Consider the following 72089-nt stretch of genomic DNA (forward strand, 5'->3'; position numbering starts at 1 on the left):
AGAAAGGGAAGCCAGTAAGAATTGATGAATGAATGGATGGCCCAAACTGAGAGGACTCAGTGTAATTGATGAATGAATGAATGGCCCAAACTGAGAGGACTCAGTGTAAGGAGGTCGTACGTGGATGAAAAAGGTAAAATAGGAGAGCAAAATAAAAAACAAGAGATTTTAACATAGGACCCATAAATGATAGTGATAAAGAGAGAACACTTCCTCTCTCTATGACTCTATCCCTCCATTTTCGGTTTCCCTCTTAAAAAGTAGAATCCCATATCGAAAACGTACGAAAAAAATCCTATGATATATTCCCTATAAAGTTAGTTAAGAATCAAATGTCCTTAAGGGCAGTTTACGTCTGTTTTCTAGCTTCTTTAGCAAATTCATGAATGAGTCTGGCTCGTCGACTGTGCCAACCTAGTTCATGGTTAAATTTACGTGCATGTAAAACTTAAACTTATATATGAAAATTTTAATAATATTGGTGTCCCTTGGACCTTAGGCTGGACTGGTGCCCAAAGCCCTATCTTTGGGTGAATTGGGCTAGGGCCAGCCCTGAATATGATTATGACGCTGGTATTAAAGCTCATAAATTGTAGACCATAAACATAGCTTGCCACATATAAAATACACTATCACTATCTCTCTCTTTTTTTGAATGTAACTATCACTGTCTTTTGATTGTATAGTAGATAAACATAGCGTAGTCCATAAACCACAAGTATAGAGAATCAGAATAGAAATTTCATATAAGAATTTGAAATGGTAATCGAACTCACAACCTCTTAACTTGAGATTGAGATGACATATTATCTTTCAGATATTTTAGGATGATAACATTTATAGTAACATATCCTCGATCACTTTTGAATCTTGGTAAAGAGGATGTGTGCTCTGTAGTTACGGCAATCTTTGCCTCATAAATGTCTTGAGTTTGAGATAGGCAATCTCTGGGACCTAACCCAAATGGGAAAAGTGAAGCTACATGACTCCGAGACTCCTTAAACCTCATCTGATTGAACTCATCAGCATCTTCTCCCCATATATCGAGTATCATGATGTATAGCAGTCAAAGCTAATAGTAGTTGTGTTTTATGAGGGATGTCGATACTGTAGGACCTAGGCTACACAAGAGGGGGTGACTTGTGTCCCCAAATTCCTATTAGGAATCCTCTAATACAAAATCGTCACACAATACACACAAAGACTTGGTCTCTAGTAGGATATCCTAAGCCAATTAAACAAATTTCAATGAGGCCTTTAATCAAGTCAACCAAATCACTTGTAATACAAGTATGACAAAAACAAGTTCCAACAAGATATAGAACAAAGTCAAGACAATGTATATAATATTAGCTTTAAGACAATTAGCAAATATTCAAGTTTTAATCGATGTATAATTTATATGATAAGCGGAAGCAATTTCATTAATTAATAAAATAATTTCAAATCAATGGATACTTGACTTTCTCCAACTAGACCCGTATGTATCAATCAAACAAATATATTAATTTCTAATCATATAAAACAATCACATATAATTACAAAATATATATTAAACAATGAACAATATAGAACATATAAAACCATATTAAAGCAATAAAAACAAAACTGTAAAAGAGTAGGGTTTAGAGAGATGCAAACAGTGATTTACAGTGGTTCGACGACTTCACCAAGTCCTCCTACGTCCACTTCCTAAGCACTCTTGCTTAGGAGTTTAATCCACTATGAAACGGTGATTTTCTGGAGTTCACCACCGAAACTCAGAGATTTTCACAAGTTAACCCTCCTAACTTTTACACACATGGTTTTAAAGGCACACCACGAAACTCTCACAATCCTCACGAGGATGGGATACCCATTAAGGGCTTTTACAAGTGTTTGGCTCAGGTTCTCTCTCAGTGTTTACAGCAACAAACTAGGAGAACAAGGATGATAGCTCACGGGTAGGATATGTTAATTTTGGGTATAAAGAGCTCTCTAATGTGGAGATGAAAATATGATGTACAAAGAAGATTCAAGGTTGCAGTAGCAAGTATGAATAATAATAATGGCTCTCACGGGCAGAAGCTTGAAGAATATATAATACAAACTCCTGAATTTTTCAGAGCAAGATGATAGGGAATTGTGACCCGGCTTCTCCTACTATTCTCTGTAGCAAAACGTGCTGCATATATAGATAGAACAACTAGGTTTGAAGACCTTCAAAGTCTTCTCCTCAATCTCAGCACATTCCTCTTTTGATTTTCTAAAATAATGCTTCATAGTATTCTTCTCTTAAAGTTAGCAATCAGCTCCCACGTTTTTGTCCATCAAATAAGGTAATAAGATCTCTCATTAAACTTGGCAAAAGTCTTCTCAATCCTCCAATGAAATCAGCAGTCATAATCTTCACATAATAGGAAACGAAATAACTCCCTTGAATGTAGAGAGAAATCGGGTAGAGCCTTCATTAGAACCTTGAAATCAACTTGTACTTGGAGATAAAACAGACTGGTTCACCTCTTTATTTCCTTGCCTTTTATAGGAAAGATTTGACTCCATTGGAATGCATAAAGTGATTGGTTGGGACTTCTTTTCAATCTTTGATGTCAACTTGACGAAAGAGAAAATAAAGCTTCTTCAATATACCTTTATATGAGTCATGGAAGGCTATTTGAATCATATAATCGGCTCATTTTGATATGAACAACTCCTCTTTGATTTTGGACCACCAATTATGGTAAGAGATCCTTTTCTTTTAATGCCATAATATCCCCAAGTCAAATATCTCCATATGGTAAGAAAATCTCCTCCTTTGCATATTCTTCTACAAGATCACAACTAAGATGTCGAAATCATATTCATAAAATCATTTCTTCTCCATTCAAATTTCAAACGACTAGCTCCTCTTATCTCTTGATTTTCGGCTCTCAAATATGGCAAGTATACATTCCAATAAGTCTCCAATGTCATTGCCTCTCCATATGGTAAGTAGATCATCTACTTTGGATAATTTCTTCCAAGAATTTCGTCCAAGATATATAAGGAGACATAATCATCTTCAAATAAACTTCAAAGGTCTTCTTCTTCCCATTTTAAATTTCAAACGAATTGCTAAAACCATGTCAATAGGCTGCACATATAGGGTAAGTAGAGCTTCACTTTAATTCTCCAAGATACCTCAAAGTCACCAAAAATAATAAGGCAATAGCATCTCTTTTTGGTACACGCCTAATCCATGTATGGCAAGCTTAACTTCAATGATTGCTGAATTGATTGAACTCTAGCTTGAACTTCACTTCAATGGATGCAACTTTTCTTCAACTCTAGCCAACTTGGCACTGCACATAAATTTGTTGAACTCTCCAATTTTAGAACAACCTCTTCTAATGGATTTAGCAAGGTGCTTAAGAATTTCGTAGCAAGCCTTAGGTCTTCCAAGACCATTCTTGGACTGCCGAAAAGATAAAACATAAAGCTGAACCTGAAACGATCTCAAAAAATGCTTGTAAGCTCGTTTGAGCTTCATGCTTGAAACATATGTTAGTTATGATCAAATAATTAAACTTTTAGCATATATAGCATTATAAGCATAAGCAATTCGCAATAATCATAAGCAATTCGCACATGAATCATTTAGTTAAGATATAATCATAGTTCACACTCAAGATCACATATTCAACATGTATTTTGGCGAACAATCATCAAAACATACTTTTTCACATTTTAAGACATATTTAAAGTCAATTATGCTCACACACATTTTGGCACACAATTATCAAAAACACAATGTTGACCTAGACACTAAGTCTTGGTCCAACAGATACTTCATATCTTAACTTTCTCTAATGATTCTCTCACCAACGAGTTTTTTTTTAGAATAATGCTTGAGACCCCCAAAAAGTGACCCCCAAAAGACCCCCATTTAATGTGGAGTGTTGGATATGAAGTGAGCCCTACATGTGTGTTTTTTATCAATGGTTATTTTAATGGCACATAGATTTGGGGGACTTTTGGGGGTGATATTTTGGGGGTCTCTAGCATTGTCCTTTTTTTTAATTTGATATTCCTGAAACTTTTTATTAGGCGTATAACACTCGGTTACAATTTATTAGTAATATAACACCTTGCCGCTATTAGAAACAATGGCAACATCTTGTTTTTAGCAAAGCCGCTATTCTGAAACACACATGGTGCCAATGGCTCTTCGACCCTTTTGATGTTACTCGAAAAATAAGCGAGATCATGAAGATCAAGTATGAACGTCTCGTGACAAAATGGAATGATTTTACTCTCGAGGAAAAAGAATGTTATTTTAAGGAGTTCAAGGTTAGTATAAAGTATTAATTGAAAGTGTTATCCTTTAAAGAAAAAGTTCACCAATGTTTCACAATGTTGTTAACGTTTAATATCTTGTAGAGTAAATTTACATGGGACCCTGCTCATGATGATGCAATAAAGAAACTCTGGACGAGGTTCCTTTATTCTTTAAGGCGATTGGTGGGAAGAATAAGAAAGGTCCCTGCTATATACGGGCTTGGATCTGAGGCAAGTTTATTGCCTAGTACTTCATCTTGCTCTAGTGGACATTCCAGATTATATACTCAGGCGGAGTTGGATCAGGAGTTAGAGGAGCGCATGCCGGATCAAGAGCTAAGGATGGAGGAATTCTTTTCCTGAATGAATATGCGATCCCCAGAGATGATGATGGACATCCTTGATGAGGATTAGATCGAGTGTTGTATTTTGGATAAAAATATTGAACCGTCTATTTATAAATATTTTTATTGCATATTCTTTCTTAAACATTTTGCTAATGTAATTTTAATGAAATTATTTAGTTGATAATCATATTGGAACTAGAATAATACACAATTAAAAAATTTTAATATTATAAAATATAAACCATATAATATAAAAAAAAATAAAAATGTAGTAATATATATTTATCATTATAACATAAAAAATAATATACTAAAATAATAATATAGTTAGCAAAAGGAATATTTTGAAAATTTCGTTGCTATTTTCTTAAAATTTTCATATATTTATTTAAGAAATTAAAATATTTTAAAATTCAGAAAAATAATATAATTAGTGACGGAATTCCGTCGCAAAAGTCATGCTTTTTCATTACTAATAAAAGAACTTCTATTTTTTATTTATTAATTTGTGACGGAATTTTCGTTTCCAATTCCGTGTCAAATTAGCGACAGAACTTTCGTCGCTAATTGACAAAATTTCAATTTTCAATTGAATAATTTGCGACGGAAATTCCATCGCTAATATCTGTAAGAAAGAATTCCATCTTTAAAAAATCGTCGCTACGTCGTCGTAAAATTCCGTTGCAAATATTCTGTCGTAAAATTTCGTTGTAAATATTTGCCACATACTTTTTTGCAACGACCCATTTTCCGTTGCAAAAAATGATTAGCAATGGAAATTCAATAATTTGCGCTGAAAAATTTCGTCACAAAAAACCAATTTTCTTGTAGCGGATACTTATGTGTAACTCGGAATTTGTAACTTGTAGAAGTAGTATCAAATAGTTGTAGAGTAAAGGAGAGTAGAAGAAGAAGTAGTAGTGAAGAAATTCATAATATTCAAAGTTCAAAAGTAAAAGAGTTATGGCTGAGTTAGCCAGAAGTAAGGTCAATATGCCGTTTGAAAGAAACGGCTACTGAAGCAGATGTGACCTCTTAAAGGAAATAAAAACTAAGGATAAATAAAATAGCATTGGGCTGCTATTGGGCTTAGAAAAAATGAAGCCCAAAGCAATAAACAAAGTAAAAACTAACCCATGAACAATGAGAAAAAAAGCCTAATAGCACTTGGGGCAAATGAAAAAGGCAATCGTGAAGTGAAGTTTGAGAAGCTTCAGAGATCAAGTAAACAGAGGAGAGGCGAGGAAGAAACATCGAAGAACTGCATGAATCCAACAGTTACTGTGGCTACTCCTCCGATCTTAGTACTCTGCGACAATCTAAGTGCCCTATACATGACTATCTACCCTGTTTTTCATGACAAAACAAAGAACATTTTGCTGGACTATCACTTTGTAAGTGAGCGAGTAGCTCTTGGCCAACTTATTACTTAGCATGTTTTGACCACTGACCAAGTAGCAGACATCTTCACCAAATCGATGTCAAAGACATCCCTCGCTTACTTTTGACCCAAACTATGGCTCGAACCTCGCCATAGTTTGTGGGAGGATAATAACCCATAAGTGAACGACATGACAAATTGTGCTAAACTACAAACAATGGGTGAAGAAGTGATAAGGTTGTTAGATGAGATAAAGAAGCTAATACACACATGGTCAAGTCAAATATTTTGAGTAAAAGATCTGGTCCAAGTAAAACTCTCTCATGCCAGGGGCATGGCATCTCCATGCAAGCAAGGTGCATGTCATAGCACAGAAGAGAGCAAATTAACAAACACCTTACAATTTATTAAAGTGTATGTGTGTATTATTTGTATCTCAATATAAAAACTCTCATGACAGCACCGACCAGGTTCATCACTTAAATTATTCATCGTGTCGACCAATAGCGAATTCATGCATGGACAATGCTTCCACTAAATTAAGTCTTGGAGGATAAGATTCGCCTTTTATTTAAACTCTTTATTGCTCAGAATTAGAGAGAATTTTCCATGTCATCACTTTTTCTGCCTCCAGCACAAATTATTGGTAAATCTCAAATCACATGAAAAACTTGCAACCCCCATGGATAAGTTGAGACCTGGGTGGAGGTACACACTAAGCTAAGGAAGGATCCATCTCTCAAATTACAATAATTAATAGGAACATCCATGGGACTCGAACTCCGGAGCTCTAGCTTATTATTAGATTCTTGTATGTACGCACTTGATCCCAAAGTTTTTCTTCATCTAAAATTATTAAAGCAGTAGCCTTTTGACCTACGTAATTTTGTTGCTTCTCTATACATCATCAAATTTCATGCATGTATTTGAGGATTGCGGGGAGGACCTGCGTACGCAATATGCACCAAATTTATTTTGATAATTTTTGAAAAATTGATATATTTGTAGTATTTAATATAACGGATCTAACAAAATGAATGTGCAGCGTCATGGGATTGCCGAAGCAGGCGAGCTTGAACGAATTTTATTTGGATTGGGATCGACAAATTCTTTGACCTCACCCATGTGCACTATAAATAATGCAATAATTTTAGTTTTTATTATTTTTCTTATTATAAGTGAAGTAGTAATTTTTAGGGTAATGTTTTTAGAAGTTAAGTAGTATCCCTTCAAAATAATTAAAAAAAAGAGTAGTATTAAAAAAATAATAAAAGATAGTCATTTTATTTTTAGAATAAATTACTCAAATTTTAGAATAATTGACACACATGTAGACACACACTCACATTGAAAGTGTATGGGTGTAAAGATTTGGCATGCATTAGGCTACAATAATTCCTCTTGCAAAAGCAATGCACATGCATGTCTAGTTTTCTACTAAAACCCAGCATACATAGCTAGCATTTATTCAACACTTGATGTATTACACAACATCTATATATATATATAGTGGCGTATAAGAACTCCAAACCCCACACTCTCATACAACATATATATGTAATAGTTTAGAACTTCCAACCACATAGACTTTATTGTTGAATATTACAGGAAGACATAAAGATGCTCAGAATTGCATTAGTTTGTTGATTTTTGTTTCCTCTCTGCTTCTTCTTTCTTCTTCTTCCTTCTTCCTCGAGTATATTCTATAGGAATAGGCAGCGACCAACGGTTAGTACTCCAACTCCTGCAAAACCAGCCTTTTTTATCACATTATCCGCCTGTCCACTCTCTCCACTTTCAGTGGAACATTCTGTCGCGAACGTTTCACAATTACTTGTAAGAAGGTTGTATTTCCTAGGTTTTGGGTCCTTTAGCTTTTTATAGGCATTCTTCACAATTTCCTCGGGTGACTTCGCTGGTTTACAGCTGCAAGTCCCTGCAGAACTAACGTCCTTGTCTTCAGGAGAAACACCATATCGGTACAGATACAACTTTGTTTCTCCCAATGAATCGTTAATGAAGCAATTCAGGCAGGTCTTCAAAACTCCACCATCGATATTCCTTCGGTAGTTGCAGTCTTTGCACGCCTGCGAGCTAGTTGATGAGCCATAGCCAGCTGATGAGACAGAGTTAATTGATGAGGCAGAGATAATTGATGAGCCATTTTGTGGATCGCCGATGAAGTGGATCACGTATTGAACGGGACTCTCGTTTGAATCTTTGCCCACGTATATTCCTGATACATATACATATACCATGTATATATAGTTGAAAACAGGATTTTGTTATAAAGAATACCTCATCTGGAATTGCTGATGTAAATATTGAGGACGTAGTAACAAGAGAGAATCAAATAAATCCTAAACTACCATTTGAGTTGATTTCAACACTAATCAGAAAAGTGGAGTTACCTCATGCCCGTGTACATGAACATAAATCCTAAACTTGTCGGAAAATCAACCAAAAGGCACGTACAAAGATCTAACGGAAAATCTACAAGTAGAGATGAGAGAGTACGTACCATGATGAGTGTAGACGCCTCCAGCCCTTTGAACATAGATATGCTGACCCCGTACGAGTTGATTTTTGTCGATCTCAACTTTCGACATGTCTAGCTAGACTGAAGTAATTACTATATGTGTATGCGTCTCCCTGGTTGATCAGTTATTGATCGCTCCAAGTTATATATATAGCAGACTTCGTGCATGGCGAATCCGCCTTTAATTTCTACTACTGTGAAATGAGCCTCGCAAAGGACAAACCTCAAGAGCTCATCTCTTTTGTAAATCTTCTTCATCTTAGTGAAACTCTTGGTTGTTCTTTGCCCGAAGACGTAGGTCAATTGTGTCAAACCTCATTAAATCTTTTGTCTTCTTTCTCTCTTTTGTTCCCCCAGATTTTCTATATTCGACTTTTGTCTTCAAATTCACAACAATTGGTATAGGAATGATGGTTTCAATGGATTTTGTAAAATTCAAGGCGCATAGTACGATTCAATTATCTCTTGCGGATGCGGTGCTCAGGGAGGTTACAGACAAAGAAAAAAACAGCCAAGGGGTTATGGAACAAGCTAGAAAGCTTGTATATGATGAAGTCTTTCACGAATCGGTTGTATCTAAAGCAACGATTATATACCCTCAAGATGGACGCAAGTATGTCAATACAACAACGCCTTAATAATTTTGATCAAATTATCATGGATTTGAAGAATGTTGACATCAAGGTTAACAAGTGGGACCAAACTCTTATTCTTTTGTGTTCACTACTGTTCTCGTATGATTCTTTAGTTAATTCCATGTTATATGGACGAAATTAAAAGATAAATCATATCCCTCATAAATCATATCCCTCATAAATTAAACATGCAAGTGAAATTAAATTTCATTTAATGTATGGAACATAAAGGTAATCATTCAAAATTAAAATTCTATTACATCAAACATATAGAGTAACTATTCCTACTCTTAACAACTCTAACTATTAAATCCTTTTACATTTTTTTTTGATAAAGAGGATGGTACCTCAAGATTTTATTAAAACCCTCACTTATGGCGGAGGAATACCGTGCTTACAGACAAAAAGACCTTAAAGAAAAAAAAAAAAACAACAATAACATAAGCATAAACAAAAGAAACCAAAAACTAAAAGACAACTTCCAAAACAGAAGCAAATCAATCAAACATTTACTTCGTAAATTCAATGTAATAGCGAATCAACCAAATATAATTATTGGCTTAATTGACCCAAGTCCTTCTTGGTCAATTACAATTCAAGAATCTAGCCTTTTAGGCCTCTTAAACCTTTTGATCGCTATTAAATTTTGGCTCCTTTATAGGTTGAGCGTAAATCAAGATTGAACCTTTTAGAACTTGTTCATGTAAAAAATCCATCTTAGAAAGCGGTTGCATATGCAACACGAGTAAGTTCTTACATAAACGAGTCCTACGTTATCAACTTTCTTCAATTTTATTATCGCAATGATGAATACCCCATCACAGAGGGGTTGCTTATAAAACACGAGTTAGAATCCCACTATCAAATATATCCTAACTTTTTATGATGTAGGACGAGTTTAGTAGTTTTATAATAATGAAGAGACTTTCAATTATTATAAAACTACTAAACTCCTCCTACATCATTTTATTGATACTATAGATGTAAATTCTAAAGGACAGCACCGAGCATCTTTAATTATTCATGCTGATATCCATAGCGCATCAATGCATGTACTTAATAAATGAAATGGTCTTGGAGCATATGATTCTCCTCTTTGTCTCTATGACAATACAATACAATAATCCTTTTCTCGGGTTAAATACATTAGACTATATTATTGTCCAAATTTTTTTCTTCTTTTGAAATTATTAAAACAGTAGCTTTTTAGACGTCCTTTTGTTGCTTCTCTACATAAGTGCTAATTAGAAATGCAAAGCAATTCACTGAACATAAATAAATGTAAATGAAATTGTGACTGATCAACACAAAATAAATAAAGTACAATGGATTAGGACGCTTTTCTTTGATTTTACTTGGATGTTTTGTTTATTCGCATAGGTTGCCATCTAGAATTTTCTCCTTTTGCATTGGTGGTTCTAAAAAAAAAGGAATAAAAAAACATAAAATAGTAAGACCAAAAGAGGCCAGTCGTTCGATCTTGACTGCTTGAAGCAAACGCAAATGGAGGTCCATACAATTACAAGTATTTGATGCTATCTAAGCTTATAGAATCGGCTGGTCCTTTCATGGGTATTGTAGGATTCAGAATCCTATGTGTTTGACAAATGTGTGGTTAGTTAGGACATGGATCTGTTTTGCAACGAAGTAACCTTGAAGTAGTTTATGAATATGAAATGTATATGCTGTTTTTTGTGCATAAAACGTTAGCGTAACCACAAAGTAGGTTACCCTGTGTTGAGACCTCAAGCTATTCTTATCCGCTGTTAGGTAACATATATTCATATCTGTTAAATGCAAACTTAAAGTGGAAGTCAATGGCGATATGCTTCATGCGAGAATGAAAGACAGGATTGGAGCACAGATGGTGTTCCCAGCTCAAACAAGAGATTGGTGACCCAATTAATTTCAACGGTGGCAGAAGCAATAGCATGATATTCCGCTTCAGTAGATGAACGAGCAATAGTTGATTGCTTTTGAGATCTCCAACTGATGGGATTTGCACCAAGAAAGACCACATAGGCGAAAGTAGAGTTGTAGGTATCAGAATTACCAGCCCAGTCTACGTCAGCAAAGGCGTGAAGACGTAATGAGGAAGTTGCCGAGAGAAAAAGACCATAATGAGAAGTACCCTTGAGGTATCGAAGAACTCGTTTAACAGCAGGCCAGTGCAAGGTAGAGGGACGATGCATAAATTGAGCTAACTTGTTGACGACGAAACTGACATCCGGCTGTGTGAGAGAGAGGTATTGAAGAGACCCAAGAATCTGTCTATATTCGGTAACATCATGAGGAGGTGAGCCATCGTCCAGTTTGAGAGAATCCAAGGTGGGAAGCAGGGTGCTGATTTCTTTAGCTTCATGATTGTTGGTTTTGTGAAGCTATTCAAGAATGTACTGCTATTAGGACAAATGAATACCAACTGGAGACTGAGAGGTTTGAACCCTCAGAAAATAGTTAAGTGGTCCGAGATCATTGAGGGAGAACCGAGAGGAGAGTTGAGCCACAAACTGTTTGATAGCAACGGAGCTGCTCCCCGTGAGAATGATATCATCAACATATACCAATAAATATATCGTACTAGTGGAAGTATGGGAGATAAATAGAGATGCATCACTTTTTGAGATAACAAAGCCAAAAAATAAGAGATAATTTTTTAGCTCAATGCACCACGCACGCGGAGCTTGTCGAAGATCATAGATAGCCTTCTTGAGTTGACATACGTGTGTTGGAAGATTTTTATCAGTGAACCCCGGGGGTTGTTGCATGAAAACATGGTCAGACAAAGTACCCTGCAAATGGTGACAGGTTTAACCACTGAACTGAATGTCTCAATAAAATCAATTCCAGGCCGTTGATGAAACCCTTTGGCTCAGTGTTATCAGAACCGACCCGTGCATTGACCCGCGATGATAGTTTTTGAAGGTTCAACCGGTTAGCCCGAAGAGTCAAGGGTTGAACCGCACATTTTTAAATAATAATAATAATAATAGAATAAATCAATCTTCACTTAATTAAAATGATTTTGTGAACAATAAAACTTGCTATAATTTTAAAATAAAACGTTTTGGGCCAAGAGGTCCACAATGAAATTTTGAAATGTGCATTCTAGTTGGGCTTGGCCATTTAGTCTCTTGACTTTCTATCTCCTTTTGTAATTGAATTTATTTTGACCCTACAAAACCCTAAACTTGCAACAAGAGAACAAGGGATCGGTAGCTGCTCACTGGAAAGATCTAGCTGAAAGTTCGAGTTGGTTCTCCCGGAGATGAACCCTGATGTATTCAAATCCTCTCTCTCCACGAAGCTTCGCACACCAAATGGGATGACAAAGGTCATCCAAAACTGCAAGTTGTTAGGCGTCGTCCCCAACACCAACTTGCGCGGTGTTTGTTGCTGCATATGATTGCAGCCATTTTTTCTTCTTTTTATCTTCAATTTTTTTTGTGTTTCAACTTTAACCCTCGACTCGTATGGCTTCACGGGTCAAGGATTACCCGCGGTTTTTGGCGGTCTGAAACGAGCCACTTGCTTGTTCGGGCCAACACATGAATCGACCCGGCTTTGCTGGCAAACACCGGTTGAACTGGTCCGACCGACGGACCGGTCCGGGTCTGATAACACTGCTTTGGCTACAAGACGAGCTTTGTAGCGGGCAATGGACCCATCAGGGTTCCTCTTAATTCGATATACCCATTTACAACCAACAATGCTCTGTGTAGAGGTCGAGGGAACTGATAGAGATGATAGAGATAATCCATGATAGAGATAATCCCTAAATTATCTCTACCATTAACATCTCAACCAAATTCTGATTTTGTTTCCTTATTAGTTAATTGTTAATGTCCTTAATGTTAGCTGGGTAATTATTCCCTTAACTTTGGCTTGTAACGTTAGCAATCACCCTAATGTAAGGACTCATCACTGTAATATATATTTGTACACCATACAATCAAATAATCAAGAAAGTGTTTATCTTCTTCATTCTTTCCTTTCATGGTATCGGAGCTTCTCCTTGGCTAATATCTTCTTCCTATTTCTTACAAAATTCTTGTTCAGAATCATCTCCATGGCCAACGAAGATACCCAAGTTACCATTCCTAACACATAAGAACCAACCAAGCCTCTCACAGTTGTTAACATACACAACTCTGTCAAACTTACCTCCACCAATTACCTTATTAGTTGATTGTTAATGTCCTTAATGTTAGCCGTGTAATTATTCAATCTATTGATGATTTTAAATATTATGTTATTTTTGTGGATCACTTTACCAAATACATATGGTTTTATCCACTCAAACGCAAATCTCACGTTCATGATGTTTTTATTCGCTTCAAATCCCTAGTTGAAAATCACTTTAGTACGCGAATTAAAACACTCTACTCCGACAATGGGGGTGAATATCAAGCACTGGCTCTTAATGGAATCTCTCACCTCACATCTCCTCCACATACCCCTGAACACAATGGATATTCAGAACGCCGCCATCGTCATATTGTTGAAACCGGGTTGTCTCTTCTTACCCATGCCTCCATGCCTCTCACATACTGGTCCTATGCCTTCTCCACAGCAGTTTACCTTATAAATCGACTATGCACTCCCACACTTCAATACCTGTCTCCATATGCCAAACTTTTTGGTACTTATCCCAACTACTTTAAACTAAGAAGTTTTGGATGCTTGTGTTACCCCTGGCTTCGACCATATTCTCCTAACAAACTCACTTCTTGTTCCACCCCCTGTGTTTTTCTTGGATATTCCACCTCTCAAAGTGCTTACATTTGTCTTGATCCCCTATCCTCTCGCACATACAAATCCAGTCATGTTAAGTTTGTGGAGTCCATCTTTCCATTCACTTCTCTTCAGTCTCACATGGCTCGCCCCTCCTCAGACACTCTCTCTCACTGGACTAGGACCGTGTCTCTTCGCCCGGTCACTGGTACACCTACCTCCACTTCGGTGGCTACACCCTTGGCAGGTTCTTTTTCCCCCGCTGATACCCTTCCCATTCCCATCCTTGAACCTACACCAACTGAAGCCCCCCGTGATATACCGTCGACCTCCCCATCACCACCTTTCTTTTCCTCTATACCCACAACCAATACAACATCCATGACCCCTGCCAACTCCCCTCCTAGAATAATTATCACCCGATCCAAAAATCATATCCATAAACCCATAACCAAACTAAACCTTAATGCCCAGTTACAAACAAAGCCCGACCTTGAACCCACAACCATTACCCAAGCCATTAAAAATCCCAAATGGCGTAAGGCCATGTCTGATGAATATGATGCACTTGTGCGCAATGGCACTTGGGACCTTGCCCCACCCACGGCCCAATAAAATCTTGTTGGCTGCAAATGGATTTTTCGTACTAAATATTTACCTAATGGCAGTGTTGAAAGGTACAAGGCTCGTCTAGTTGCCAAGGGATTCCATCAGCGCCCTGGCATTGACTATCATGATACTTTTAGTCCAGTGGTAAAGCCAACAACCATTCGACTTGTTCTTAGCCTTGCAGTTAGTCAAGGTTGGGTTCTTCGGCAACTTGACATCAACAATGCATTTCCTCAAGGCACACTGTCTGAGGATGTTTTTATGGCTCAACCTCAAGATTTTGTTGATCAAGATCACCCACACCATGTTTGCAAATTGCGTAAAGCAATTTATGGTCTAAAGCAAACTCCGCGTGCTTGGTATCATGAGTTACGACAGTTTCTTCTCCAATCCGGCTTCTGTAATTCTCATGCAGATCCGTCTCTTTTTATCTGTACCATTGACACCACCATTCTATATCTTCTGGTGTATGTGGATGATATCATCATCACGGGCAACAAAACTGACACTATTCAAAAATTTATTCATCTCCTAGCTCAGCGATTTTCTCTGAAGGATCTCGGCCCATTATCTTATTTTCTTGGCATTGAAGTCACCTCTCATCCTCACGGGCTGCTACTTTCGCAACGTCGCTACATCACGGATCTCCTATCCCGCACTCATATGACTAATGCCAAACCTGTTGCCACTCCGCTTGCAACCACTCCGACTCTAACTCTACACTCTAGCACTGCTCTGTCAGACCCTACTGAGTTTCAGACCATTGTTGGCAGTCCCCAGTATCTATCACTAACACGGCCGGACATCGCATACACTGTCAACAAATTGTCCCAGTTTATGCATCGTCCTACCACTGATCATTGGAGTGCCGTCAAGCGCCTGTTGCGTTACCTGTATGGCACTCTGGATCACGACATTGTTCTTTATCGTCAATCTCCCATGTCTCTTCATGCCTTCTCTGACGCGGACTGGGCTGGAAACCGGGATGATTACACCTCCACTGGAGCTTATCTCATTTATCTTGGTAGAAACCTAGTCTCCTGAAGCTCTAAGAAGCAACGAACAGTTGCTCGATCATCCACAGAGGCTGAGTACAGGTCTGTAGCTTCAACTACTGTTGAGGTCAGCTGGATACTCTCTCTTCTCACTGACCTTGGCGTTACTCTCACTCAACAACCAGTGATATACTATGATAATATAGGTGCCATGCATCTTTGCTCGAATCCGGTCTTCCATTCTCGCATGAAACATCTGACCTTAGACTATCATTTTATCCGTGAGCATGTTCAACATGGCATTCTTCGTGTTCGTCACGTCTCCTCCACGGATCAACTGGCTGCTGCCCTCACCAAACCGTTATCCCGGACAAGATTTATTCATCTGAAAACCAAGATTGGCCTCTCCTCCTGGAGCTCCATCTTGCGGGGGCATGATAGAGATGATAGAGATAATCCATGATAGAGATAATCCCTAAATTATCTCTATCGTTAACATCTCAACCAAATTCTGATTCTGTTTCCTTATTAGTTAATTGTTAATGTCCTTAATGTTAGCCGTGTAATTATTCCCTTAACTTTGGCTTGTAAAGTTAGCAATCACCCTAATGTAGGGACTCATCACTATAATATATATCTGTACACCATACAATCAAATAATCAAGAAAGTGTTTTATCTTCTTCATTCCTTCCTTTCAGGAACCAGGGTCCAGGTGTGGTTTTTTTGGAGAGCAAGTATTTTGTCGTGCATGGAAGTACGCCATTGAGGTTGTTTGTTGGCTTGGGTGAAAGAAGTGGGTTTGGTGGTGGTGAGGGAATTTGGTGAAGAGGTGGTAACATCTAGGGAGAATGGTTTTTTTGGTTTGTAAATGTTGTTTTGGGATCTAGTGACTATTCGGGTAGGTGGAGGTGGGGTTGGGTCAGGGTTAGTGTTTAGTGTAGGGGAGTCAGAAGGGTTAGAGACACATACCTGAGAGGGGGCTGAATCCGTGACATCCAGGACAAGAGACGTTGGAGGGGCCGGTGGAGGAAGGTGACGTGATGTGGAGATACGAGGTTGATTTGGAGGTAGTTGAATGGTGGTAGTGGAAGAGCTGGTCATGGTTGATGGTTCGGGTGGAACTTGAGTGGGAGAAGTTTGGATAGGTAGAGATGTGGTCTGGGTGGGAGTTGACATGGTAGAGGAGGCAAGATAATGAGGTGATAGACCACCAGTGAAGAGGTTGGATAATTGAGAGGTGGGTGGATTAGAGGAGGAGGGGCGGAACAGATTAGTATAGGGAAATTTATCTTCAAAGAAGACAACATGACGGGAGGTAAATATTTTGTTAGTTTGGGGATCAAGGCAAGTAAAGGCATGATGAGGTATAGAGAAACCAAGATAGATGCATGGACGGGACCGAGGCTCAAGTTTGTGATGAGTGTATGGACGAAGCCATGGATAACATAAGCAGCCGAAAGTGCGAAGAGAAGTGTAGGATGGAGTGTGGCCAAATTTTTTTCGATATGGAGTGTTATTATGAAGTATTGGTATGGGTATACGATTGATGAGATAAGTGGCAGTTTGAAAGGCATAATTCCTAAACCGAGGTGGTAGAGAAGCTTGATAGAGTAAAGTGAGGCGCGTCTCAACTATGTGATAATGTTTTCTTTCGACAGTGCCGACATGTTCGGGAGTATAAGGAGGAGATGTATGGTGTTGAATTCTGACTTGAGCAAGCAGGGGAGATAAGGCTAGAAATTCACCACCACCATCAGTGTAGACGGTTTGAATTTGAGTTTGAAAGTAGTGAGAGATAAGAGTGTGGAACTTCTCAAACGTGGAACGCACATCAGACTTGGTTTTAAGTGGGTAAAACCAAGTCTATTTGATAAAATAGTCGATAAAAATGACATAATAACAATAGTGATTGATGGAATTGACAGGAGCAGGTCCCTAAACATCCGAATAAAGAAATTGAAACGGTTTCTAACAAATAAGAGAAGACTGATGAAAAGATAATTTGTTACTTTCATTGCAAAGGCAAGAGTTGCATACACTATTGAAAGAAGAAAAATCAAAAACAGAGATATTGTTGCGAGATAAAATTTTCTTCTGAATTGGCAAAGATGGATGACCTAGACGTTGGTGCCAGATGTTGGAGGTAAGAGCAACAGAAGTTGAAGGTGATCGATTGGTGGTTGTTATGGAAGAAGAGAGATGCGGCCACTCATAGAGATTATTTTTACTCCGACCTCGGACAAAGGATGCCCCCGTATTCAGATCCTTCACAAGAAAATAGTTAGGAAAAAATTCAACAGAGTATTATTGTGATTGCAAAATTGAGAGACAGAAATAAGATTTTTTTTAATTGAGGGTGCACATAGAATATTGTTGAGTGTAAATGAAGTAAAGGGGGAATGAATATGAGAGGAACCAATATGGGATATAGGAATACTATTACCATTGTCGACGATGACATCTTCATTCCAGAGGTAATCAGAACGTACAGAGAGATTCTGAAGATCAGATGTGATGTGATGTCTGGCTTTTGAATCAAGCACCCAGTTATTGTTGCTCTGAGTGCTAGAATCTCCATCTGCATAGTGAGCTTGGGGCCAAGGCATAGAAGTCCAAGGTTGGGGCTTTGAGCAACACTTTTTGCATTGTGTCCCGGTTTGTCACAAAGGTGACACACTATGTGAGGTTGGCCCTGATATGGATTCAAATTCCAAGGAGGTTGAGCAAACTGTGAATGTGAGGGAGAACCCATACCTGAGAAAAGTTGTGGTGGTCGCCATAAGAGGAGGGAGACCGAGCATGGGGGATTGAGAGTTGTAGTTTGATGGTGGTCCCGAGGAGAAGTTGGAGTAACCAATATTATTAGGGTGTGAGGATTGGAAGCCACCATGATTGCCTCTACCGCCATGGCCCTGAAAATTTTGGCGTCGTTGAGTGAATTGAGCGGTGATCAGTACGTCATCCTCCTTAGGTTCACCACGATTGTGAATGAGTTCTTCATCAAGAAGTTTGTCATAGAGGTCCTCAAAAGAGATAGAAGTGCCATGTACCCGGATTATGACAGTTAGTTCTTTGAAATCATCGGCTAATCCGTTGAGGGTGTGAGCAAGAATTTCGACATCACTAAGATTGTGGCCGATGAGAGCAAGATCATCAACAAGGCTTTTGATCTTGGTCATATAGGCGGCAACTGTTTTACCATCTTTCTGGTATTTATGAGAGTAGATAATAGGGTAAGCATGCGGGTGTTTGACCGATTTGTAAAAGTGGTTTCTAGTTTGGTCCGGGCTGCAGCAGAGGTGGTACAATTGTTGATTGTAGGACCACTAGTTCTGTGGACTATGGCTTGAATGGCCAACAACACTAATCGATCTTGACGAGGCCAAAAAAGTCCTTTGGGCATCGTTTTGTCAGAACATGGGTAAGAACCATCTACATAACCAAGGGGATCATATCCAAAGAGTAAGTTGCTCATCTGAGACTTCCAAGATGCGTAGTTGCCGCCATGTTTTGCAAGTTTGAATGGTATTTGGGAGATGGCATTTAAGGAGATGAGATTGTCACTGGAGGAGAAAGATGGGCTGTGTATTTGAGGAGGAGTAGTTACGGTGATGGTGTCACTAGTGGAGTGTCCACCTTGAGTCCACCTTGAGTAAGAGAGGTAATTGGTTCTTCTTCATTGGTTGTGGATTTGGCAGGTGTAGTAGACATGGTAATGGACTAGATTGAATTAAGAGAAGTAATATGCTGCAATCAATCTAAATAGCTTTTGTTTGCTTTGGTTTGAGACTTGTTCTGGTCGATGAAAACCCTAGCCGATGATAAACGATAGAATTTCATTTGATGTTTGTTCGGTTCATAATCTGTCTTAGTCAATTTCTCTGTGTATGGCTTTTTGTTTCTATTCTTGCATTCTTTTGGGTCTTGGTTCCGAGATGGTAATAGCTTGTACACCCTCCTGTCATACTCAGTTCTTATACATCCGGTTCCCTTTTTTAAGCCTAGTTCATATCGTCGATTTGTATCCAAGATCTTGCCTGCTGGTCTGTTCGAATTTGGAGTATTATGTCTACCGTGGTTAAGGTTCTACTGGTTATATGTGGTCTATGTTTGTTTGTTCACCGGTTTTGAAATCCCTAATTACTCATTGCGTTGATAAATGATGTCGATACCTGATTATGATTTTCCTGGCTTGGATCTTGCTTGGTCATAATGTTGAAATCTGGATTTGTTCATTTGCTGTAATGCCCAGTTTGTGATATGTTGTGTTTAGATGAAATTGTACTGATTAGTGATGAATGATGAGTTGATTAGTGATGATCGGATTCTTGTTAAAATGGAATAGATCTCTAATTGAACACAAATCTTATTTTTATGGTTCAAATTCGATTCAAAGTTGTGTTTATATGTAAAATTGTGTTTATGTGTATGAATATCTTGATTTAAGCCTGCTTTAACTGTGAATTTTGGTTCATATATGAATACTCAATTTTGCTCTTTCCTTTTGTTTGATTTTGGATGAGGATCGGGTTGGACTTTATTTGAATCGGAATTAATGAGAGCTTTAGCGATTTAGGGATTTTGCTCGGTTTATTGTAATTTTTGTTTTTTTTATTATTACATGTGTACATTTGGCCCTCATGTTGGGTAATTTAATTCATCCATGTTGGCTTGTATAATTTGGACATTTATTATTTGGATTATGTGCATGAGTATGGATTATGAGTGTGTAAGTTCGAAATTGAATGTAGGTCATTTCAATTAAGAAAATCATAAGTTGGTTTTCTTTATTTGAATTGTGGACCTTATCTAATTTCATTCATGGATCTATCATAAGTTTATGGTAATAAGTTAAATTGATTGTGACATTTCACCAATAACTCATTTATGCCATAAGTTGGTAGTTAAAATTAAATCTAGTTTGTACCATAAGTTGATATTTTTCTTAAGCCTACCGAAAGTTGGTAGTGCATTTTATTAAATATACCGTAAGTTGGTATTCTTTTATTAAACCTACCAAAAGTTGGTAGTGCATTTTATTAAATCCACCATTTATTCTCGTTTCTATGAATAATTTGTTAGTATCTTATTTCAATAAAATTACTCATTTATGGTCAATAGTTGAACAAATCTTTATTTGTTTAAAAATCTTTTCCAAAACTATCATAACTTGATAGTGTTATTCCAAACCTTTCCAAAACTATCATAACTTACCCATGCACTTTATAAAGCCCTAGACCTATATCCGAAACCTCCAGAAATTTAGGCTACCCCATGTGACGGCATATTCTATTTTTGTGTGATTTATTTATCTCTTTTTTTTCAATATTTGATGCTAATGTTTGTTTCCGACATTTTTAATTGTAATTTCCGTTACTGATTTCTCTTCCCATGGCATTTACATAGGCATGGTCATTGCAATTTGGTTTGATAATATTTTCAAGACATCTTTCAATTGAAACAAGATGGCATCAAGAATGTCCACATGCGAGAAGATTGACATCTATGACGTAAGAGATGAGTTGAGCAGAATGCGATCCGAGCATGGAGATAGTTTGAAAGAGGATGTCTTCTTACCAAGGGTAATAAAGACAGAATTTCAAAGTCATACGTTACCACGTCTGATAAGTCTATGGGCAAGGGTAAGTCCGCACTTGAGCCCAGAATTTTCAAAGAAATATGGTCTCTTCGATAGTCTGCTAAGGGTTTCTACACTAGTGACATTGCTTCAAGCAGCTATTTCATATTGGGATGTGGCATACAGGTGCTTCACATTTGGGCAGATAGACTTCTCACCCACAATTGAGGAATATACTCAGTTACTACAATTGGAGCCTCATAATACAAAAATGTATTACTTCCATGAAAACATGTTAGCTGAAAAAATTGTTGCCTGGATGTTGGGACGTGAAATTGAGGATGTCAAGAAGATGGGTTCATTCAAAGGGGGCAAGTGGTGTTTCCCAATTGATGAGTTGATGAAGTATGTCGAGGAAAAGCCAAAGACAGTATTAGGACAGTAAGTATTAGCACTTGCAATACATGGAGTTGTATTATTTCCTTGCACTCAAGGATATGTGGAAGGGGGAGTGATCAAGCTTTTTAACTAGGTAGATCATGGTGTGAATCCAGTTCCTATAATAATATGTGAAACGATTCGTTCCCTCAACTTTTGTCGCTATAGCAAGAACGCAAGGTTCATTGGATGCTCAGCTTTACTCGAAATTTGGTTAGTAAGTCTCCTCAAATACTATAAGGAACTTGATTTTCCCAAGATTGGTTTTAAAGACCATACGCGGCCAGAAAGGAGTCCGATATTAGAGTTTACAGAAGCAAAGTGGAAACAAGGACATCCGAATAACTAAAAATGGGAGGAGTTTTTGCAGTCACTGGACGTTCACCACATTGAAGGAAAGACACCTTGGTTTTTACCCGACACATTTCTGTACAGGTGTGGAGATTTTCCTTGGGTCCCCCTCTTAGGCCAGTGGGGAGTTGTCAGTCATGGACCAGCTTTGGTATTTCGACAAATAGGCTCTAACCCTTGCATTCTAGCCACACACAGGTTGTTACATCTTGAATTTTCTTATGATGACGGAGAGGATCCTGAGTTGATGATACCAAGGGTACGAAAGACACTTCAAGCATGGAAGAGTATCAAGATTACAAATCGAGGAAAGCACACATCATATGGAACTCTAATTTACTTTAAGTGGCATGAAAATAGGGACAAAACCATTTCAGAAGGTCGCGTCCAAGGAGGAAATACCCACACTGAAAGAACAAGGGTACCGCAGAATACAGTAAAAGAAAATGAAAGGAGGTTTCAAGGTAATGAGCAGATTGGTCATAAAAGGAAAAGACCCAACATTGAAGAAGTTGAAGGTTTAGTTGTGAAGAAGATTCAAGACTTAGAAGAAGCATTACAGACGATGACTCAACAAGCTGGAAGTTACAAAAAGAAGTATGAGATAACAAAAGAAGAGTTCTCTAAAACCAGGTTACAAGAGATGGAGGAAATGAAAGAATTAGAAAGAGTGAGTAAGGAAAAGAAGTAGTTGGAGCAAGATAACTTACAAATGCAATTTGAACTCCAAAAGGCAAAAGTGGAAATGTCGTATGCATTAGAAGAGCTTCAAGCTTGGAAGTCCCAGAACCAAAGTATTGAGCGAGCAAATGTTACGATGGAGGCAGCCATGGGGAGAAACCTTGAAGAAATTAAGAGGTTAAGAGCATTACATCAAATGTTGCTTAAACAGAACCAAAATGAGATGGCCAGACTAACAGATGAGAATGATGCATTGCTTGAAGGACTTACAGAGAATCGTGAGGCGTGAGCTACTCTTATGCGTCAGATTAAGATAGCAATGTGCCAAGTGACAAAGCTATCTGCATGGGCTATTGCTTTCTAAGATGAGGTTTTAAAGTTGAGCTTGAATGAAGCGCTTCAAGGGCTAGAATTCGAGAAAGGCCTGCAATTCTTGGTTGATCTTCCTTAAGACCTCGAGATAATTGGAGGGCTCCAGTATAGAGGGTTTCCAAACTAGGGATTAGTTGTACTTACAGGACTGTCATGTAGCAGTACAAGTTGTTTTAAAGAAATGATGTTTTGTTTTTATTATCTTTTTAAATTACAATAGCTATATAGGATTCACGAAAGAAAACACAAGCATGCAGAAAAAAATAACAAAACAAGTAAACTAATCTTGCTATATTGTTTCAAATCAGGTTTAGCACATCGTTAATCATAGCTCCTACAAATTGGCCACGTCATCCATATCGTACTCTTCTGTAATCATGAATCATGGAAGATGCATAGGGACAAGGTGATGATAATTAGAGCAGAGATCAAAATCAGATGCAGAATCAGGAACTGATTGAAATGAGGGAACAAATTGCTTTCCTTGTTAAACAAGTGGCATTACTGACCAAAGGGAAGGAAGTTACAGAAAGCTCAGGATATCATGCAGACCCTACCCCAGTACCCACTCACCCGTCTGGGTACACTCATCCGTATACCCAACTGCGACAAGAACCAAGGATAATTCCTCAACAAGCTCTAAATCAACCTCAAACACATGTTCCTCCGATCCACATTCCTCCACGAGGTGAATTCTTTCAAAATCACCAAGACATCACTGGACATGTGGATGTGACTAATATGCCGTTTGCTGGAGTGACAAATGTTGAGACTCATGAAGAAGGTGATATGACAACTAATGCAATTAAGAAGTAAGAAAAATAGGTGAGAGTGATGGAAGGCTTTAGTGCCTCTGAAGTGTTAAAACCAAAGAATTTATGCTTGGTAAAGGATTTAAACAACCCACAAGATTTTCAGCTCCCAAAATTCAGTCTTTTCGATGGCACAGGTGTCCCTTTAGACCATTTGACTATGTACTGTCGTCATATACAGCCATACGAGGATAACGACAAGCTGTTAGTCCATTACTTTCGTAGGAAGATTTAGCTAAATCATTCATGAAGCAATACAAGCACAATGAGGAAAAGATCCCAACTGTTTATGATCTCTAGAACACATTAATGAAGGAGGGGGAAAGCTTCAAGGATTATGCTCATCGTTAGAGAGATTTGGCAGCTCAGATAACTCCACCTCTCTCAGAAAGGATTTACTCAATACCTTCACTGATGCCCTTCAGGAGCTTTATACTTCCAAGTTGGCTGGAGGTGGCCACAAGGATTTAGCAGACATGATACAAGCAATGGAGCGTGTTGATCGATGTATAAGAATGGGAAATTTATATACCTCTGCTCCAGAGAAGATAGACCAACAAAAGAAGAGTAAAGGAAAGAAAAAGGAAAGTGAAGTACATTCTGTGAATTTTGACTCTTCGTAGACCACTTATAGTGTCCCTACTTCAAATTACCATCCAAGGAGCAATGCTCCTAGAATGTCAAGCCTTGGAGCATATTAACCTCCTCGAGGAACTTACCAACCCCAATACCATTCTCAATCTTCCAACTAATATCCCCATAACCCAAACATGTATCAAAATCCACGTCCTAACTTTCAAAATCCTAGCCAAATAAGGCCAGTTCAACATTTTGATCCTATACCTATGACATATGTCGAGTGTTTCACTAAGCTACAAGCCCAAGGGGCAGTAGTACCAGTACCGAGTAGAGTTTACCAGCCTCCATATCCTCCCTGGTATGACCCAGATTCTACATGTCTTTACCACGGGGTACACCCGGCCATTCAGTAGAAACATGCTTGACATTCAAGAGATTAATACAGGGGATGATTGAAGCGAAGTGGCTTAACCTAGATGTTGTAGATAAGCGAAATGTCAACAATAACCCGTTACATAATCACAAAAATAGGGGGTGAATTGTGTTGGTGAATCTTATGCCATTAAGAGATCGGTGTCAAAGATTACAATGCCACTGAGCCAGCTATTTGACGTCTTAAAAGAGCATGGAATGGTTGAAACGATAAGTTCGTTTCTCCAAAATAATGAACCCGATACGACTAAGACTTACAAATTTCACAGTGGAATAAAAGGTCATACCATTGAGGAGTGCAATGATTTTCAGGCAAAAGTACAAGAGTTGATGGATTTGAGGAGAATCATTTTTGAAGAAGGAGAAAGTCGAAAGGGCCACGTCAATGTCCTCGGAGGTTACTACCAAAGGCCGAGGTCGAATTGTGTGAAACCTTTCATTTTGCAATACTCTCTAGAGGACAAGCCAATAATTGTTACCCCAAAGATGACCACAGGACCCTCGTATAAAAATGACAAGGCAGTACCATGGGTATATGGGATGGAAAGTAAAGTACCCCAGGAAGAGGGGGTAGACAATACATCAGGAGTTAGTGGAGTTACTCGAAGCGGTAGATGTTTCGCTCAAAGTGCGTTAGAAGTCAGTCCAGTGGTAGATTCAGAAGCAAAATGCAGAAGAAAAGGGAAGACGGTTCAAAGAGCTGAAGGGCCAATCCCTGAGCCAAGAAAAGATCACTTTGTGAAAAAGGCCATAACTGAAGGTGAAGTTCAGGAGTTCCTGAAAGTAATACGACAAAGCGAATACATGATAATAGATCAATTAAAGAAGACTCATGCAAAGATTTCAATATTGGAATTGATAATGAGTTTCATTAAGAATATTGAATCAAGCCTATGTGCCAGAAAAGATTCCTACAGATTCTTTTGATGGAATTATAGGAAATGTTTTAGCCTCTCATTCGCTATCCCTCACTGAAGGAGATATCCCATCAGAAGGAATGGGGCACAACAAACCATTGCACCTATCAGCTATGTGTCGAGGGAAAGAGCTTACAAGCATTCTTATTGACAATGGATCATTGCTTAATATCCTCCCAAAAGAGACCCTTGAAAAGTTGCCATTTGATGGGTCTCATTTGAAATAATTGTCAATGGTGGTGAGAGCTTTTGACGGAACCCATAGAGAAATCATGGGAGAGATCGAGGTACCACTAAAGATTGCGAGCGTGACATTTAATGTACCATTCATCATTATGGACATCACATCCACTTACAGCTGTCTATTAGGCTAACCATGGATTCATACTTCAAGAGCAGTTCATCGCTGGCTTTATGACAGTTTTGTTTATAGAGGGATGCAGAATAAAATGAAACTGACTAATACTAAGGCAGTTTTTGGAAAACTACCATTTGAAAGCTTGACTGATGCAACTAAGATCACCATTGAGAATCTACGTGGTCAGTTTGAAGAATTCTAAGTGGCTATGGTGGAGGAAGGGCATAGTTCAAATGCCAGGCCATCCTTTGTCATTTCTCATTCTCCATGGTTTGAGCTTAGCAATTGGACTAGTCTGGAGCTCCCAATATCTCTTAAGAACCTGCAAGAGTAATCCCAAGTGCACTAACATGTTGGCCCAGCTCACGACCTTCGTTTTAGTCTTTTGTAATGAGCATGCTTTACTTTGCTTTAAATAAGTTTTATAGTATGGCGATTGCATGTTCTATCTTTGTAGACACTTCTTTTTCCATGCAATGAAAATCTTTTGATAGTTATCCTTATTCATACTTTTTATCTCCATTCAAGTTTTTCTCCTCCATTCTCAAATACCACTTTTATTCTTCTCTTTAATAGGAGTGAAAATGATGATAATGAAGAGGATGAACTTAATGAACCAGATTTTGATGCACCCATTAGCAATGTTAAATCTGACTATGACATAGATGAAGAAATTGAGATTTTACCTGAAATGTTAAGACAAGTCAATCAAGAAGAGAAATCAATACAGCTACACCAAAAGATAGCTAAAGTTGTGAATTTAGGGACTGAGACAGAGAAAAAAGAGGTTAAGGTGGGAGCGGCCTTTGAAGGATAAAACAAGATGTTTTTGCATGGTCTTATCCGGATATGTCTGGTCTTGATACGAGCATTGTTGTTCACAAATTTCCATTGATACGAGAATGTATCCCTGTGAAGCAAAAGTTAAGGAGAATGAAAACATACATGCTTTTGAAGATAAGAGAGGAAGTAAAGAAGCAGTGCGACGTTGGTTTTTTAGCGGTGGCACGATATCCGGAATGGGTGGCAAATATTGTACCTATCCCCAAAAAGGATGGTAAAGTTCGGATGTGTATCGACTATAGAGACTTTAATCGCGCGAGCCTGAAAGATAATTTTCCCCTTCTCCACATCGATATTTTAGTGGATAATACAACCAAACATTCTACCTTCTCTTTTATGGATGGATTTTCGTGTTATAATCAGATCAAAATGGCACCAAAGGATCGCGAGAAGACGACCTTTATTACTCTATGGGAAAATTTTTGCTATAAAGTCATGTCGTTTGGTTTGAAGAATGCCGATGCTACTTACCAAAGGGCTATGATCACATTTTTTCATGACATGATGCACAGAGAAGTTGAAGTATATGTCGATGATATGATAGCAAAGTCCAAAGAAGGTGAAGATCATATTGTAAATCTCCAGAAGTTGTTTGATCGATTAAGGAAGCATCAATTGAAGTTGAATCCAACTAAGTGCACATTTGGGGCAACCTTGGGGAAATTGCTTGGCTTCATTGTGAGTAGAAAAGGAATTGAAGTAGATCCTGATAAAGTGAAGGCGATCTTGGATATGCCCCCTCCTCGTACAGAAAAGGAAGTCAGGGGTTTCTTAGGAAGGTTGAATTATATTGCTCGATTTATTTCCCTGTTGATAGCCATTTGTGAACCTATCTTTAAATTGTTGAGTAAGAGCAAATTGACTGAGTGGAATAAAGATTGTCAGATGGCGTTCGAAAAGATTAAGCAATAGTTGAAAAGTCCTCCAATGTTAATGACTCTTATGGCTGGCAGGTCGCTTATTCTCTATTTGATTGTCTCAAATAGTTCGATGGGATGTGTGCTCAGACAACATGATTCATCATGAAGGATAAAGCATGCCATTTATTGCTTAAGCAAGAAGTTGGAGAAGACTTGTTGCTCGTTGGTTTGTGTCACGTCCCTCTCTCTTAAGATATACCGAAGTATACCTATACCACAGGAATGTGACCGGCAGGGGACACCCCATCCCCCGAACCAGATCCCAACCAGATCCCAAATCTACAACTAACCCAACAGACATAATAATAATAATAATAATAACTATCATAATATCCACAAAGTACATCCACCTATGTACATATACAACAGCATAATAATAAAATATATCTACCCGATACCAAACCGTATAGTATATACAAATACAATACAAAAAGTTCTCACACCCACTAAAGAGTCAGCCCAAGGCTACACACCAGCTCACGCATCCCGCTGCTGACCGCCATCACCTACATCCAACTCACCTGAAAGGGGATAAAGAAGAGGGGTGAGCCACAAAGCTCAGTAGGGCGTAGAGAGGAAACGCCAATATCCATAAATAAAAATAATAAATCCAAAAAAAAATGTAATGCATAGTATGCAATACAGTAAATATACATCCATCAGTAAGTCAACAAAAAAGCACAATAGCCGATAGGGCTAAACAACACTGGAACCACCCACACTGGTCTCCAGCAATCCAAAATCCATACACCAATCCAATCAAGTGAAATGGTAGCCGATAAGGCTATCCAACACTGTAACCACCACACCAACTCCCATAATCCAGCAACTATAAATCACCCTGGACCCACCCTAATCCCTGTAGGGTGTCTCAATCCAGGTCCACACCGAAACTGGATGAGGATCGGGTATCCCGATAGCATAGCCTACACCAGAGGGCGTCCCCTGCGATGCACCCCATCTCAGACGGTCCACCGGTATATATCCGGTCTGTATATGTACATATATCATCCATCAGAAATCCATATCTGATCATTTGGGCTCCTTTATGGGCCCACAATCCACATCCACATCCACATCCATATCCACATCCACATCCAACACCTCCAATCACCTCACTCTCAGAAAACATACCAACAATGATATATATAACAGGGAATATAAATTAACATGCAAACAGGTCGTATTTCCACCCCCGGAAACCGACAAAACCATAATATCACTAGAGTCCGTAAATCGAAACTCTAAAGTCACATGCAAGAGTAAGGAAACCCCTACCTGGAAATCAGAGTGCTAAAACCAAGCACGCGTCCTTGACAAACCTCTAACTCCAAAAGTTAACCCGCTCCGAATCTTAATCGTGACCACCGTCTACACCGAAAAACACGATATATGAAAATACTGTAAAAATACGATCGGTCAACTATGGTCCACGACCAAATAGTAACGGTCAAAATCAACAGCCAAATAGTAACGGTCAAAGTCAACTCGCCGGGTCAAATAGTACCCAGCCGAGTCAACTCGCCGGTCAACCGAGTCAACTCGGCCTGACTCGGTCAAATCGCCGGAAACCCATTTAACCCCATCGCCAGCGATCCGACCACCCAAACCTGTCAAATCTTATATCAAATTGAAGAACTCGATGAGATAAACTCATAGGTACCTGAAACACGTCAAACCGTTGCCGGAATCGGCCGGATCGACCAAAAGAAATCCGAGGAAATCGGAACTTCAAACTCCGATATCTCCCTAACCACAACTCCGATCGACGTGATTCAAGTTGGGTTATACTCGTCTCGTCAATACGCTTCTTTTGATACCGGTGGTGTCGCTCACCGTCGTCGGACTCAGAAAATGAATAGTAAAGAGAATGCACGGAGAGAGAAAAGGAAGAAGAGAGAAAAAAACGCGTAAGAATTGTTTTATTTTAATTTTTCTTTTATAACATATTTGACTTACCAAAATACCCATCTGTCAAACACACCCCTAACTAAATTGTTATAATTAACTTCAAAAATTCATAACAAATCAAATTTAAATCCGATTTAAGTAGTTCTTACTTTAAAAATTTTCCTTTAAAATTCCCAATTTATTAAAAAATATTTTTATAATTTTATCACAATTTAATTTTTACTCCTTCAAATACCGGTTCACCAACACAGAGGTTCCCTCCACCTCAACCACCACGAGAAGATACTATGAATAGTGTAAAATTAGACCAGGATATTACAGTTTGGGTTGCGCACTAACTTCGGTAGTATATGCTTTATCACACCACATGGTTGATTTCTAGCATGGACCTATCAAGTACATTTTTGAGAAATCGTCTCTTTCTGGGGGGATAGCTAAATGGCAGATGTTATTATCAGAATATGGTATTGTGTATGTCACGCAAAAGGTGATAAAAGGAAGTACAATAGCAAATTATTTGGCGAATGGAGCGATTGATGATGCTCAATCTATGGATATGAAGTTTTCGGATATTGATGTCATGTATGTGCCAATAGAAGAGAAGAATCTGAGGGACTTGGCAAAATGGACCATGTTGTTTGATGGCGCTTCTAATGTCATAGGATGTGGGATTAGTGCGGCTTGATATCACCTGAAGAGAAGGTTATCCCGTTCACTGCTAAATTGTATTTCGAATTTACCAACAATGTGGTCGAGTATGAAGCATGCACAATGGGAATTCATGCTGCTATTGATATGGGGATTAAGAGGTTACATGTCTATGGCGATTCACAATTGGTGATTAGGCAATTGAATGATGAATGAGAAACCAAAGATGATAAACTCATCCCATATTACCAGTATATCAAAAAGTTAATCAAGTTTTTTGATTGGGTTGAGTTTGATCATATCCCAAGAGAAGAGAATTAAATAGCGGATGCTCTGGTAACTTTGGCGGCAATGTTCGATGTAGACCTAAGAGGTGAAGTGCAGGTGATTAAAATTGAGAAACGAGAAGTTCGAGGTTACTGTTTAAACTTAGAGGAAGAACCTGATGGTAAGTCGTGGTATTATGATATGCAACAGTACATTGAGAAGAAGGAATATCCTTCTGAGGCATCAGAGAATGATAAGGGTACCATCAGGAGATTGTCGGGATCTTTCTTCTTAAGCGGAAATGTTCTTTATAAAATGAATGATGGAATGGTTTTCTTGCGCTGTGTTGGATGAGGCTAAAGAAGTTAAGGAGGAAATTCATGAAGGACTATATGGGACTCACTCCAGTGGGTATTCAATGGCACGAAAGATTATTTGTGTAGGTTATTATTGGTTAAATATGGAGAAGGACTGCATAAAATATGCAAACAAATGTCACAAATGCCAAAGACTTGGAAGAATAGTTTTGGAGGCAGGCTTGGAAGAATCAGAATGGACTCGAACGAAGATTTGAATAGTTTAATTTGATAAAAGAACGAAGATTACAAGCAATCTGTAAAGGGCAATTGTATCAAAAAGATTGATGAAAGCACATAATAAGAAAGTTCGACCTCGCAGTTTCAGAGAATGAGATCTAGTGTTGAAAATGATCTTACCACCACAAAAAGATCATCGAGGGAAGTGGACACCGAATTATGAGGGACCATAGCAAAAAAAAAAAACTCGTTAGATTCAAAACTCGAAAGGGCGGTTTAGGCAAAAATTAGAGTTAAAAAGCTCGCTAGATTGAACACCCGAAAGGGCGGCCTAGGAAAAAATTGGAGCAACGAAAATCCCGCTGGAGTTAAAACCCCTCATGGGTACTTCAGGCAAAAAATTAGGGACAAAGGAAAGTCTTTTCCGGAGTGAAGACCCTTCCTGGGAACTTCAAGTAACATTGAGATCAAAAAAATGAGTGGAAGAAGTAGTTAAAGGAATTTGGCATAAGTATTTGTGAGATTTGGGAAGAATGTTAAGAAATACGGTGATTGACAGATGGCAAGGCTGCACACATGAATTGGTTATGTTCAGGGGTATGCATGATGAGTCCGTGAGGAAGAAACTTCATATGGAAGTAGTCAGATTCAATAATTGCAAAATGGGGGCACATAAAACTGGGGTAGTTTTGTGCGGAGTCGGAGTTATCTCATTTATATCCTGCAAAGAATTCTGTTAGTTTTCAAGTTGCCTTTGTTTCTAATCTTCTGGAATCATATATGTACTTGATCAGTTTCTCCTGTTATCTATCCATTTTCAATAAAATACTCTGAGGTCATTCATTTTTGGGTTCTTTATTCATTGATTATTCTCTTCAAAGTTTTACTGCTTGCATATCTTGCTTTCAAAAAACTCATATAGTACGAGCATCACCATGCTATTGAATTTGTTTGAAGTGAAGTAAAGTAATAAAATAATCATAACAAGTGCATTAAGACATTGTTCTTAGAAGGAGCCTGAGAGATTTTGGCGTTCTTGACTGTAAAGAAGCTAAAAATTAAAAGGCGATGAAGGCATGGTAGGACCTGAGAAATTTTGGTGTTCTGGACTGAAAAGGAGTTAGAAGGAACCTGTGAAATTTAATTCTGGACTAAAAAAGAGTTAAAAGAAATTAAAAGACGCTAAATGCATGATGAATTTGATGGAAATCAGAGTAAAACGGAAAATTGAGGAAAAAATCGGGCAAAAGAGAACGAAAGAATAAGTGCAACATGGCAGATTAAAAATAGGAATATTTGATAGTCGTCAAAAGATCCAGTTCTTCTCGTGATGGGTGATTGCAAGACGACAGGGGTGATGGTGCTGATGACAAAATCAAGTTTCCAAAAAAGAGGAAAAAAGAAGATACAATTTTTCTTCATATACATGCATTGTTGCATTCATGGGTATTTTTCTTGCAAAAAATTTTATGTTAAAAATTTATAGGCCAAGCCAGGAACGCCGCAATGATCCCGAGCACCTTTTTTACATTTTTTACAGGCCGAGTCGGGAACGGAGCAATGATCCCAAGCACCTTTTGTTTACATTTTTCCAGCAGAGCCAGGAACAGCGCAATGATCTCGAGCACCCTTCTTTACATTATTTCCAGTCGAGCCGGGAACGGCATAATGATCCCGAGCACCTTTCTTTACATTTTTTCCAACCAAGCCGAGAATGACGCAATGATCCCGAGCACCTTTCTTTACATTTTTTCAGCCGAGCCGGGGATGACGCAATGATCCAGAGCACCTTTCTTTACATTTTTCCCACCTGAGCCAGGAACGACGCAATGATCCCGAGCACATTTCTTTACATTTTTCGAGCCGAGCCAGGAACGGCATAATGATCTCGAGCACCTTTTTTTACATTTTTTCCAGCCAAGCCAGGAACGGCACAATGATCCCGAGCACCTTTCTTTACATTTTTTATAGACCAAGCCGGAAATGACCACAATGGAAATGACCACAATGATCCCGCACATTACCTTTTTCAGTTTTTCCGTACGAAACTCTGTTGACTACACATTTGTTTGTCTTTTATTCCATAAAAGACATACAAAGGGGGGCAACTGTAGTAACCGATTTCCGTCCGGTAGAATAATATAAAAATACAAAAAATTCAAAAATATAAAAATTCAAAAATTCAAACCCAAAATTTCATCTTTTAGACCCATAAACGCACAAATATTCATAACCCATTTCTTGACCCAATAAAATCAAACCCTAGAAAATATATATATCTAGAAGAATTAAAATTTAAAAAGAAAAAAAACTTTAAAAGAGAAAGATGTGTGGTATGGATCAAATGTTGGGAAAGGCAAAAAGAAAGGTGGCTCCTTTTTGTTCTAGGGTTTTGGTGAGGATTAGGGTTTTAGGGACAAAAAAGGAAAAAGGTAAAAATAGAAAGTGATATAAAAGAAATGGTAGGGTTTTGGTTTGAAGGGAGCCTCACGAGACAGGAAAAAAAAAAGGTAAAAGATTTCGAGAGAAAAAAAACAGAGAGTAGAGAGAAGCGGCCAGGGGAAAAGAAAGCAAAGGGAAAGGGTTTTGAGAGATTGAAAATAGAGGGAAAGAGTGGAGAAATCACGGTAAAGACACAAAGAGGAAGAGAAGTCGGGAGAAAGATAGAGAGACAGGGGCTGAATTAGACGTTGCACAAGTGAAAAACAAGGAAGAAGAGAGCAAAGGAGGGGTAACCAAACAACTCAAACAGAGAAAGCAGAGAGAAATCGAGATAGCCGCACCAAATTCAAAGAAAGTAATATGCTGCAATCAATCTAAATAGCTTTTGTTTTCTATGGTTTGAGACTTGTTCTGGTTGATGAAAACCCGAGCCGATGATAAATGATAGAATTTCATTTGATGTTTGTTCAGTTCATAATCTGTCTTAGTCAATTTCTCTGTGTATGGCTTTCTGTTTCTATTCTAGCATTCTTTTGGGTCTTGGTTCCGAGACGGTAATAGCTTGTACACCCTCCTGTCATACTCAGTTCTTATACATCCGGTTCCCTTTTTTAAGCCTAGTTCATATCATTGATTTGTAACCAAGATCTTGCTTGCTGGTCTATTCGAATTTGAAGTATTATGTCTATCGTGGTTGAGGTTCTACTGGTTATATGTGGTCTATGTTTGTTTGTTCACTGATTTTGAAATCCGGTTTTGAAATCCCTGATTACTCACTGCGTTGATAACTGATGCCGATACCTGATTATGATTTTCCTGACTTGGATCTTGCTTGGTCATAATGTTGAAATCTGGATTTGTTCATTTGCTGTAATACCCTTCCAATTTGTGATATGTTGTGTTTAGATGAAATTGTATTGATTAGTGATGAATGATGAGTTGATTAGTAAAGATCGGATTCTTGTTAAAATGGAATAGACCTCTGATTGAACACAAATCTTGCATTTTTTATGGTTCAAATTCGATTCAAAGTTGTGTTTATATGTAAAATTGTGTTTATGTGTATGAATCTCTTGATTTAAGCTTGCTTTAACTGTGAATTTTGGTTTATATATGAATACTCAATTTTTCCCTTTCCTTTTGTTTGATTTTGGACGAGGATCAGGTTGGACTCTATTTGGATCGAAATTAATGAGAGCTTGAGCTATTTCGGGATTTTGTTCGGTTTATTACAATTTTTGTTTTCTTTATTATTACATGTGTACATTTGGCCCTGGTATTGGGTAATTTAATTCATCCATGTTTGCTTGTATAATTTGGACATTTATTATTTGGATTATGTGCATGAGTATGGATTATGAGTGTGTAAGTTCGAAATTGAATGTAGGTCATTTCAATTAAAAAAATCATAAGTTGGTTTTCTTTATTTGAATTGTGGACCTGATATAATTTCATTCAGGGATCTATCATAAGGTTATAGTAATAAGTTAAATTGATATGTGACATTTCACCAATAACTCATTTATGCCATAAGTTGGTATTTTCCTTAACCTATCAAAAGTTGGTAGTGCATTTTATTAACCATAAGTTGATATTCTTTTATTAAACCTATCAAAAGTTGGTAGTGTATTTTATTAAATCCACCATTTATTCTCGTTTCTATGAATAATTTGTTAGTATCTTATTTCAATAAAATTATTCCTTTATAGTCAATAGTTGAACAAATCTTTATTTGTTAAAAAATCTTTTCCAAAACTAGCATAAGTTGATAGTGTTATTCCAAACCTTTCCAAAAACAATTATCATAAGTTGTTAGTATTTTTCAAACTTTTTTCATACAAACTTTTTCGAAACAATTATATCTTGCAAAGAATAAGTTTCCAAAAGATAGCTATTAAATTAATTTGGGTAACTTTTTCAGAACAGGAGTCATGGGATGCCTAACACCTTCCTATGCTCAATCGATCCTCATACCCTTTTCTCTAGTTTGCAGTTTTTATGGTGTCCAATTGCATCTCAAAACAATTGGTGGTAACTCTAAACGTTGTTCATCCTCTTTCGTCGGTCCACGTCGTGACCCCAGTTGATTGTTTCACTCCTTTCGGACAATCTAGTAAGAACTATTCATGTTGGTCTGGCATGGGATGTGATCGACAAGATTGGTGGATCGTGATTAAGGCGAAAGTGAGGCACACAATTATTGCACAATTAAAGCAAATGGATGATGTCTTCGAAGACAATGAAGTACTAATTGAGATTGTTAGAGGAGATACTGATCAAATCGAGTCTCTCGTCGACAATGAAGCTGAACCTGATAAAGTGGAAAAAGATTCTACAAGGCTAATGGCTGAGGAAGAGATTGATGATGACGATGAAGAAGAAGAATTTGATGCTTCTGAGACATAGGAAGACCCTGTAGATGATTAATAATATGTGTTTATATATTTGATGAATATTATACTTTTGTTAATTGTATGGATTCCTTGTTAATTTTAATTTGTATGAAAAGGATGATTGCAGTATCAATTATTATATATATATTAGAATATAATATAATTTGACTTTCAAATTTCAACATTATACATGGGTGCGGTATTGAGTAAAGTACCCAAATTTTCAATACAGTACACGCACAGATCTCCCTCTCTGTGTGAAACACGTTTGCGAAATCCACAATCTCGTTCAGTTGCTCACCCAAACACTCTTGTCTCTTGCTAGGCCTCTCGCAGTCTCTTGCTCACCCAGACACTCTCGTCTCTCGCTAGGTCTCCCGCACAGTCGCTAGGGTTTGTATCTCTATTGCGATTTCATATTTGGCATGTCATTTTGACTCCTTATAATTTACTGCCTGGGATTTGATTGACAAGATTGTGGGTCGTGATTAAGACGAAAGTGAGGCACACAATTACTGCACAATTAAAGCAAATGGATGTTGCCTTCCAAGACAATGAAGTACCAGTTGAGACAGTTAGATGAGATACTGATCAAATAGAGTCTTTCGTAGACAATGAAGCATACCTTCTTGAGCATAGCTTTTCTCTGTGCTTTTGCTTAATTGATGTAGGCTACATCACAGACCATTTCAGGTGGAAGTCAAGATTTTAGATTTGCAATATCTTTCTTGTGTTCTTTAATCTTTTCCCTCATTCAGTTCTCTTGACAAACGTTGAACCTCTATAAGCAGTTCTCTTTTTTCTTTTGTTGTCTTTGTACACTCATTGAATAACTGATTGTATGCATTTTCAAGTTCACTAACTTCATCTTCATATTCACTCTCATCTGTACAAGAGTTTGACAGACAATCATTTATAGTGACTGGAAAAGCTACAACTTTTTTGTTATCCTCATCTAGTGATTCTAAATTAGATTATCCCTCGAATTCATCATTCCATGTTAACTTTAGAGTGTGTTTGGATTGAGGGATTTGGAGGAAAGGGAAAGGGAAGGAAGAGAATGGAAGAGAATGGAAGGGAAAATACATTTCCCTCTCTCATGTTTGGATAGATAAAAAAAGAAAGGAAAGAAAAATAGTTTAATTTACTAGTTTATCCTTATTTTTTATGTTTAACTATTATGTCCAAGGGTAAAATAGGTTTTAAACTTATAAATAACTTAATTAGTAATCTCTTCCCTCCAAATGACTCCATTTTTGGAGGAAAGAATTTTGATGCAAATTTAATGAAATCTTCCTCCCAAATCCCCTCAAATCCCTCCCCTCAATTTTTTATAAACTATCCAAACAAGGGAATTGGAAGGAAACTCCCTTTCCCTTCTCTTCCCTCCCCTCTAAATCCCTCAATCCAAACACACTCTTAGAGTGTGTTTGGATTGAGGGATTTGGGGGGAAGGGAAGAGAAGGGAGGGGAGGGGGAGAGAAGGGAAGGGAGGGGAAGGGGGACTATTTTTCCCTCTCCCATGTTTGGATAGATAAAAAAAAGAAGGAAAGAAAATTTGTTTAATTTACTAATTTATCCTTATTTTTATGTTAAAATATTATGTTCAAGGGTAAAATAGATATTTAACTTACAAATGACTTAATTAGTAATCCCTTCCCTTCAAATGACTCTATTTTGGGGAGAAAGAATTTTAACAAAAATTTAATGAAATCTTCCTCCCAAATCCCCTCAAATCCCTCCCCTTAATTTTTAATAAACTATCCAAACAAGGGAATTGGAAGGAAGCTCTATTTCCCTTCCTTTCCCTTCCCCCCAAATCCCTCAATCCAAACACACTCTTAATGTCTTTGGCTTTTTCTTCTTGTTAGCACATTCATGTGCCATATGGCCAAATCCACGACATTTGAAACATTGAGGAGATTTAAAATCCTTTATTTTCTTTTGAAATCCTTTCCTTTCTTTTTTTGAAGTTTTTGGTTTGTAATAAAAGTTCATCATACGAAGGATCTTCCATAGAATACAAAACAATACCTTTATTTTTTGTTATCTTAGGAAAATTTACCTCATAAGTTTGCAGGGATCCTACCTATTCTTCCACCAATATTTCATTGATATTCTTACTTTCCTCAATGACAGCCACCTTCATTTGAAATCGTTCTAGAAGAGATCTCAGAATCTTTCTGACCACTTTAGCTGCAGAGATGATTTATCCTAGATTATGCAATGAGTTTACAACATCACTAAGTTTAGCATAATACTCATCAAAGGTTTCTTCCTCCTCCATTATGAGATTTTCAAACGTTGTTGTTAGTTGTTGTAATTTGGCTCGTTTGAGAATTGAAGTTCCCTCATGAGTTACAACCGGAATATCCCATATAGTCTTTGCAAGTTCACTTTGAGATATTCTTCTGAATTCATCAACAGATACAACACCGAACAAAGCATTCACTACTTTGTTGGTTGGATTTGTGTACCCATGTACCATTGACAACCAGATCCTCTCATCGATTGACTTTAAGTATGCTTTCATACGTTCATTCCGGTAGGAATAATTTGTGCCATTGAATTTTAGAATTCATTGTGGATTGTCCATGGTTGATAACCTGCTCTAATACCACTTGAAAGACTTATGTGCTTATGTAATCAGATCATCAATAATTTATAGAACAAGTGCAGAATTAACAGAACGAATATAACACTATAATTTTACGAGGAATCAGAAGGAAAAACCTCGAGTCTATTAAGTGACTAACCTTAAAGCAATCCACTATAATGAATTTGGATTACAAAGTAATTACTTAACCTCGATTAAAACCTTTAATACATCTAAACTCAGCGTATGCTTCAGCTCAGCATGAATCCTCCAATGCTAAAGTTGCTTTAGAATCCACCAAAGGTTTCTTGCTTGTGTGGACCTTCAATTGGATGCCCCCAACCTGTACTAGTTCAGTACCTCGAACTCTTCACTGCTACGATCTCCACCAATATTTATCCTTGGGAACTGTCTATATATTTGTTACACGCTTTCACTTTCATACAAATCACTCAACCTCATTTTAAAGAGTAAAATAAAAAGACTCGAAACTCCGATTGAATTGTAGTCTGTTGGCCTTTTGTTTCAATTACCTTACCCGAGTCTCCCAAAGCTTTTTATATTGGAGCCTTTGTATGAGAAATGTCAAATGTTCAAAACCAATATGCTCAAAACCAGACCGAACAACTTTAAGATATATTGTTTATCTATCCATGTTGTTAAGTCATATTGTAAATTCACACCCCCAAACACACCAACAATATTGTCCGCTTTGGGTTGTCCGGTTATTTGAATATATTGGTCCCGCACGACTTTGTTTCTCCTTAGGCCCAAGCAAGTGGGCTAAGCCCAACTCACATGAGCCTAGGAAAAGGCTTTGTTAGTGGTTAGGGAGTGGACTTGTCCTTATAAATAAGGCATTAGTCCCACATCTTACCGATATGGGACAACACTCTCCCGCACTTGTGGACTGGGTTATGCTAGACCCAACAAGTGGAGTAGAGGTCATGTCCAACTGGACTGAATTACTGCGATACCATGTTGTAAATCCACATCACCATACATACCAACAATATCGTCCGCTTTGGATTGTCCGGTTACTTGGATACAACGGGCTACACGGTTTTGTTTCTCCTTAGGCCCAAGGAAGTGGGATAAATCCAATTCACATGAGTTTAGGAAAAAGCATTGTCAGTGGTTAGGGAGTGAGTTTGTCCTTATAAATAGGCATTAGTCCCACATCTTACCGATGTGTGACAACAAGTCATGGATTTAAGATAGAAGATGTGTTTATCTAAGAAACAAAGAGTTTGCTGCAATGTAGCAACCGTATCTTCTCTCGGAAATAACAGATTCTCACTTTTATCCATTGGATAACTTAAGTTTGCGTTTAAGAGATTTGAATATATGTTACCTAACAGCGGATAAGAATAGCTTGAGGTCTCAACACAGGGTAACCTACTTTGTGGTTACGCTAACGTTTTATGCACAAAAAACAGCATATACATTTCATATTCATAAACTACTTCAAGGTTACTTCGTTGCAAAACAGATCCATGTCCTAACTAACCACACATTTGTCAAACACATAGGATTCTGAATCCTACAATACCCATGAAAGGACCAGCCGATTCTATAAGCTTAAATACTTGTAATTGTATGGACCTCCATTTGCGTTTGCTTCAAGCAGTCAAGATCGAACGACTGGCCTCTTTTGGTCTTACTATTTTATGTTTTTTTATTCCTTTTTTTTTAGAACCACCAATGCAAAAGGAGAAAATTCTAGATGGCAACCTATGCGAATAAACAAAACATCCAAGTAAAATCAAAGAAAAGCGTCCTAATCCATTATACTTTATTTATTTTGTGTTGATCAGTCACAATTTCATTTACATTTATTTATGTTCAGTGAATTGCTTTGCATTTCTAATTAGCACTTATGTAGAGAAGCAACAAAAGGACGTCTAAAAAGCTACTGTTTTAATAATTTCAAAAGAAGAAAAAAATTTGGACAATAATATAGTCTAATGTATTTAACCCGAGAAAAGGATTATTGTATTGTATTGTCATAGAGACAAAGAGGAGAATCATATGCTCCAAGACCATTTCATTTATTAAGTACATGCATTGATGCGCTATGGATATCAGCATGAATAATTAAAGATGCTCGGTGCTGTCCTTTAGAATTTACATCTATAGTATCAATAAAATGATGTAGGAGGAGTTTAGTAGTTTTATAATAATTGAAAGTCTCTTCATTATTATAAAACTACTAAACTCGTCCTACATCATAAAAAGCTAGGATATATTTGATAGTGGGATTCTAACTCGTGTTTTATAAGCAACCCCTCTGTGATGGGGTATTCATCATTGCGATAATAAAATTGAAGAAAGTTGATAACGTAGGACTCGTTTATGTAAGAACTTACTCGTGTTGCATATGCAATCGCTTTCTAAGATGGATTTTTTACATGAACAAGTTCTAAAAGGTTCAATCTTGATTTACGCTCAACCTATAAAGGAGCCAAAATTTAATAGTGATAAAAAGGTTTAAGAAGCCTAAAAGGCTAGATTCTTGAATTGTAATTGACCAAGATGGACTTGGGTCAATTAAGTAAGTAATTATTTTTGGTTGATCCGCTATTACATTTAATTTACAAAGTAAATGTTTGATCCTTTATTACTTCCTAATTATGTAAAAGGATTTAATAGGTAGAGCTGTTAGAGTATGAATAATTACTCCATATGTTGGATGTAATAGAATTTTAATTTTGAATGATTGCATTGTGAGAGACTTTGTCATATACAAGTTTTCTAGCTTGTTCCATAACCCTTTGACGGTTTTTTTTTTGTCTGCAACCTCCCAGAACACCACATCCGCAAGAGATAATTGAATCGTGTTGAAGTTGATGCTCTTTCTTTTGTTTTGTTTGTTCTTGTCTAGTGCGGTGTCGTTTCATGTCCTTAGTCAAAACTACGTCGTTTATATGTTTTTGGTCTTTTTAGGTCTGCTGTGCTTTTTGTTCTGTAGTTGTAACAAAAACATCTGATATACGATTCTCTCTCAATTTTTGGTTTCTGGCTTAACCTTGATATGTGTTATAGTAATGGAATGTTCAGTACCTTGATAGTCTTACATGGTATCGGAGCATAGATCGTCTGGGTTTAGTGCTTCTCAAATCTCTTCGGTTCGTATCATCAAACCCTAGATGTCGAATCCAGCAAATCCAACAACAAGCAGTCTGCCCATCTTTGCAGGTGAGAAGTATGACTACTGGTCTACCATTTTACGTACGTATTTCAAATCAAAAGGCTTATGGGAGTTCATTGAGTTTGGATGTCCTGTGTGTGTAACTGATGAAAATGAATCCAGCGGAACCTCGGGGAAAAAAGGGTCTGGAAAGGGTGTTGTTGATGAGGTTAAAAAGAAGGAGATAGAAAAGGACAATACTGCTCTTCTGGTTATTCAAACCACCGTGGCTGAAGTAATTTTTCCACGCATTTCAAATGCTAACTGTGCAAAGCAGGCCTGGGATATTCTCAGTACAGAGTATCAAGGACACTCCAAGGTACGAGTTGTCAAACTCCATAGTCTTCGTAGAGAGTTGATGAATTTATTGATGAAGGAAGGTGAACTCATTAAGGATTACTACACTAGAGTAATGGATGTTGTGAATCGTTTGCGAATCTGTGGTGAAGACATGCCTGATAGGAGGGTGATAGAGAAGATTCTTATTAGTCTAACTCCAAAGTACAACAATATAGTGACCACTGTTGAAGAAACAAAAGATCTGGATAGTATGACTGTTAGTGACTTGATTGGCTCCCTAGAGGCTCATGAGACTCGTGTAAAAATAGAGGGCCTTAATGTTGATACCTTGGAGAGTGCTTATCAAATGAGGATGAGTCAAGAAAGTAATAAGAGTCAGGGTGGTAGTTCATCTTCTAGTGGTTGGAACAAACGATCAGGAATCAGACCTCAGTGCACATTTTGCAAAAGGGAAGGTCACTCAGAGGAATCTTGTTGGGTTAAGACAAAACCACAGTGCTCATTATGTAAGAAAGAAGGTCATGTGGAGGAGCATTGTTGGAATAAAGGGAAACCTCAATGTAGAAGTTGTGGTAAATTTGGGCATCTACAGAAAGAGTGTAGAAGTAAAGACAAAGATAAACAACAAGCAAATCTAGCCCAGGAGACTGATGATGATGAAGAGTCTTTATTTCTGGCCTGTTTCAAGATAACTCCGACAAAGAACTCTGTTTGGTTTCTTGATTCTGGTGCAAGTAATCATATGACAGCCAATATATCTTTATTCAAAGAGTTGGATCATTCATTCACCACTCAAGTAGTTCTGGGGAATGGGGAATCAGTCAGAGTCGAAGGTAAAGGTGTTGTATCTGTTAATACCACAAAAGGAAGGTCTTTAATTCGAGATGTGATGTATGTTCCTAAACTGGACTCAAACTTACTCAGTGTGGGACAGTTGATGGAAAGGGGGTTTATCCTTGTCTTTGAAGGTGATACTTGTCAGATTTTTGATGGCAGTAAGAACAAAAAATTGGTTGTTTCTGTCAAGATGCAGAGAAAAAGAAGTTTTCAGCTGGATTTTGACTTTCCTATAGTGTCTCAGAATAACTCAGAGCTAGCTTTAAAGATGACTACAGAAGAATCCCATTTGTGGCATCAAAGGCTAGGTCATCTGAGTTCTCAAAACTTGAAGAGAATTCAAGATCTCAAACTGGTCTCTGATTTACCTAGAATTGACATCAAGTCTCTAATATGCAGCAGCTGTATGGAAGGCAAGCAGAAGCGTAAGCCTTTTCATAATGACTCTATCTGGAGAGCTACAGAGTACCTCGAACTTGTGCATACTGATGTGTGTGGTCCCATGCATACTCCTACTTCCGAAGGTAATAGATACTTTCTCATCTTTATTGATGATTTCTCCAGGATGACCTGGGTTTATTTTTTGAAAGAAAAATCTGAAGTTTTTAGCATATTCAAGAAGTTCAAAATGTTTGTTGAAACTCAATCAGGCAAAGTGCTCAAGATGATTCGTAGTGATAGAGGTGGCGAATTCACCTCTAAGGAGTTTAATCAGTTTTGTACAAGCAGTGGCATCCATCACCAATTGACTGTGGGTTACGCTCCTGATCAAAATGGTGTTTCAGAACGCAAAAATAGGACTATTATGGAGATGGCAAGGACTCTACTTGCTGGAAAAAAACTTCCCAATTGGCTATGGGCAGAAGCAGTTAATACATCTGTCTATCTACTAAATAGATGTCCTACCAGTGCTGTGCAAGGAAGGACTCCCTTGGAGGCTTGGACAGGTACTAAACCTTCAGCCAAGTATCTTAAAGTGTTTGGAAGTGTTTGCTTTATTCATATTCCTGATGCTAAACGAAGCAAACTTGATAAAAAATGTGAGACGGGTATCGATCTTTCTAGGCTACAGTCACCAATCTAAAGGATTCAGGGTGTATAATCTGGAAACTAAGAAGTTGGTTATTACTAGAGATGTGGAGGTTGATGAGAAAGCAGTTTGGGACTGGACTGAGGGTATTATCAAACCCTCTTCTATTACTGCAACTGGTGACATACATGCCAATTCTTCACCTAAAGTGAGAGAAGCAGATGATTGTTCTAATGGTGATCATGAAGATCAGGATTCCGTGATTTCTGATGCTGACAGTCTTGCAGGAGGGATTACTGATGCTATCCTGGAAGATTATGATGATAGTCTGAATGATCAAGGAGGTCTTACTGATGTCAGTTCTGAATCTCCAGTGAGGAAATATAAAAGTCTTGTTGATATAAGTTTTGAATCTCCAGTGAGGAAGTATAGAAGTCTTACTGACGTCTATGAGTCTTGTAAATTGACTGCATTAGAGCCCAACACTCTTGGAGAAGCCTTCAAGAATAGAGTTTGGGTGGAAGCAATGGAAGAAAAGTTGAAACAGATTGAGAAGAATGAAACTTGGCAGTTAGTTGATCTTCCTGCAGATAAGGAGGCAATTGGTGTGAAATGGGTGTATAAAACAAAATTAAATCCTGACAATACAGTTCAAAAATACAAGGCCAGGTTAGTGGCCAAGGGGTATTCTCAGCAATTTGGAAAGGACTACAAAGAAACCTTCGCTCCTGTGGCTCGTATGGAAACAGTGAGACTTATAATTGCTCTGGCAGCTCAAAAAAAATGGAAGTTGCACCATCTTGATGTAAAATCAGCCTTCTTGAATGGGTTTCTGGAAGAGGAAGTTTTTGTGCGACAGCCACCAGGTTTTGTTAAACAAGGAGCAGAATCTCAAGTGTTGAAATTGAACAAAGCCCTCTATGGTCTTAAGCAAGCTCCAAGAGCTTGGTACAGTAGAATTGATGAATATTTTACCAGTCAAGGTTTCAAGAAAAGTCCTAGTGAATCCACTCTCTATGTCAAAGAAGGAGGAAATGGGAAAAAGATAATAGTATCTCTTTATGTTGATGATCTAGTCCTAACTGGAAATGATGAGGGGCTTATAGAAGATTTCAAAAAGAATATGAAAGAGAATTTTGAAATGAATGATTTGGGTCTCATGACTTATTTTCTGGGCATTGAAATTGATCAACAAGAAGGGCTTGTTTTTATTTGCTAGCGCAAGTATACTCAAGAACTTTTGAGCCGATTTGGCATGGAGGATTGCAAGGCTGTTGCCACTCCTGTTGCAGCACATGAGAAATTTTATAAAGAAGATGGCTCTCCAAAGGCTGATCCTGGTCTTTACAGATGCATGATAGGAAGTCTTCTTTACTTGTCCTCAACTCGTCCTGACATACAGTATGCTACAAACCTGCTTTCACGATTCATGCAATCCCCTAGTGAGACACATCTAAGTGGAGTCAAGAGAGTGTTTAGGTATCTACAGGGTACTATAGGTTATGGAATTCATTACTTTCATAAACCTGGTGCTACTTTACAAGGGTATTGTGATAGTAATTATGGAGGATCCCCTGATGATTTTAAAAGTACAGCTGGGTATGTTTTTACTCTTGGTTCTGGGGCCTTTACTTGGCTCTCGAGAAAACAAAAGACTACAGCTCAGTCCACAGCTGAGGCTGAATATGTAGCTGGAGCCCTAGCTGCAAATCACACTGCATGGCTCAGGTATGTTCTTGATGATCTTGGTGAAAAACAAAAAGGGCCTACCAATATCCTTTGTGACAGTAGGTCTGCCATTTGCATGTCTAAAAATCCTGTGTTTCACAGCCGCAGCAAGCACATAGCTATTAAATTTCATGTCTTGAGAGAAGCAGTTAACAACAAAGTTATAGTGCTGACACATTGTGCAAGTGAAGATCAATTAGCAGATTGTTTTACTAAAGGTCTGCAGAAACTCAAATTTGCTGACTCACGAGCAAGGCTTGGTGTGGGAGCGAAATAGCATCAGGAGGGAGTGTTGAAGTTGATGCTCTTTCTTTTGTTTTGTTTGTTCTTGTCTAGTGCGGTGTCGTTTCATGTCCTTAGTCAAAACTACGTCGTTTATATGTTTTTGGTCTTTTTAGGTCTGCTGTGCTTTTTGTTCTGTAGTTGTAACAAAAACATCTGATATACGATTCTCTCTCAATTTTTGGTTTCTGGCTTAACCTTGATATGTGTTATAGTAATGGAATGTTCAATACCTTGATAGTCTTACAAATCGTACTATGCGTCTTGAATTTTGCAAGAGCCATTGAACCATCACTCCTATACCAATAGTTGTGAAATTGACGATAAAATTCGAATATAGAAAATCTGGGAGAACAAAAGAGGGAAAGAAGACACAAGATTTAACAAGGTTTGACACAATTGACCTACATCTTTAGGCAAAAAAAAAACCAAGAGTTTCACTAAGATGAAGAAGATTTACAAAAGAGATGAGTTTTTGAGGTTTGTCCTTTGTGAGGCTCATTTCACAGTAGTAGAAAAGGCGGATTCGCCATGCACGAAGTCTGCTATATATATAACTTGGAGCGATCAAGAACTGATCAACCAGGGAGACGCATACACATATAGTAATTACTTCAGCGTAGCTAGACATGTCGAGAGAAAATAATGTAACAGATTTTGAGGTTGGCAAGGAAGTTGAGATCGACAAAAATCAACTCGTACCGGGTCAGCATATCTATGTTTACAGGTCTATACCCTTAACCTACACTCATCATGGTACGTACTCTGTCATCTACGTACTCTGTCATCTCTACTTGTAGATTTTCCCTTAGATCTTTTGTACGTGCCTTTTGGTTGATTTTCCGACAAGTTTAGGCTTTATGTTCATGTATGTCTACGGGCATGAGGTAACTCCACTTTTCGGATTAGTGTTGAAATCAACTCAAATGGTAGTTTAGGATTTATTTAATTCTCTCTTGTTACTACGTCTTCAATATTTACATTAGCAATTCCAGATGAAGTATTCCTTTTAATAAAATCCTGTTTTCAACTATATATACATGGTATATGTATATGTATCAGGAATATACGTGGGCAAAGATTCAAAGAAGAGTCACGTTCAATTCGTGATCCACTTCGTCGGCGATCTACAAAATGGCTCATTTAGTATCTCTGTCTCATCAATTAACTATGGCTCATCAAGTAGCTCGCAGGCGTGCGAAGACTGCAACTACCGGAGGAATATCGATAGTGGAGTTTTGAGGACCTGCCTGAAGTGCTTCATTGACGGTTCATTGGGAGAAACAAAGTTGTATCTGTACCAATATGGTGTTTCTACTACAGACAAGCGCGCTTGTTTTGCAGGGACTTGCAGCTGTAAAGAAGCGAAGTCACCCAAGGAAATTGTGAAGAATGCCTATAAAAAGCTACAGGACCCAAAACCTAGGAAATACAACCTTCTTACAAATAATTGTGAAACGTTCGCGACAGAATGCTCCACTGAAAATGGAGAGAGTGGACAGGCGGATAAAGTGATAAGAACTGCTGTTGTTACTACTGGTATTGCAGGAGTACTAGCCGCTGCAGGTTACGCTCTCTATAGTAACTACTCGAAGAAGAAGGAAGAAGAAGAAGAAGAGAGGAAAAAATAATCAACAACTAAATACTAATGCAATGCAGAGCATCTTTGTGTCTTCCTGTAATATTTGAAGAATAAAGTCTCTCTGCTTGAAAGTTCTAAACTATTACATATATATGTTGTATGAGAGTGTGGGGTTTGGAATTATTATTCGCCAATATATATATATAGATGTTGTGTAATACATCAAGTGTTGAATAAATGCTAGCTATGTATGCTGGGTTTTAGTAGAAAATTAGACATGTGCATTGTTTTTGCAAAAGGAATTATTGTAGCCTAATGTATGCCAAATCTTTACACCCATACCCTTTCAATGTGAGTGTGTGTCTACATGTGTGTCAATTATTCTAAAATTTGAGTAATTTATTCTAAAAATAAAATAACTATATTTTATCATTTTTTAAAATTATTTTGAGGGGATACTACTTAACTTCTAAAAATATTACCCTAAAAAAAAAATACTTTTGACTTAGAATAACAAAAAATAATAAAAACTAAAATTATTGCATTCTTTATGGTGCACATGGGTCAAAGCCTTTGTCGATCCCAAATTCCCAATCCAAATAAAATCCGTTCACGCTCGCCTGCTTCGGCGAGCCCATGACGATGCACATTCATTTTGTTTTATCCATTATACTAAATACTATACATTTTTAAAATTTTCAAAATTATCAAAATAAAATTGGTGCATTTTGCGTAGGTCTTCCCCGCAATCCTCAAAGTACATGCATGAATTTTGATGATGTATAGAGAAGCAACAAAATTACGTACATCTAAAACGCTACTGCTTTAATATAATAATTGACACTGTATTGTATTATAATATTATATATAATGTGATAACTGTAAGCGAGAGATCCGGAGTTCAAGTCTCATTGATGTTCCTATTATTACAATTTGCGAGATGGATCCTTCCTCAGTCCAGCGTGTACCTCGATCCAGGTCTCAATTGATCCATGGGGATTGTAAGTCTTTGATGTGATTCGAGATTTATCAGTGATTTGTGCTGTAGGCAGAAAAAGTAATCACATGGAAAATTCTCTCCAATTTTGAGCAATAAAGATTTAAACAAAAAAAGGCGAATCTTTTCCTCCAAGACTTAATTTAGTGGAAGCATTGTCCATGCATGAATTCGCTATTGGTCGACATGAAGAATAATTAAAGTGATGAACCTGGTCGGTGCTGTCATGAGAGTTTTTATATTGGGATACAAATAATACACGCACACACTTTAATGAATTGTAAGGTGTTTGCTTGCTCTCTTCTGTGCTATGCATGGGAGCAACCGCTTCTGACACTCAGAGTTTTACTGAGCGTGACAAAATATATTGGACATCTTCTACGCTAGGTAGAGATAAAATGATCGTTCTCGTAATGCAAACTTAGATGAAATAAACATGAATATATTTTTTATTGATTGGCCTCTCTTTTTCTAGCTCACACGATACATGTCTCTATACATAGTATCAAACATTACAAACTAGACTACTCAGATGTCAACTTCATCCTCAATTAGACGGTAAGGATTAAGGATAGAGTTGATCTGTCAAGGTTGTTCCAACGTCAGAGCTATACTTGACTTGATGATCCATGGGATAACAGAGAGCTTCATCTTATCTTCAAGAGCTAAGGATCACTATAGGTGTGACCACCAAGCTCTGTTTGTTGCTTGAATGCCGTGATTTGTTATCAAACAATGATAGAGTTTGTTCCAAGTTTGAGTTATGACATGCACCTTGCTTGCATGGAGATGCCCCTTGGCATGAGAGAGTTTTACTTGGATCAGACCTTTTACTCAGAATGTTTGACCTGACCATGTGTGTATTAGCTTCCGTATCTCTTCTAACAACCTTATCACTTGTCTTCACCCATTGTTTGTAGCTTAGGACAATTTGTCATGTCGTTCACTTGTGGGTTATTATCCTCCCATAAACTATGGCGAGGTTCGAGGCATGCATAGTTTGGGTCGAAAGTAAGCGAGGGATGTCTTTGACATCGATTTGGTAAAAATGTCTACAACTTGGTCAGTGGTCGAAACATGCTAAGTAATCAGTTGGCCAAGAGCTACTCACTCACATACAAAGTGATAGTCCAGCATAATGTTCTTTGTTCAGCCATGAAAAACAGGGTTGATAGTCATGCATAGGGCGCTTAGATTGTCACAGAGTAATAAGATCGGAGGAGTAGCTACAGTAACTGTTAGATTCATGCAGTTCTTCGATGTTTCTTCCTCGCCTCTCCTCTGTTTGCTTGATCTTCAGAAGCTTCCCAAACTTCACTTCACGATTGCCTTCTTTTTGCCCAAAAGTGCTATTGGGCTTATTTTATTAGGTCTCATTGTTCATGAGCTAGTTTTTACTTTGTTTATTGTTTTGGGCTTCATTGTTTCTAAGCCCAATAGCAGCCCAATGCTATTTTATTTATCCTTTGTTTTTATTTCCATTGAAAGGTCACATTTGAGTCAATAGTTGTTTCTTTCAAACAGGATACTAAGCTTACTTATGGAAAACTCAGCCATAACTCTTTTACTTTTGAACTTTGAATATTATGACTTTCTTCTTTACTACTTCTTCTTCTCTTCTTTACTATGCAACTATTTGATACTACTTCTGCAAGTTACAAATTCCGAGTTACACATAAGCATATATCATTTTACATTAGTAACACTAAGATCTTTCATGAGGAAAGTAAGCCAAGTGAGTTCAGCAGTAGCATGTGCCATTGCTCGATACTCAACTTCAGTGCTTTTATGAGCAACTGTTTTTCTATATTTTTGCACATCACGAGATCAGATTCTAGCCAAGATATGTACAATATCTAGTTGTTGATCATTGTGCTACAGGAAACCATGCCCAATCTGCTTTAAAAAAACATAAAGATCAAGTGTAGTGTTCAAGGTAAAATGTAAGCTTAGATGAACTATGCCTTTTACAAAGCGAAGAATCCGTTAGCCTTTAATTTGGCCTTAAATACCTTAGAATACGCATACTCTTTCCCAAGAACGGTTAGTCAAGTTATATGGAAATGTGCGGGATAAGAAACAACAAATAACAAACGAAATTAACGAGAAAACCTAACTGTCAAAAAAATCTTAAGTCTATCAAGCGACAAACCTTTAAAACAATCCTTTATGTGAACAAAGATTACAAAGGTTTTATCCAACCTGAAAAACACCTTAATACATCAATAGTTCAACGTATGTTTCACTAAATACAGCAAGTCCGTTAGCTGCACGTGCTTTGGCAGCTACCAAAGTCTTCAGCTTGAGAAGACGTTGTTTGATATCCCACCAACAAGTGACCCATTCCACCAAGAGTTGTATCATGCCGACATTCTTCTCCAACTAGATTGCACAAGCAAGAAAGAAACTTTTGAAGCAACAAGAATTGAGATATGATTTTAGCAAAAGCTTCGATTATCTTCACAGCACGTCTTGAGAAAATAGATAGGTCTTGACATGTGTTCTTGATAATTCCAAGATAGTAGTTCTACTAAATCAAAACAAAGAACTTGGGAGATGTTTGTTCAATCTAAAATTTAAATTTTAAATTTATCTGCTAGGGTTCTATCACATCCCAAATTCTATACAAAGTTTATCTAAACACATGCAACACTTAACTAGAGTCCTAACATAATAAAACAATCATACAAAAGATAAAACACTTAGAACCACGTCACTACTGAGTTCACATATGAACGTCATTTTTGGATCTGATTTAGAATCGCGTTTGCAATAGCCTACATCAGGTTACACTGCGTAGCAGTCACAGTGTAAGCTACCCTAGCATACATCCCTACACAGAAAATAGATAAATCAAGAATATATTAGCTCATTCAGTCTAACCAATCACACCATCATTCACCAGCAGGGTTAAAAACCCAACAATGCCCATTTTGAGCCAATCACATACATATTGGGTGTGCGTGGACTAAAGTTCAGGTGCCATTATCGTGTAGTGCTCTCAGTTCCATGGACATAGCTTGTTTCCAACCAACATGAGAGAGGGCAGATCGAAGTGATTGTGGTTTTCTTGGGATAGTATTAGTTGTAGTATTCAAGGCATACTTGGGGTTGGTTTGACTATGCCATCTCTTGCACGAGTTATCATTGGGTGATGAGATTGTGATGAGATTGTTGGTGGTAAACCTCCTGGTATGCTACTTTCCTGCAAAATAGAATGATCATGACGAACAGCATTAGTAGCACAATAGTTTATGTATGACCTCCTGGTATGCTACTTTCCTGGTATGCTACTTTCAACCATACCTGATTGCTGAGGTGTATAGGGGCATGATAGTTGATGTATGACACCCAGTGATCTAAAACTTAGGGATGTCAGTAAAAAACATCTCAGTTATCCTAGTAGTGGATGTGTCACTCTCTGGTTCAATCACTAGGTTTTGTGGGCCCTTAGGGATGTCAGTAAAAAACATCTCAGTTATCCCAATAGTGGATGTGTCACTCTCTGGTTCAATCACTAGGTTTTGTGGGTCCCTACACTTACATGAAGGGACAAGATCCACTACTGGGATAACTTATATGCTTTTTACTGGGATCCCTAACATTTTTGGATCTAAAATGTGATCCTAGTTTATTGTTAACAAATTCACCACCGCCATTAGAGTGAAAGATCTTGACTGTAGCATCCTATTTTTTCTCTCTACCATACCATTTTGCTGAGGTGTTTTTGGGGCAGAGAACTCATGCTTGATTCCCTGCTTCTTTCAAAACTCATCATACTTGACATTTTCAAATTCAGTGCCATGATCATATCTTATTCTGCACAAATGATATCCATCATCTAATTTGTCAATTTTGAGTAGTGGATACAGATCTGTAAAAATTTCAAAACTCTATGATTTTTTACTTATAAATCTTACCCACGACTATCTTGAAAAATCATCAATTACAATCAAAATATACTTCTTACCTACAATGCTCTCAATTCTTGTGGGTCTCATGAGATCCATGTGAAGTAATTCAAATAGTCTTGTAGTGCCAATAGTAGTAATCTTTTTACGAGAAGATATAGTTGGTTTACCCAGTTGATATGGACCACACTTACCTTGAGTTTTACCAATCTTTGGTAACACTTTTACCAACTCAGACCTAGCCAGCTTTTGCAAATCATGATAGTTTAGATGCCCAATCTCTCATGCCACAACCTGTCAAAGGAGGTTAATCTAGTAGAATTGCTTATGATATTTTCATCAAACGGAATAGTGTAACAGTTATCACTCGACCTCTTTCCCTGTAAAACACAATGATTATTTTTATCAAAGACACGATGATACCTTCTGGTGAAATGAGCTGTGTAACAGTTATCGTAGATCTGGCTTTCTAACCCAAAGTTTTCCTGTCTGTTTTGGGATCGACAGAGATTCCTTGGTTGGTTTGTCAATATGCTTATGAGAAAATTTAGATAACACATGAAACCAGTTATGAGAAATCCCTTCATGCACATTCAACTTCTTGAATTGATTGTCCATAAATGCATTATGTAGCCCATGCAGTTTAAAACAGTTGGGTCGAATATGTCTCTTAATTCCATAAAAATGACAACTAGGACAAACCTTTCGTGAAAATTTTGATGCCTAGCTAGTCTGTATGCAAAAGGTTGTGTTGAATGACCAAACCTAAAATGGGATTCGTGTATGTTGGAATGCAAAAATTCCTCACCTTTTGTCTTTGTCTTTGATTGAGACATGTTGATCATCCTTCTCTCTTCTTGCTTATGAGTTCTGACCATTGGAAGAACAAAGTTTAGAGATTTTGAATTCGATCCAGATTCTCCAGATTTTGAGATATATCCAATTCCAGTGGTAAGATTGGATGCTCTCTGAAAATCAACAATATCCTACAATTATTGAGTACCTGTCACAAATTTATTAGAATTTGAGCATACCTTCTTGAGCATAGCTTCTCTCTATGCTTCTGCTTGATTGATGTAGGCTACATCACGGGCCATTTCATATTGAAATCGAGATTCAAGATCTGCAATATCTTTCTTGAGTTATTTAATCTTGTATTTTCCCTCATTCAGTTCTCTTAACAAACGTTCAATTCCTCTTTAAGCACTTATCTTTTTTCTTTTGTTGTCTTTGTACACTCATTGAACAACTGATTGCATGCATTTTGAAGTTCACTAACTTCATTTTTAGATTCACTCTCATCTTTACAAGAGTCTGACAGGCAGTCATTTATAGTGACTGGAAAAGCTACAACTTTTATGTTATCCTTATCCAGTGATTCTAAATCATATTCTCCCTCTGATTCATCATTCCATGTTAACTTTAACGCCTTTGGATTTTTCTTCTGGAATATGCCATATGGCCAAACCCATGACATTGGAAACATTGAGAAGATTTCGAATCCTTTCCTTTCTTTTCAACCTTCTTCTTGTCAATTGAGGAAGTTCCCTTATCCATTGACTCACCTGTCTTTCTGTTTTTTAAATTTTTTTTGAAGTTTTTGGTTAGTAATAAATGTTCATCATACGAAGGATCTTCCATGGAATTCAAAGCAATACCTTTATTTTTTACTTTCTTAGGAAAGTTTACTTCATAAGTTTTTAGGGATCCTACAAGTTTTTCCACCAGCATTTCAACGATATTCTTACTTTCCTCAATGGCAACCACCTTCATTTGAAGTCGTTTTGGAAGAGATCTCAGAATCTTTCTGACCACTTTGGCTGGAGAGATGATTTATCCCAAATTATGCGATGAGTTTACAACATCACTAAGTTTAGCATAAAACTTAACAAAGGTTTCTTCCTCCTCCATTCTGAGATTTTCAAACGTTGTTGTGAGTTGTTGCAATTTGGCTCATTTGACAATTGAAGTTCCCCCATGAGTTACAGCCAAAATATCCCATATAGTCTTTGCAAGTTCATAGTGAGATATTATTCTAAACTCATCAATAGATACAACACTGAGCAAAGCATTCATTGCTTTGTTGTTCCATCCTGCAATTGCATAGTCATCTTTAGTCCATTCATTCACTGATAGGTTTGGTAATCTCCTCACCATCTTTGTCTTTGGTGGTTGGATTTGTGTACCCATGTACCACTGACATCCATCCAGACCCTTTCATCGATTGACTTTAAGTATGCTATTATATGTGCCTTCTAGTAGGAATAATTTATGCCATTGAATTTTAGAATTCATTGTGGATTGTCCATGGTTAATAACCTACTCCGATACCACTTGAAAGACTTGCATGCTTATGTAATCAGATCATCAACAATTTATGGAACAATTACAAAATTAACACATTGACTCGATGTGGGTTTGTGCATTTTTGGGCTCTTGTCTGCCCTTTTGGTTTGCTGTTGTCATGGTTTGTTCTTTTCTTTCTTGGTGCTTGTTCCCTTGTTCTTTTTGTCCATGGGTTAGGTTTGGTCCCCCCATTGTGAGCCACAGGAGAAGGGCTCTTCTCCTCCTCCTTATGATATAAAATTTCTGGTTTCTTTAAAAAAAAACTTAACAAATATAACACCACAATTTTACAAGAAAAACTCAGATAACACCACAATTTTACAAGAAAAACTCAGAAGGGAAAAATGTCGAGTCTATTAAGCGACTAACTTTGAAGCAATCCACTATAATGAATTTAAGATTACAAACGAATTAATTAACCTCGATTAATACCATTAATACATTTAAACTCAGCGTATGCTTCAGCTCTGCATGAATCCTCCAATGCTAAAGTTGCTTTCGAATCCACCAAAGGCTTCTTGCTTGTGTAGACCTTCAATTGGATTTCCCCAACATAAACCAGTTTAGTACCTCAAACTCTTCATTGCTACGATCTCCACCAATGTTTATCCTTTTGCAATGTCTATGTATTTGTTATATGCTTTCACTTACATACAAATCCCTCAACCTCATTTCAAACAGTAAAATAAAAAGACTCGAAACTCTGAATTGTAGTCCGTTGGCCTTTTGTTTCGATTACCTTACCCGAGTCCCCCAAAGCTTTTTATATTGGAGATTTTGTATGAGATATGTCATATTTCTTCCATTCCAATCTGCTCAAAATCAGACTTAACAACTTTAAGATATATTGTTTATCCACCGATGTTGTTAAGTCATGGATTTAAGATAGAAGATGTGTTTATATAAGAAACCAAGAGTTTGTTGTAATGTAGCAACCCTATCTTCTCTCGGAAATAACAGATTCTCACTTTTATCCATTGGATAACTTAAGTTTGCGTTTAACAGATACGAATACCTTTTACCCAACAGCGGATAAGATTAGCTTGAGGTCTCAACATGGGGTAACCTATTTTGTGGTTACGGTAACGTTCTCTGCACAAAAATAGCATATATATTTTATATTCATAACTTACTTCAAGTTTAATTCGCTGCAAGACAGATCCATGTCCTAACTAATCATGCATTTGTCAAACACATATAGTCATTAGGATTCTCAATCCTACAATACACAAAGGACCAGCCGATTCTATAAGCTTAGATAGCATCAAATGCTTGTAATTGTAGGGACCTCCATTTGCGTTTGCTTCAAGCAGTCAAGATCAAACGACTGGCATCTTTTGGTGTTATCCTTTAATGTTGTTTTATTCCTTTTTTTGAACCACCAATGCAAAAGGAGAAAATTCTTTGGCAAGCTATGTGAAGAAACAAAAACATCCAAGTACAATCAAAGAAAAGCGTCCTAATCCATTATACTTTAATTTGTTTTGTGTTGATCCGTCACAATTTCATATATATACATTTATTTATGTTCAGTGAATTGCTTTGCACTTCTAATTAGCTTCTTTTGAAAATCTTCACCATAGGGCATTGAATTGGCTCCGATGCCCTTAATTTTAAGGGTAGAATCCTGCCCAAGGAACAAAAAAAAAAGGTAGTTAAAAACACTTATATAAAGAAGCAACAAATTGACGTCTAAAAAGCTACTGTTTTAATAATTTCAAAAGAAGAAAAACTTTTGGATTACGTACGGTCAATATTATATTCTAATGTATTTTAACACGAGAAAAAAAATAATTTGTATTGCACTGTTATAGAGACAAAGACGAGAATCATATGCTCCAAGACAATTCCATTAATTAAGTGCATGCATTGATGCGCTATGGATATCGGCATGAATAATAAAGATGCTCGGTGCTGTCCTTTAGAATTTAAATCTGTGGTATCAATAAAAAGCTAGGATATATTTGACAGTGGGACTCTAACTCGTATTGTATAAGCAACCCCTCCTCTGTGATGGGGTATTCATCCTTCCAATAATAGATTGAAAAATGATAACCTAAGACATGTATGTAAAAGAACTTTCTCGTGTTGCATGCGCAACCGCTTTTTGGGATGGATTTTTTACATGAGCAAGTCTTAGAAGGTTAAATCTTAATATACGCTCAACCCATCAAGGAGCCAAAAATCTAATAACAATAAAAAGGTTTAAGAGGCTCAAAAGGCTAGATTCTTGAATTTTATTCAACCAAGAGAGACTTGTGTCAATTACGCCAGTAATTGTTTTTGGTCAATTAGCAAGTTCACTTTACAAAAGTTTCCTTTTCTAGACCCATAAAACCCAAGAACAAGAAGAAACAAGCCATTGCAGTCAATGGCGTATAAACCAAGAAAGAGGGTAAGGTTACAAAAGGGAACGACAAATACTTCCATTGCAACAAAAAGGGCACAGGAAGAGTGACTTCCCAAAGCTTTTAGCCAAGAAGTAGACTGCAGGTAAGGCTCTATTCATTGAGACTTGCTTAGTGATTGATTCTACTGTTTGCTGAATTGTAGGCGCTGAAGCCACTATTCATATTTGCTATTTTTTATAGCGGGGTTCTAGGAGACCAAGGATCTCAGTGAAGGAGAGGTCACTTCGGGGTGAGCTTTAGGAGTCGGAATTAGAGCTATTAGAGTAAGAATAGTTACTCTATATTTTGGATCTAATATAATTTTAATTTTGAATGATTGTCTTTATGTTCCAGAAACGAAACGAAATTTAATTTCACTTGCATGTTTAATTTCTAAGGGATGATTTATCTTTTAATTTCGTCCATATAACATGGAATTAACTAAAGAATCATACGAGAGCAACAGCGAACACAAAAGAATAAGGGCTTTGTCTCACTTGTTAACCTGGATGTCTATGTTCTTCAAATCCATGATAATTCGATCGAAATTATTAAGGTGGTGTTGCGTTGACATACTTGTGTCCATCTTGAGGGTATACAACCGTTGCTTCAGATACAACCGATTCGTGAGAGACTTCGTCATATACAAGCTTTCTAGCTTGTTCCATGACCCCTTGGCTGTTTCTTTTTGTCTGCAACCTCCCCGAAGACCACATCCGCAAGAGATAATTGAATCATACTATGCGCCTTGAATTTTACAAGAGACATTGAACTGTCACTCCTATACCAATTCTTGTGAATTTGACGATAAAATTCGAATATAGAAGATCTGCGGGAACAAAAGAGAGAATGAAGACACAAGATTTAATGAGGTTTGGCAATTGGCCTATGTCTTCAGGCGAAGAACAACCAAGAGTTCCACTAAGAAGAAGAAGATTCACAAAAGAGATGTGCTCTTGAGGTTTGTCCTTTGTGAGGCTCTTTTTTTTTTAGAAAAAGCTTACCCCGGAATTTTATTAATCAAGGAAGAGAAAAAACCTCATTTCCATGGCTTACAAGAAATGAGGGGGGGCATGAACCTGACCTCGACAACAAGAAGAAAAACACATGCAACAAAAGCACAATCATCCACACAACAACGAGCAGAAAACCCACAAGAAGCCTAATTTGTGAGGCTTATTTCACTTTGAAGTAGTAGAAAAGGCGGATTCGCCATGCACGAAGTCTGCTATATATATAACTTGGAGCGATCAATAATGATCAACCAGGGAGACGCATACACATATACTATTTAATTCAGCGTAGCTGCACATGTCGAAAGCAAGAGATTTTCTTAATGAGGTGGGGGGAATCTTTCGCAACCACGTTGAGATCGACAAAAATCAACTTGTACCGGGTCAGCATATATATGTTGATAGGGCTGGAGGCGTCTACACTCATCATGGTACGTACTCTCTCATCTCTACTGGTAGATCTTCTCTTAGTCCCCAAAAACTGGCGGAATGCTCTCGAAACCAATTCACTTGAGTGAGACAGAGGAGAGTGGAATTTCGTGTGATCTTTCTACGTGCCTTTTGGTTGTTTTTCCGAAAAGTTCAGATGAAGCATTCTTGATGTGGATCAGCTCGCTAATGCCTATATGGAGAAGTTTGAGCGCAAGGGCTTGATGTGACGAGTTGGTCACGTGGTGTTCTGTATTTGTTAACTTTATTAATTAAGTTTATTTAATTTGATACTTCCTTTGTTAAGAACGAGTTTTACCTTACGTATGCTTGTTTCCTTTATGGTATTATTAGGGTTCAGCTTCTAGTATTTAAGGATTGTAAGTCTGTTACATGAACTTGGTAATTGATTTGATAATATTAAGGGACTAGCCGTCTCTCTTTTCCAACTCTTGGTATTCGTTTGAATCAACAAGGTTGAAACCTTGCAATCTGATATTCGTGCGAATCAACAGGTTCAAGTAGAAACTTCTTTTCACTACTTTGCCCTGCATCAATTCTTTTCAACAAAATCCTGTTTTCAACTATATATATATGTATATGTATATGTATCAGGAATATACGTGGGCAGAGATTCAAACAAGAGTCACGTTCAATACGTGATCCACTTCCTCAGCACCCCAAAAAATGGCTCATCAACTAACTCGCAGAGGTGCGAAGATTGTAAATACGGGAAGAACGCCAATGGTGGAGTTGTGAGGACCTGCCTGAATTGCTTCATGAGCTGTCCACTGGGAGGAACAAAGTTGTATCTATACCAATATGATGTTTCTTTGATAGACAAGCACATGGGTGTTCCAGGGAGTTGCAGCTCTGCACCGGCGAAGCCACTCGAAGAAATTGTGAAGACTGCCTATGAAAAGCTAAACCAGGCAAAACCTAGAGAATACAACCTTTTAACATATAATTGTGAAACGTTCGCGACAGAATGTTCCACTGGCAAAGGAGAGAGTGGACAGGTGGTGGATAATGCTACAAGAATGGTTATTCCTCCTACTAGTTTTGTAGGAGCTGGAATAGCCGTTGGCTACACTGTCTATAAGACTATAACCACTGCTCAAAGATGGAAGAAGAAGTAAGAGAGAAAAAAATTCAACAAACTAATGCAATGCTGAGCATCTCTGTGTCTTCCTGTAATATTCAATCATAGTCTACGTGGTTGAAAGTTCTAAACTATTACATTACATGTGTGTGTGTATATATATATATTCTATGAGAGTGAGGTTTGGAATTATTATACGCCAATATATATATGTTTGTATATATATGTTGTGTAATACATCAAGTGTTGAATAAATGATTACATGCTAGCTATGTGTGCTGGGTTTTAGTAGGAAATTAGACACGTGCATTGCTTTGGCAAAAGGAATTATTGTAGCCTAATGTATGCCTAATCTTTACACCTATACTTTCAATGTGAGTGTGTGTCAATTATTCTAAAATTTGCGCAATTTATTCTAAAAATAAACGGCCAAATGTGATGAACATCCCCCGTCATTTTTACATACATCCACTCGTTTTGTATTTGTAGGAATCAGACCCCATGTGCTTTGATTTCATGTCATGATTGGTCCCTCCATCATTTCCATCATTTGACTAACGATGATGGTAATACAGGGTCATTTTAAGTTAATAAAATTTAAAAAATCCAAAAAAAAAAATACTATTTACTCAAATCTCTCAAAATTACATTTGCTTTCCCTCTCACCTCAATTTCTCTTATGCACGTACACTAGCAGAACCTGAAGAGATCCTGAATGCAAATTGGGCATGAATTGCAAATTGGGCATGAATCAAGAAAGGCTTCACAGGAGTAAGGTTATCTAGAGTTCGGTTTTGGAGGAGCAGAAAAGAAAATGCTGGGCATAGTCATGAACCTCACGGCGTTGTCTAGTTGGGTCTTGGTTGTTTTCTAGTCTAAGCGAATTTCATTTAAAGTAGGAAATGCTCTACCTTAACAACAGGAGAGATGACTGTAGTATGAAATTCTTATATTTTAGCCTTTTTAGACATGCTTTTTCAGACAATCCTGATTTTCAGAACCTAATCCCTAGATTTCAGCTCAAATAATATCTGATTACATGTAAAATGAAGAAACATTAGTGTAAAAATCCTCCTGCTTCTACTTATGTGTCCAGTGGTTATTAGATGAGCATTTTCATTGGCCGGCCCCAAGCTGCCACGTGTAATCAGGTTACTAGAGGTCACTTTGTCAACCCAATCTTTTTATCCAATCATAGAGTTGACATACTTTCAACCAAAAGTTATTGCATGCGTTTCTTCTCCACAAAACCTTTGACAGACACAAGCCCTTTTTTCTTTCTGTAAAAAGGTGATTTTCATTACATTTCTCATTACAAGTATACAACTTATATAGCAGCACAAATGCTATTGTTACACAGACAGAATAAATTGCAATTACAGCAAATCCCTAAGTTATGGCTTGATTTCAGTGGATGAGTTGTTTTATCTAATTATAATATGCATTTACAACAAATATACAGCAAATCATAAATTGATGCTAAGTTATGGCTTGATTTTAGCCAATGAATTATTCTCTCTAACATCCACCCTCAAACTTGACGGTCCTTGACGGACAAGTTTGTGAGCAAGGAGAGCATGGGGCGGTGCTTGTGAAGTGGTTTTGTAAGAAGATCAGCTGGCTGATCAACCGATGGTATAAAGCAAACACAATGACTACCAAGAGCCACTTTTTCACAAACAAAGTGATAATCGAGTTCAATATGCTTAGTGCGGGATGAAAGACTAGATGGGAGGCCATGTATGTTGCACTAAGGTTATCACAATGCAGTATAATAGGAAATTGGATTCGAGCACCCAATTCATGAAGTAAGAAGGTTAACCACGTGGTCTCGGCACTGGCATAAGAAAGAGACCGGTATTCAGATTCGGTGCTAGAATGAGCAATGGTAGGCTGCTTTTGGGAACACCAAGAGATCAAGTTATTGTCAAGATAACAAAGATAGCTAGAGGTAGAACGATGACAATCAGGGCAACCAGCCCATTCAGCATCCGAATAGGCAGCAAGATGAGTAGGTTGACGTTGTCATTGGAAAAACAAGCCATGAGCAAGAGTGCCTTTGATATAGCAAAGAATGCGTTTAGCAGTAATTAGATATGGTTTGCGTGGCTGACTCATGAACTGAGAGATAGAATTGACTGCAAAAGCAATGTCAGGGCGAGTGATTATCAAATATTAGAGGGAGCCAACAATTTCTAGAAATTCTGTGGGATTGGCAAGAGAGTCTCCTTCGGTGGCAGTTAGGATGGCCTTGGTAGGCATTGGTGTGCTAACTGGTTGACTGAATAGCATATCATGCTTCACCAGTAAATCATGAGCATACTTGAGTTGACCTATGTGAAGTCCATCATTGTGATAGAAGATCTGTAAACCAAGAAAATAATGCAGAGGACCAAGGTCCTTAATATCAAAACCATGGCCTAATGCATCAGTAAATCCTTGGAGAAGCTGATTATCACTGTCTGTAACCACAATGTCATCGACATATAACAAAAAATAAATAGTGTGCATCTCATGACGAAAAATAAATAGTGAAGAGTCTGCCAAACTTTGAACAAAACCAACCGACAATAAGAACGAGGTCATGCGATGAAACCAAGCACGTGGAGCTTGCTTGAGACCATAAAGTGCCTTGTTGAGTTTGCATACATGAGAGGGCCAAGAGGGATCAATGAACCCTGGTGATTGAGTCATATATACATCCTCCTTGAGATAACCATGAAGAAATGCATTCTTGACATCTAATTGACAAAGGGACTAGCCTCTAGACACAGCAAGACAAAGCACAATACGAATAGTGGCAGGTTTAATCATAGGACTAAAGGTTTCTTCGTAATCAATACCTTGTTGTTGATGAAATCCTTTAGCCACAAGACAGGCTTTATGTCGTTCAACTGTGCCATCCGGATTATGCTTCACTCGAAACACCCATTTGCATCCAACTGTATTTTGAGATGGGGAGGAAGGAACCAGGGTCCAAGTGTTATTTTTCAACAGAGCATTCATTTCACCGGCCATGGCAGCACACCACACCTCCTACTTGGATGCCTCAGTGTAACAAGTAGGTTCAGTATTGTCAAGAGCATAAGGGGTGCACGAGGGAGAGGGTACTTTACTGTGCCATCAGTACGAACCTTTTGTTGAACAATACCATCTCGAAGAGGTGTGGTCATTGGGTGAATGGGTAAAGCAGAAGCTGGAATTTCTGGAGGATCGCCGACGATAGGAGACGTCGATGGTGTATCCGCTACTGATGGTTCGACAACAGACTGGGCAGGCGTTTCTGGTGCAGATGCAGGTCAGTGTTGGTTACTGTAAGTCACGACTGGAGTAGAGTCCGGCGAAGCAGGGAAGGGAAGTTCGAGGTTGACTGTGTGCGTGGAAGATGGATGTTGATCAGATTATAGACTGAGGCTAGTGGGCTGTGAATTTGGGCCACTGTTCGAAACTGAATCTGAAAGTGGACTAGACAAAAGTGTGAATTCCAGCGGATCAGTTACTTGGACCTGTAAATTTTTGTAAGGAAAAGATGTTTCTTTAAAAATAACATGCCTTGAGATATAAACACGACCGGTGGTTGGATTTAGACAACGGTAACCCTTATGTTGAGGACTGTATCCTAGAAACACACTCTATACTATGACTCGAGAGTTTGTTAGAGACATAAGCACCAAGATGAGGAAAACATGAACAACCAAATACTCGAATAAACGAATAGGAAGGCGGGACTACCATAAAGATGGGTGTGGGGAGTATCCCAATTGAGTATAGGTGTAGGAAGAAGATTGATAAGATAAACTGATGCTAAGATGGCTTCAACCCAAAGAGTGTGGGGCGCACTAGAAGTGAGAAGAAGAGTACGGGCCATAGTGGCAATGTGACAGTGTTTACGCTCGGCAAGGTCATTTTGTTGAGGGGTATGAGGACAAGAAAATCTTTGGTGAATTCCCTAAGATTTACAAGAGTGTGAAAAAGTATTATTGACATATTACTTGGATTTACCCCATGCGTTGCAAAATTAAGTTCTTACCCATTTTCGAACTTTGGTTGCCATGATTCAAAATCATTTTCAAACAACAATCAAAATTCTTCAGTAAAGAGAATGTAGTACTTGAATCCACTAATAGAGAGAGTAGATGATGCCCATACATCACTATGAACAATATAAAATGGAAAAGTCGTATCTTTATTAGAAGTAAAAGACAGTTCTTGAGATTTGCTTAGTGCACAATCTCGACAAAAATTATGAAAAGATAACTTTGAGCCAATAGAAGAACCTAAATGAGACAAAACATCAGACGATGGGTGACCAAGACGATTGTGCCAAATGGAAGAGTGAATAAAGGTAAGAGCTTGAGGAGTGGTAGAGACGCTAGACAAATGGAGTGGATATAAGCCATCTTTACAGGGGCCCTGAAATAAGAGACGACCAGAACGTAAGCATAGATTTGATAACAATCAGGAGCAAAAATGAAAATAAGTTGATTGTCCTTTGTGAAACGAGCAATAGATAGAATATTTTTACGAATAGACGGAATACAAAAAACATTTTGTAAGAAGAAGTGGGAAGATCCTAAAGACAATGAAAGGTTACCAGTATGGGAGATGGGCATTGAGTCCCTATTACCCATAAAAACATTGTGAGGACCACCATATAAGTGAGGATTATTCACAGGCATGGCAGTCATGTGATGGGTAGCTCCTGTATCCGGGTACCAAGTTGGATCGGTAGCAAAATGGGCTCTAGCAAACTGCATGACAGTGGATGGGCCAGTAAACCGGTGAGGGCATTGATTCAACCTATGTTGACTTGTGTGACAATTAGAACACCAAACTGGAGCTGGGCCAAGAAGCCCATTTGATGGTGGGGGACAGGCTGCCCAAGAGGTAGGGGTGTATGATCCAAATGGATTATAGGGCTGGTGTTGCGCAAACTACTGTTGTCGGTATCCGATTGATTGCGGCTGGAAATTGTGACCACGTTTAGGGCGATAATCTCATCGACCAGCAGAGTTGGAAGTCCGACTGAATTGAAGACGATTCTCTTGATGGGATGCTATTGAAGAGTGTTGTAGCTAAACCATTGTTAAAGGGACGAGATTGCTGGACATCAAAAGAAAGGATACGAGCGCAAAGCTCGGTGAAATCGGGAAAAGTTGAATGTTGGGTTAGAGCCCTCAAGAGCATAAGGTATTCGGGTCCAAGGCCATGAAAGGTTGCAAGTAACAAATCATCATTGAAAACAGGCTTGAAGATAGCTGCCAAAGAATCTGCAATTGATTTGGCATGACGGAGATAGTCGTCAATTGATTGAGAACCTTTTTAAAGTTCGAGGAACTGCAGCTTGAGACTAGAGGCGCTGGCAGCTGAACGCTGCAAGGAGTGGCCGGCGAGACAGTCCTATATTGCTTTGGAAGTGTCAAAGCGAATAGTAAGTTGGGCAACACTTTCAGTCAGAGAGGTGGTGAGGAGACTAACAATTTGTTGATCAATCATGAACCATTTGTCGTGCTCGGGATTGGGAATTGATGTAGCCTGTTGAGTTTCAACGGCAGCGATCATGGTGGTGGTAGATAGTTCAGGGACGGATCCATCAACATAGCCCCAAAGTTTGGCACCGTGAAGATAGGGCTTTATTTGGAAAAGCCAAGTGAGGTAATTGGTTTCGGTAAGCTTAGTGAATTGAGCAGTGTTTTAGGAGGGGGCAGTTGTGAGAGAGGTGGTAGCCATGGCAAAAATAAAGGAAAGACACATGAAGAACAGAAGAGACAGATAAGAATCCTAGACCTGCTCCGATACAATATAAAAAGGTGATTTTCATTACATTTCTCATTACAAGTATACAACTTATATAGCAGTACAAATGCTATTGTTACACAGAGAGTATAAATTGCAATTACAGCAAATCCCTAAGTTATGGCTTGATTTCAGCCAATGAGTTGTTCTATCTAATAATATGCATTTACAACAAATATACAACAAATCATAAATTGATGATAAGTTATGGCTTGATTTTAGCCAATGAATTATTCTCTCTAAACACTTTCCCCCTGCCTCTTCGTTTCCTCACTTTTCACTTTTAGATTTCTTCTCCTGCATCCTGCCCTTGTTTCTCCCATGGTGAACCTACCAGCCATCTATCATCCAGTCTTGGATATCAAGTAAGAAAATCATTTTCAAAGAAACTATACCTGTCAATGCTCATCATTTCTTGCAGATGCCAATCACTATTTTCGGCCTTGAATGCTTTGGCCTATCCCTTTCTTTCCCTAACTTCTTTCCTGAATCTCAAACTTTTGGGGCTTGTTTGACACAACGTATAGGTATATGATGTCAAAGGAGATGGATAACCAATGTATAAGGAATCTACTTACTTTTTTACGACGAGAATCTATAGGCCGTATAATTTTTGAGTACTTGGATTGTCCCACTCTTTTCAAGTACCTTGACAGGTAACTTGGTTTAAATGTGAAGAGTCGAACTCAAATTCCCCATTCGTAAACAACCCGGTCAAGTAGCATGGTCTAAATGTGTGGAGTAGAACCCGAATCCCCTATTTATAAACAACCCGGTTGCAATTGAATATTAAGAGAACTAACTAAATGACTCTAAACTATCAATTCACAAGCTAAAATATTATTTAGGTGGATAACATAACCTTATGTATCTACCAGTTTGTGTATGCATGGCTCTATATATCAAACCTTGTTTATAGCAACATATAGGTTGCGCTTGTTAAGTTGGATAGTAGGGTTATTGGACTCATCTCATGAACTAAAAAAGTCCAATTCCATGTTAGCTGCATTTCAACTGTAGGATAAACTTAATTCCTCGGTTTACTCTTTTTTTCTGATGAGAAACTATGAGCCTTTGACTTAAGTAAATCCTGGATACTTAGATCACCCCACTCTTTCCATGTACCTAATAAGTCATATGGTGTTAATGTGGAGAGTTGAACTTGGGACAGGAAAAATCTATCCCCGCCAACTTGGCCACCCCTAAGTGGTTCCTTAAATTTACTTATAGTCCAATTTCAATTACAAAACTCCCACCTTTAAAGGTGGAGCTAAAAGGTATTATTGTTGTTACATTAGATTCTTGATGTTCGACAATTTGTTTGATTTGATAATTCTCTTGTTCTCTCTCCTAAATTCATTAAATTTCCATTTCATAATTTTTCCCAGTTTATTTTTTTTCTTATTGTTTACTTAGAGAAAACTTTTATGAGCTATATATCTTGGGGTATAGCGCAACGGAATACACACATGACAACCACCTCAAACAATAATAAATCGACAAACCCAACCGGGAGTAAAATGTCAAACCATCACAAGCAATAATCAACATGCAAGAAAGTAAGACCAACTAAGAGAGCAAAGAAACACACCGAGATTTACGTGGCTATGTTATACCAAGTCTACGTCAACGGGGTTGTGTGAGTACTCCACTAAATGAACAAACCCAAGCCTCTTGGACAACCTCCAAGCTTGCTTTGGTCAAGCTTTGATTACAACTCTCAAGAATCCCACAAGAAATCTCACTCTTGTTCTCTCGATATTGATCCCTCAAAACTCTCACCACACACTCTATTTTTCTCTCTCTAGAAAACCCTAGAAAATTTTCCAAAACAAATTGGCATGAAACTACTCTTAAGAAACCTAACTGCGACGATTCCTCCGGACACCTACTAAAGCTGTCTAGACAAAAGGCTCTCTGGAGTAATTTTGCTCTAACTGTCCAGACACCTCAGAATGATGTCCAGACACCACCTGTCCAAATCTACAATTCTACACCTTGATAAGTTTTTTAATCCAAAAAAAAAGCCGACAAACAGAATATTCCCATAAAATAGTCAAACAACAATAAGCAGCAGCATCAAACCTCTCCATCTAGATACCAATTCCACCATCCACAACCACCTCGAAGGGCAAATCTAATCAACAAGAAGTAACTTGGAGCAACTCCAAGCAATGCTCAAACTTGCTTCCAGTGACCACTTTGGTCAACATGTCTGCAGGGTTATCATTTGTGTGCACCTTCACCAAGGTAGTACCGCCATCTTCAATGACATCACGCATAAAATGATACTGGACATCAATACGCTTGGTGCGACGATACTGCACCTGATTTTTAGTCAAGTGAATCGCATTTTGACTATCACAATGTAGCTTGATTTTGTCCAGCTCAAAACCAAAATCCTCTAGCAAACCCCAAGCTACAAAGCCTACTTCACAGCCTCTGCAATTTCCATATACTCAGCCTCCATAGTACGGGTAAATGATACTTTTAGTCCCTCATAGATGACCTGTGTAACAACTCAGTCCCTCTCGTTCCAAACGTAATAAATAGGTCATTAGTCTTTGTAAATTGTAACTCGGTCAGATTTTTGAGAAATCCGATCAGTCAATTTACTGACCTGTCACAAAAAAGTCAAACCTAACCGTTTTTAACTGAAATTGCCCAAGTGGAATTAATGTGAATTGCCCAACTAGCAGACCAACCAACATGTTGGTTATATCTTTCAAAAGTGTGACTAAATAGTCATTGACAAATAAACAGTGTATCAAAACAGTCACTTGTAATTAATATTAGCAGCATTCCATAAATACTAAATTAATAAGTCAGTTAAAACATTCATCCACCAACAGAGTGTACAGGCATAAATACGTAAAATCTCACAAAAACAGCTTAGTAGTTCTGACTAACAGACTCAAAATCATCAAGACACAATTTCAAGCATCCCTCGAACCACGATTGGTTGATTCTTGTGTTTTTTTGAGCATGGATGCGTATCTTGAACCCGAGGTTGCAGCTCTCAAGGTATTAGTAGTTGTGGATCTTCTCACTGCCATCTTTGACCTAACTGGAGTAGTTGTTCCAACAGTATGAATTCTTCTAGCAAAGGCAGAGCTGCCACCTTTAGTAGTAACAGCAGAGGCAGATGTTCCAACTCCTGCATTATTCTATAAGGCAATAAATGGTTTGTGACTGCATTATAGTTTATAGTTGATAGATTTAAGACATTACATTTACATCATACTACCCTACTTGATTCTATTGTCTGCCACAAGTCCTTCTATTATGCCCTTCATTTCCACATTTTGTACACTTTAGCTTTGGATACCTCCTTCGCAGCTTGCTTTTTGTCTTTGGCTCATCATGCTCTAGTCTTCGTTTTTTCTTTGGTCTCCCAATCACAACCTTGGCTAGGGTTTTCGAAGTCGAAATACTTACATGTATTGGTTGTATCGATCGATCAGTGTTCTTCAACCTTTGCTCAACTTCAAAATCGATGGATCCAGAGTTTCAAGAATGAGTGTTTAGGGTTAGGTTATGTTAGAGTCTGAACATTTAACCTAAAAAAATTTATGGCAAATTTTAGTCTCCCGCCCCAATCTCTTACCAGCTCTACTCCACGTCATATAACCGTCAGGTAACGTTACACGTCACCACATTTTAATGGTTTTTGTTAGGTCAACGAGACAGGTCAGCAAATTTACTAACCGGATTTCTCAAAAATCTGACCGAGTTATAGTCTACAAAGACCAATGACCTATTTGTTACGTTTGGAACACGAGGGACTGAGTTGTTACATAGGTCATCTGCGAGGGACTAAAAGTATCATTTACCCTCCATAGTACAAAGGGCAACCGTAACCTGTAACAATTACCTCGAACTAATTGGAGCACCATAAACCTGAAATACATAACCAGTAGTCGACCTCCTTCTACCTAGATCACCAACATAATCAAAGTCAACAAACCCTTTTACTTGACTTGTATCTCCACCAAAAACCAAACCTCTCTCCAAGCTTCCCTTCAAGAATCTTAGAATCCACTTCACAGATTTTTAGTGCATCTTCCCTGAATTTTACCTGTACCATCGGCTTACCCTACTAACTACTTGTGAAATGTTTGTATGTGTACACACCATAGCATACCTCAAACTATCTACTACACTAGCATAGAGAACACGTGACATATGCTCTTTTTTCTCAGTTGTAGTGGGAGATAATTTCCCAGAGATTCGGACTTCAAGCACATGCTAGGTCTGGTAATTGGTTAGCTCAGCTTAGTTGCTTCTTTTAGGGCCTCACACTTAATTTTTGTTATACAAGTAGACTATTCAAATATCAGATTACTTACTACTCAATTCACTATGGATACTGTTGTGAATAATATCAACTCGATTCAATGTAACAAATAATGCGAAAATAGAATAGAAAATAATGGCAAACACACATAAGACACAAGTTTAATGAAGGTCGACAAACTGCATACTTCTTGGACAAAGACAATAAAAGTTTCACTAATATGAACGAAGGTTACACAGAATTCCATTGAGAAAAGATTTGTATATCAAGAACTGCCCAAAATCTCACTTGGAAAAACAAACAACTATCTCACACTCTTCCCAACCAAAGCAGATCAACAAAATCCCAAAGATGCCAAAGGGTTGCTGCAAAGAAGAAAAATATGTCTAAGTTTTGTTCTTTTTTTCTAGGGTTTTCAACATATGGTATTTATACTATACATGGAGTTTCAGTTTACTAACGCCCTAAAAAAACATAAATAAAATTCATGAGGCCCGTCGCTTCCTAGAGGAAGGGTCCAAACCTTCTTTGGGGAAGGGCAATCTACTCATTAGCAAATTCTTTTTTCACCAATTTTTTCAACAATCTCCACCTTGGTGACAAATGAACCAAAGAAATCCTAACCAACAAAATTCCGCCTGTTTTAGAAGAGAACATGACCAAAAAACAAAAATACAAACACAAAAGCGAGAGAGCTAAACCCCAATACCAACTACCAAAGTAACCCCTCCAACCACGTGAACACTATCCAATAGTTGCCTTCTCCACAAAACCTTCCATTCTCTAGAGACGAAAATCAATCATGTCCAAGACTTCTTTGGACTTTCCAATCTATACAAGAACCTCACCTATAGTCATAACATTCTGTTAACTAGTCTCACTTGCCTTGACTTCCCTTGAATATGGCGCCCCCACATTCACCGCCTTATCAAGTGGCTCCGAAACTATGCTTCCCATCAAAGAACCATTCACCTATATTCTCTAAAAACTCTCAGCCACCAACTGAAGTTGAGTACACAGTGACACTCCAACCATTTCTCTCATAGGAAGCTCCACCTACTTCTGAGAGTTTGAACGTGTCCTCCAAAACTTCACAAGCTTACGAGACCTTGTGGCACCAAATGCACCACCTAAAACACCTTTAGTACCAACCGCACAACCTTGAAGAATATAAAGACCATCATTCTTCTTCCTAGTCATCATATGCACTAATCCCCTACTAACCTCCAAAACTCCACCTTCAGCGAAGACATGCAGCCAATGGAATCATGACAACTCAAAGATACAAGGTTCTTCTTTAAAGCTGGAAGACACCATCAAAAGTTCAAAGAGCTCCACCATGCAACCTGATCCGAACTGAGCCTTTTCCAAAAAATCCTCCAAGGCTTATTGTTGTCCAACAAGATTGTAGCACCTTTGACTCACTCATACGTAGTGCACAACTTCTTATGAGGGGACACATGAAAGACACTTTCAGAATAAAAAAATTCACTCCTTTTTGGAGAGAACCTGTGGACCTGAAACAGAAAGAACGTCACACAAAGCTTCTTCACCGATATTTGCTTCGACATCTGTAGCTTACTTGCGACCTTTGAGCTTTGGGAAATCCAATTTCATATGCCCAAACTTATCGCAATAGAAGCACTTACATTTTTTTAATATTTTCATGGCCTTTCTTTGAACCACTTTCGCCCTTCACAAACAAACCTATAGCCTGCACATCACTGCCCTCGCCATTCAACTTGTCCTTAACTCCACCAAGTTCAAAGATGATTTAACATCAGCCAATTTGATTTGAATCTCATCCATAAAGCATGAAATTAACAAATGAACTATACGATACTAGCAGTGAACATAACAAAATAAGAGATTGGTCCTCCTCGTCTACCTTGACTTCAATATTCTTCAATTCCAAGATAATTTGATTAAAATTATCAAGATGTTGAAGTATAGACATACATGGCTCCATCTTAAGAGTATACAACCGTTGTTTAGATACAACCAGTTTAGTGAGAGACTTCATCATCTACAAGCCCGCAAGCTTGTCCCATAGCCCTTTGGCTGTTCTTTCGTCTAGAACCTCCTTGAGCACTACATCTGCAAGAGATAAGTGTATCTAACTGTGAGTTTTTTCCTCTATCTCCGCAACTTTCTTCTTGGTTAATTTGGCTGCCTCATCCACATTCAAAATCTTTGCGTACCCTTGTTATCGCAGAAGTGCGTGCATCTTATCATGCCACAGACTGAA

The 72089-nt window shown here is 37.9% G+C and overlaps 3 protein-coding genes across 3 annotated transcripts; 2 read left to right on the forward strand and 1 right to left on the reverse strand.

Moving 5' to 3' along the window:
* Positions 1-7462: 7462 nt before the first annotated feature.
* On the reverse strand, positions 7463-9090 carry LOC120013700. The gene is made up of 2 exons (XM_038865592.1): positions 8546-9090; positions 7463-8260 (listed from the first exon to the last, which is right to left on the reverse strand). The coding sequence occupies exons 1-2, from the start codon at positions 8631-8633 to the stop codon at positions 7728-7730; spliced, it is 621 nt and encodes a 206-aa protein (XP_038721520.1). The 5' UTR covers positions 8634-9090; the 3' UTR covers positions 7463-7727.
* Positions 9091-46607: 37517 nt separating this feature from the next.
* Positions 46608-47609, forward strand: LOC120012539. Its single transcript, XM_038863985.1, has 2 exons — positions 46608-46734; positions 47041-47609. Exons 1-2 carry the CDS (start codon positions 46608-46610, stop codon positions 47607-47609), a joined length of 696 nt encoding a protein of 231 aa, XP_038719913.1.
* A 10528-nt stretch (positions 47610-58137) lies between these two features.
* On the forward strand, positions 58138-60044 carry LOC120012131. The gene is made up of 2 exons (XM_038863415.1): positions 58138-58648; positions 59262-60044. The coding sequence occupies exons 1-2, from the start codon at positions 58516-58518 to the stop codon at positions 59783-59785; spliced, it is 657 nt and encodes a 218-aa protein (XP_038719343.1). The 5' UTR covers positions 58138-58515; the 3' UTR covers positions 59786-60044.
* Positions 60045-72089: the final 12045 nt, after the last annotated feature.

Source organism: Tripterygium wilfordii, chromosome 13 (assembly GCF_013401445.1).
Source record: "Tripterygium wilfordii isolate XIE 37 chromosome 13, ASM1340144v1, whole genome shotgun sequence".
Classification (NCBI taxonomy): domain Eukaryota; kingdom Viridiplantae; phylum Streptophyta; class Magnoliopsida; order Celastrales; family Celastraceae; genus Tripterygium; species Tripterygium wilfordii.

What these genes read in the sequence shown, in the direction of transcription:
- LOC120013700 (XM_038865592.1), bottom strand. Translation starts at nt 8,633, where the DNA reads ATGTCGAAAGTTGAGATCGACAAAAATCAACTCGTACGGGGTCAGCAT. An exon ending in AGGCGTCTACACTCATCATG is followed by an intron (nt 8,261 to 8,545) that starts GTACGTACTCTC and finishes TATATGTATCAG; the next exon opens with GAATATACGTGGGCAAAGAT.
- LOC120012131 (XM_038863415.1), top strand. Translation starts at nt 58,516, where the DNA reads ATGTCGAAAGCAAGAGATTTTCTTAATGAGGTGGGGGGAATCTTTCGC. An exon ending in AGGCGTCTACACTCATCATG is followed by an intron (nt 58,649 to 59,261) that starts GTACGTACTCTC and finishes TATATGTATCAG; the next exon opens with GAATATACGTGGGCAGAGAT.
- LOC120012539 (XM_038863985.1), top strand. Translation starts at nt 46,608, where the DNA reads ATGTCGAGAGAAAATAATGTAACAGATTTTGAGGTTGGCAAGGAAGTT. An exon ending in CTTAACCTACACTCATCATG is followed by an intron (nt 46,735 to 47,040) that starts GTACGTACTCTG and finishes TATATGTATCAG; the next exon opens with GAATATACGTGGGCAAAGAT.